This window comes from Chionomys nivalis, chromosome 3, assembly GCF_950005125.1.
Source record: "Chionomys nivalis chromosome 3, mChiNiv1.1, whole genome shotgun sequence".
Classification (NCBI taxonomy): Eukaryota; Metazoa; Chordata; class Mammalia; order Rodentia; family Cricetidae; genus Chionomys; species Chionomys nivalis.
In genome coordinates this window covers 119872704-119943029 of record NC_080088.1, presented here as the reverse complement: position 1 = coordinate 119943029, position 70326 = coordinate 119872704, and the positions used below count along the sequence as shown (strand labels likewise).

The following is a 70326-nucleotide window of genomic DNA, read 5'->3' as shown; positions in this document are numbered from 1 at the left end:
GGAATGCCTAGCCCCAGATCTTTCCAGGGTCTTTTTCTTTTTGAGAGAGGGTCTCACTCTGTAGACAAGGCAGGCTTTAAACTCAGAGGAGATCTGCCTGCCTCCGTGCCTGCTGGATTAATGTGTGTACCACAATGCCTCAGCTCTTCCGTTTTGCTGTGGCTACATTTGTATCAGTCATTGCAAGGCCTTCAACATGTTTCACCCAAGCAAAGCTGGGGCTCGAAGATTTCAAATGCTACTTTTACATCTCCTCCTGCACATGAACTCTGTCTTCAACTGGATACATTTATGTGAACTCTGTGAAGACTGCCTTCTTCTGTAGCCGCTACAATCTCAAGTTTTACTGAAGAAGTTACTAGAACAAACAAGATTAGAGATGCAACATTAAAGCAATTGCCCAGCATACACAGGGTCTCAGCAGGGATATAGGGAGAAAACAGAACAGGCTGACTTAGTGAGCCCTGGGCAAGAGAGATCCTCTCTCCTAGGCTTGTCCATAGGTGAAGAGGCTGGTTGGAAGACAATGTGGGATAATGCTTGGGAAAAATACAAAGCACAGCAGGGTGTAGTGGTACTGTAATCCAGGCTTTCAGGAGGCCTGAGAGTTGAAGTTTATCCTAGCCTACACGAGGTAATGCTGCATTCCAAGCTATATAAAACATAGTCTTAGCGGGGCATGGTGGCACACGCCTTTAATCCTAGTACTGAGGAGGCAGAGGCAGGCGGATTTCTGTGAGTTCAAGGCAATCTGGTCTACAAAGCAAGTTCCAGAACAGCCATTACACAGAGAAACCCTGTCTTTAAAAACAAACAAATAAACAAACGAATCTGGTCTTAAACCAACAACAATTAAAATAGCATGCGGGCTAGCCCACAGTGGTTGCTCTACATGGGGGTCACTATCAAGTTTTTATTATTGTTTTCATTTTTTATTCTACATTTGTTTGTTTACTGATGGTGGGTGGCATGCACGAACATGTGTGTGCCATGTTGGGCATGTGGCAGTGAGAGGAAAATGTGTGTGTGGGGTTCTCTCCTTCTACCCCCAGATCAGGAGGAGTCAACCCTGGGTTGACACACTTGGCAGCAAGAGCTTTCTTCCCATCTTGAAGACCCATGTATTGAGTTCTTCATCCCAAACTAATGAGCTGGGCACATTGGATGCCTGCTTTATCCCATCAAGCCTATTTCACAGATGAAGAGACAGAGGCTAAGAGAGGCCAAGTCACTCGCTAAGAAGACATGACAAATGGTAAAGGTACCTCACAGTCTGGTCTCCTAAGCAGCCAGGCGCCAGAGGGACAAATGTGGCCCCTGGTTGGACAGTGGGTGGGGCAGGTTATGTGGATGAGCTGTTGACTGTCCCCTACTGGTACCCACCTCAAAGACAAGGAGGGTGGGAAGAGCGTGGGTGGACTTTTTCTTTGGGGAGGCCCAGACTGCCGGTTAGCGGGTAGACCAGAGGAGGGGAAGCGGGAGGGAAGCCTGTGGAAGCCCAGCCCCCCTCCCGAGGTGGGCAGCTGCTGGGCAGCGCTAATAATCGCTACCTGCCACCTGAAGGGCACAGGGCACAGGAACTGATGATCTCAGCGGATTAGCGGAACGATTCCGATCCGATCCTGCATCCTCAACCCCAAAGCTGGGTCTGCACAATCCCATTTCAAGCCAGCTTTCTTTAGCTGGCTAATTATCCGGAAGGCGCAAGAGGGAATAGCCTTAAAGGGCCTCTGCACCTAAGGCCCAGGCGACAGCTCAGAGCTAAAAATGACCCAACCATCTCGTCAGCCCGGAACAGTATGGGTGGCCCCCCACCCCAGAGTCCCCCTCTGGCTGAAGACATATGCCCCCATCACAGAGTTCAGTGGTTTTCCTCTTTCCACTTCCTTCAGTTCTCTGGCATAGCCTTCGCACAGAAGCTCATGGTACGAATTTGGAACTTAGACACCCTCCTTGTTATCCAGGTTGACCTTCAATTCCTGGGCTCAAATGAGTCTCCTGCATCAGCTTCCTAAGCAGTTAGGATCGCAGTCATAGGAGACATTCTTTTTTTTTTTAAATTTATTTATTTATTATGTACACAATATTCTGTCCGTGTGTATGTCTGCAGACCAGAAGAGGGCACCAGACCTCATTACCGATGGTTGTGAGCCACCATGTGGTTGCTGGGAATTGAACTCAGGACCTTTGGAAGAGCAGGCAATGCTCTTAACCACTGAGCCATCTCTCCAGCCCGAGACATTCTTAAATACAACTTTTTTCTTTTCTTTTCTTTTCTTTTCTTTTCTTTTCTTTTCTTTTCTTTTCTTTCTTTTTCTTTTCTTTTCTTTCTTTTTCTTTTCTTTCTTTTTTTTTTTCTTTTCTTTTTCTTTTGACACAGGGTCTCTAGCTCCAAGAGGCTGGAAAGACTTTAAATGTCTGAGCCTCTTACCTCTCCCTCCCAAACACTAGGATCACAAGCATGCACCCCAAGGACCTCTGGGCTTATGCAGTGCTGCAAATTAATCTCAGGGCCTTGTATATGCTATGCAAATAACCCATATTCTCAGCCTTCAAGTATACATATTTTCAATTTTTTTTTTACTTTTAAATTTGTTTTTTAAATAATTTATTTTTGTGCTCATTGGTGTTTTGGCTGCAGGTATGTCTGGTGAAGACATCAGATTCCCTGGAACTGGAGTTACAGGCAGGTGTGAGCTCCCAGGTGGGTGCTGGGAATTGAACTCAGGTCCTCTGAAAGAGCAGTCAGTGCTCTTAACCTCTGAGCCTTCTCTCCAGCCCCTGAAATTCATCTTTTTAAGTTTGTATATGTGCATGTGGGCAAAAAAAATCGAGAGAGTCTCACTATGTAGCTCTGGCTGTCCTGGAACTCACTTTGTAGACCAGGCTGGCCTCAAACTCACAGAGATCTACCTGCCTCTGTCCCCACCTCTCCATCTCTGAGTGCTGAATTAAAGGTGTGTTACAGGAAACTTGGTCTCATGTAATTTTAAGGTAATTAAAGCGTAGAGAGGGCGCTCTAGAACTCTGCCCTCTACCTACAATACAGTAAGCCTCTAGCTGATGCTAACAGAGGGAACTGGGGTAGCTAGCCCCTTCCGATGTTGCTTGTGCCGCCTGCCCCTCAAACCATGTGCTGTGACTCTGGCTTCCAAATTTCAGAAGTCAAAAAGGATGCCAGAGTTAAAGAAGGCAGAACACAAACATCGGAGTGCTATAGAGTCGGTTTCAAATCCTGACTCTGCTCCTTCCTGTGTGTCCTTGGGCAAACTATTAACCTCTCTGATACTATATTTTATCATCTGTAGATAGGATCGGTCAAATTGTGCTGGGCACTAGGTAGAACTGGGCATACAGATTCATTGGCAGAGGGCTTGCTTGGCATATTCAAGACCCCAGTTTTGGTCTCCAGCCACACAGGTAAACAAATAAAAACCCACTTCAGAAATGACCTGTCTATCCAGGCATGGCGTGCCACACCTATAATCCCAACATTCAGGAGGTTGAGGCAGGAGGATCAGGAGTTCAAGGCCAGATTAGGTTTTATAGCTAGACGACGTTTCAAAAAACAAAACAAAGCAGGGGTAGGAAAAGGAGAGAGAAAGGGAGGGAGAGAGGAGGAGGGGGAGGAAAATGAAGTTAGAGGCTTGCCTAAGGCACCCACCCACCTACAAAGTTCCAGAGAGAGGCTCAAGTTCACCTGACCCTAAAAGCAATGGCTTTTAGATGGAGAGGTGATGAGGGCTGTGGCAGCCACCACCCTTGCCCCACTTAGCCAGGCAGGCAGGCTCAGGTGTCTTTGTCACCACTTGGAGAAGCATTGTGCTGACCTCTGGGAGAGAGCGAGGCACAAGATGGATGAGGCTCGGCAGGTTTCTCATTTCCCTTGGAGGGGGTGGTGTCTGGGATTACCGGATCAACATAATCCTGTGGGTGGGGGGGGGGGGGACACGTCAGGTGGAGGGAAGGGCCGCTGCAGAAACCCACAGGCAAAATCCAGTTTGGGGCTTGGAGGAACTGCAGACAGCCAGTGGGCCTGAGAAATAGGAAGAGCCTTCCTCAGGCAGCACGGTGGACCACTAAAAACTTTCTAAGCACTGTGTTGTTTTCCCCTCCTTCTCTTCTTCCTTTCTTCCTTCAGTGCCTTCTATTTCTCAGGCACAGGGCCAGGCCCGTCTTCCATTCTTCCCCACTCCTCATCCTCCCTCCTCTGCCCCTTCATCCTCTTCTGAACAGCCGCCCCACCCCCACAGGTCCAGTTCATACCCGGCCCTTTTCCCTCCCTTCTCTCTCCCCCTGACAATGAAGACTGAACCCTGAGACGAGTTAGCTACAGTCATTGTCCCTTTAAGGAATCCCGAAATCCAGACACCCCTCTCCTCCCCCACCTGAGAACCAATTTGGGTTCCCGAATTCAAGTAGAGGCTTTTGTGTGTCACGTGTTTGGGGAACAAAGCCCTCTGCGGCAGGAATAAAAGCTCCCATTCAGGAGCCCGTTTGTTCTCATTCTAAACATTTCCACTCCAGCCTTGCCTCTTTCCCGGGTTCCCAGGGCCGCCCAGCTCGGCCTCACCTTCTTGCCTCAGCACCAGGCTTTAATGCCCAACCCAAAGCAGGTGGCCACAGACCCAGGGCTCTGCCCACCTCCCCCCTCACCCCAAAGAGATCAAATGACACCAGCTGGCCCTGAGCTGTGTGCCCTGTATACTCTGTGCCTCTCTCTCGCTGTGCATATATGTGTGTGTGTACGCATGCGTGTGTGTGTGTGTGTGTGTGTGAGCACGCGTGCGCGCGCGCCTGTGTGTTAATGTCCTCAAAGCATCCGCGGAAACTGAGGCTCACAGAGGTTAGATAGTTGCTTGCAGTCAGTACAGCTGACCAGAGAAGGAGCCTGGACACTTAGCAGGAAGACAGGATGACCTTGGCAAAACAGGTCGTTGTCTGTGGGGTCAGTCACCTGCTGGGAGCAAGAGCGCCCCTCACAGTGCACAGGAAGGAGCTCACAGTCACAGGCAAGGCTGAGGCAGACAAGTTGGAGCTTAATCTTTGAGGGAAATAGTGGGTCAGTCAAGTCCACGGTGGAAGAAGAGTGAGAGCCAGGGACACTAGGGAGAGTCGCATACTGGAGTCATTAAAAAGAATATATTGAGGGCTGGGGAGATGCCTCAGTGGTTAAGAGCACTGGCTGTTCTTCCAGAGGATCCAGGTTCAATTCCCAGCACTCACATGGTGGCTTGCAGCTGTCTGTAACTCCCCTTCCAGGGAATCTGACTCCTGCATACATCATACCTGCAGGAAAAACACCAATGTATATAAAAAAATAAATAATTAAAAAAAGAATATATTGATAGTAGCCTGGTGTGGTGGTGCACATCTTTAATCCCCAGCACTCAGGAGGCAGAAGCAGGTGGGTCTCTGTGAGTTCAAGGCCAGCCTGGTCCACATAGCAAGTTCCAGGCCAGCAGAGGCTACATAGTAAGATCCTGTCTCCAAAAGGAAAAGGGAAGGGGGAGAATATATTGACCTCAGATGGTAATTGATATGTTGCTAGGAGATGTGGTGAGCGTCGTCTGATCCAGTCTGTGTAGGGAAACTGGAGAGTTGGCTCATGGGTTAGGAGTGTCTACTTCTCTTGCAGAGGACTGCAGTTCTGTTCCAGAACCCACATTGGGCCCCTGACAAGTGCCTGTAACTGCAGCTCTGGAGGATCCAATGCCTCTGGCATCTGCAGGCATCTGCACTCACAAGTCCATCTTTTATTTATTGTAATTAATTTTTTTTCTTCAGCCTCCGTTCCTGGGGTTGGTTGCAAATATACCTGGCAAACAGGACTTTTTTCTTTTTCTGGTACTGGGCATTGAACCAGCGTCTTTCACATGCCAGGCAAACAACCTGTCATGGAGTTGCATGCCCGGCCCCCAGTTACTCACCTCAAAGTGTGCATTGTAGGACCGTCCAGTTGAGCATCATTGTTCCTACTGCTTCCTCCTCCTCACCTCACCAATAAGCCTGCAGCTCACTTAGCCACCCCTCTGTCTTTCTCTACCCCAGAGCGGCAGCCCCTTACCTGCCTTTGCTTCTCTAGATTTGGGCCCCGTTTCGATAGTTCAAGTAAATGGAAATATGTGGCATTTTCTGTCTAGCTAAGATCTATTTTTGCTTAGCATGAGTTTTTTTATGTACGTATGTATACATGTGTGTGCAGGTGTGCATGAACTTGTATGTGTAGGTTAGAGTCTATGTTGAGTATCTTTTTCTGTCACTCTTGATTTTTATTTAGGCTTTTTTTATGTGTATAATATATGTATGTATGTTCACAAATGTGTGAGCATGCATCTGTGTTTGGGAGTGTGTGTGCGCGTGGGGGTGGCTAAGTTAACTTCAGATGTCCTCCTTGATTGCTCTTCACATTACTTACTCAGGCAGGGACTCCGGAAGAACCAGGAACTCACTAATTCTGGCTAGTCTCGCCAGCAGCTTGTTCGGGCCTGCCAGGTTTTATGTGGGCTCTGAGGACCTCACCTCCAGTCTAAACACTTGCATAGCAAGTGTTTATCCACGAACTGTCTCCTCAGCCCCTCCACCTCATTGAGAAGGGTCTCACTTGCTGACTCAGCCAGATGTGCTGGCCAGAAAGCCCCGGGAATCCTCCTCTCTGGCTCACCAGCCCTGTGATCACAGATGCGGGTCTCTATGCTCAGCTTTAAATCAGGTCCTTAGGCTTGGGAGGCGAGCACTTCAACAGCTTAGCCATCTCGCCAGCCCTGGTTATGCATAGCATCAGCTCATCATCCTCCACCCCTACCTTTTTCCCCCTTGGGTCTGGGGCACAGAACTCAAATTGGCAAAACTTTTTGTGAGGCTGTGAGTTCAATCTCAATACCACAATAGCTAAGTGAATTAAAAAAAAAAAAAGAAAAAAGAAAGAAAAGGAAATAGAGACTGGAGCGATGGCTCAGTGGTTAGGAGCACCGACTGCTATTCCAGAGGATCAATTCCATGTGGGTTCAATTCCCAGCACCCACATGGCAGCTCACAACTGTCTGTAACTCCAAGATCTGACACCCTCACACAGACATACACGCATGCAAAACACCAATGAGGGCAAAAAAATAAAAGAAGTAAATAAAACAGTGATTGAGTGGACAAAGAAACTGGGGATCAGACCCCAGTTCTTGCATAAGTGCCCTCCTATTGAGCTACATTTCAAGGTTGTTTCTTGTGTGTGTGTTTCTATGAGTGCAATGTGCATGTATGTGTTCACATTTGTGTGTGTAAATGTGGATGCACACGCACCACTGCTTGTGCATGGAGGTCTAATTCAGATTCAGTCCTTGTGCAAATGTGTGTAAGTGTGGGTGCACACGCGGCACTGCTTGTGCGTGGATGTCTAATTCAGATGTCTCTGCCTCCCTTGCTGTTTTGCCACTGTGTGCGCCAGGCCATCTGGGCCTCGAGCTCCCAAGGAGTCACCCATCCTCCATCTCGTCTCTTCATAAGCAGCTGAGGACGACCTTGAAGCCCTGACCTTGCTTCCAGCTCCCCAATGCTGTAATTGCAGATATGCCCTACCACTCCCAGCCATAAAACATCTGGGTGGTTTTGTATGAAACCTGCAAAAAGTATGGCTGTACAAACTTTTTAAAAAGCCCAATAAATACAAAGAATACATATTGGTGACCCAGACTTTCTTACTGGATCGTTCCAGTGACTTCCGGGGATTCCTGCTTCGTTGGAGCCTGCTGATGCTGATGACCCAGCAAGATCAGTACCACCACGGGGACAGTCGGGTCAGTTGCAGTGAAGCAGAAGCAGGAAGTCTCCACTTTTTAGGTTCAGCATCTCTTCTGGGTCACAGTTGGAAGGACAGGGGTTGAACCCTGCTGCCTGCTCTTTCTGCTGTAATACTAAATTAAGGACCCGCTTTCACAGGCTCGCCGGTCTCTGATGGTACTACAGAGTCCAAGGCAGAACCCCCTCAGTGGAGGAACGGGAAAGGACAGGAGAGGGCAACATGGACAATCCCAGAAGCACCAGCCACACCCTCAGTGAGGTGGCACCAAATGATTGTCACAGTGTACCTGGTGTGGAAGAGGCCCCAGGCGGAAACCTTGCTCTTCCTACATACGATGTCACTTTAGCCAAAGGGTGGCATGTCTCTGAACCTCGTCTCTTGTATGGATACAGTAGTAATTAAAACAGCATCATAGAGTTATCTGATGAGCCAATGAAATAGCATGAGAAAGTGCTTAGGCTGCCGAAAGAGCTCAATAAACCATGGTGCTCACTATTTATTATTTTGTCCAAAGGCTTAAGGAGGGCGATGTGTCTACCACATTGTGCATCAAGATGGAGTGCCTACTGCGTCCTAGTCCACACCATGGGGAACGAGAGAAAACAATCCTCACTCTCGAGAAGGGTCTGATGAGGCTGGACTGGAGCTCAATTGGCAGAGTGCTTGCCTAATGCGCACCCTGGGTTCCACCCCCAGTGGTTCCTAAGCTGGGTTTGTTGATGCGCTGGGGAGGTGAAGGCAGGAGGATTCTAAATTCAAGTTCATCCTCAGCTACATATTGAGTTTTAAGCCAGCCTGGGTTACATGAGACTCTGTCTCAAAGAAAAAAAGGAAAGAGGATTAGGAAAGAAAGGGGAGGAGGGAGGGACCGATTCTTGGGCGTTAGTCAAGAGACACATGCATGTAGTCACACAGGCAGGAAACACACGATTGTAGCAAAGGCCGTAGGGACATGCAAGGGGCGATTTCAAGCTTCTTCCTCTACTCTTCTTCATCTGAACTTCTGACACAGACTCTTCACAAAACCTGAGCTCCCCATTCAGCAAGGTTTTCTGGCCGGCGAGCTCCAGGTGTGTGTCGTGTCCCCCCCCCCCCCCCCCCCCCCGCCCGTCCCAGGCTGGCCTCAGACTCATAGAGCTCCACCTGTTTCTGCCTCCCTGAGTACTGGGATTAAAGGCATGCGCCACCACTGCCTGGCTTTTTCTTAATCTATATTTTTAATAATTTTTTAAAAAAATCTTATGTACACTGCTGTTTTGCCTGCATGTATGTCTGTGTGAGAGGGTCAGATCCCCTGGAACTGGAGTCAGTTGTGAGCTGCCATGCGGGTGCTGGGAATTGAACCCAGGTCCTCTGGAAGAGCAGTCAGTGCTCTTAACTGTTGAGCCATCTCTCCAGTTCCCAGCAGTATCCCCTTTTATAGACTGCACTATCGTCCTAGCCACCCTAGGCTAACATTGCTGAAGGAAGGTAGCTCCTGGATTTCACAGACAGAAAGCTAAGTCAGAAGTAAGTGGATTCAAGTGTGACGACCTAGAGTCTGTGTTCAAATCCCCGCTCCCTATTTCTTGGCTGTGTGGCCTTGGGATTCTATGCACGTTCTCTGGGCTTGGCATTTCTCTACTGTGTGATGTTGATGGGAGCTGAGGTTGTTGGTCCCTAGTGGAAGACATGCTTGGCATACTGGGGTCTGAGTCTCACAAACTCCACCCACCAAAAGCCTCGTTTTTTGAGGAGTGACTAAATGAATCAGTTGGTGTATATTGCTTAGCAAGCCCCTGAGATGCTTTGAAAATGGCTATGGCTATTGATGCTATCCTTGTTCATATCAGGAAGAGAGGGAGGGCTTGGTGATGGTTGGTCTAGTTGAGCCAAGTCCCAAGGAAGAGCACTTAGCACTGTATAGCAGACATTCATCAAATACTTGCTGAATGATTAAATTCATGCATTTTTTTTTGAGATGGAGTCTGTTGTTGCCCAGCCTCCAACTCACTCTGTTGCAGAGGAAGACCTTGCCTCCTGAGCCTTTCCCTCCCAAGTGCCATGATCACAGTTTGACTTTCTCTCTCCATTTTTGCTAGAATGAGTTCTAGCTGTATAAGTCAGTGACCCTGGTTGCGCTTTAATGTATACCAAGCTCCATGGCAGACACTGGAGCCAATAGCTGGGCGGAGGGGAGAAACACCAGTTTAGCCAAGCCACGATGAATGCTCTGTCCTCTATGTTTGCCTCTGATTCTCTCGAATGCCAGACTTCCCTCCTCTCCATTCCACTGTCTTCTCTTTCCTTTGATCCTCCGAGGTTTCCTGAAGATCCCATTCTTGGTTAGAATTCATATACTGTGTTCTTGAATTGGAACCCAAACTCCTGAAGAGCTGGCAGAAGGTCTTCTTCAGGTGGGATACTGATGAAGTAGCTGACTTGGTGAAAAGGTGAACTTGATCCATTGAATGAAAAGCCAAGATTCTTTTTCTGAGACAGGGTTTCTTGGTGTAGCCCTGGCTGTGTTGGAACTCACTTTGTAGACCAGGCTGGCCTCAAACTCAGAGAGATCCACCTGCTCTGCCTCCCGAGAGTGCTGGGATTAAAGGCATGTGCCGCCAAGGCTGGTGGGAAGTAAAGATGCAAAGACAGGGCCACCGAGCTGCCTGTGTGTTCCTGGACTGATACCTCTTTGTTGGATCTCCGAGTGTTTTCTGTAAAGTGAGAAGGGGGTGCCATAGCCTCCCCATGGCAACAAGTGCGCAACCACTTTGAAACAGGTGCCTGAGGATGAACAACTTTCCCACGTGACACATGTCCGTGGGATTCAAGTTCTGTGTAACAGGAGCAGGAGTGATGGAGCCTGATTCCACTCTTCCTTCCTCATTTGTTTATTTTTTTCTCTCTCCTTCCTTCCTTCCTTCCTTCCTTCCTTCCTTCCCTCTCTCCCTCTCTCTCTCTCTCTCTCTCTCTCTCTCTCTCTCTCTCTCTCTTTCTCTCTCTCACCTTTCCAAGACTCAATGGAGGCAGGTGGTTCAAAAAACTTAGGCCAGGTTTCGGAGAGATGATTGAGTGGTTAAGAGCACTGACTGCTCTTGTAGGGGACCAGAGTTCAGTTCCCAACATCTGTATGCTGGTAGGCAACCACCTGTAACTCCAGTTCCAGGGGATCCAACATAGTCTTCTGGCCTCCAGGGGCACAGGCACATACATGGTACGCAGAGTACTCAGAGAGTTCCAAGACAGTCTGGGGTACAGAGCAAGTTCAAGGCCAACCTGGGCTACAGAATGAGACCCTTTCTCAAACCTGGGGTGGGAGGGTGCTGAGGATGTATGTGGCTCAGAACAATGCTTGCTCAGCATGTATGAGGCGCTGGGTCTAATTCCGAGTGACAGTAATAACAACAACACACACAAACACAAATGCATACACACTTTTCTTTGTCCATGGTAGGCTAAATTCACGAATGCGAAAACCTTTAGATACTAAGGGCTTACTGTATTAGACCCTTCTTGCCCTATTCCCCAATTACCTGTATCCATGGCAGACATTGATAATCAATCACAGATTTCCATCTTCACCCAGCCACAGCTTCTGCCAGTCAGTAGAAAAACTGAATTCAATTTCCCATCTCCAGTATAATTTGGCCACTTTCCATTTTGCACATGGATAAACTAGGGCTCTGGGAGGGGAAGAGCCTGCTTCAAGGTCAGAGACAGGGCCCCAGGCTCCTGCCTCCCTGTCAAATGCTTTTTCCACTCTATTCACTGACTCCAGAAGCTATTTTCTCTGGGACTGCTGAAAACCTGATCTCTAGGGAGAGGGCACAGAGCAGGGGACCCTGCCCTCTAGCCAACCCTTCATCTTTATGCCCCGTCTGAAGTGTAATGGAAACCCCTGCCAACAGCCTGGCATCCCCTCCCCCATGGGCACCAGCAACAGACCTGTGGTTTCTGCTCAGTTTCCCAAAATAAATACTTAATTTTATTTTTAAATAAAGGAAGCGTGCTTTTAGCATCTTCATTTTCAGCTCCATGAATTGTGGGATTATTAATTGACCAGACTAAATCAAATAGTTAATTACAGGCAGAAGGCAACTTCAGTTGTTGAAAACAGAAAACCCTGAAAGCAGCCCCTCCCTCCTCCTTTCACCAACACATCACACACGCTCTGGTTGTCATCGGAAGCGACAGAGAGAAGGTGAGGAAGTGGGGGAGTCAGCAGATCTGGACACACTGGGTGTTCTCAGCCGGGCAAGCAGAATCGCTTATTTAATTCCCTCACGTCAGGGCAGGGGCAGAAAGCAAAGGGGCAGGTTCATGGTGTTTGAGTCAGGCATGTGTGGGCTCCTGAGGTGGCTGGCTGTGTGATGTCATCTGGCTTGTCATTCTAGGTGCCTCAGTTTCCTCACCTGTAGGATGGGCATAAGAACGCAAGCCATCTGTACTGAAAAGCTACCCTAGATCCCACAGGGATGCTTGTTTATAGACCAGTGAGACAGCTCAGGGGGCAAAGGTGCCAGGAAGAAGGACATAAATGACCCCTGAGAATTGTCCTGACTTCCACATGTACACTGTGGCACACATGTGTGGGCATACACACATAACCGTTAAAGAGATGCACAATGACTATGTATTAATTAAAACTAAAGTTATGGATCTGGGAGTGGCAGTCACTGTGACGATGGTATAGTGTGCTGGTCTTGGCTACTGATGAAATTAAGGCAGGCGGCTTGCTGAGCCCATGACTTCAAAGCTCCCTGAGCAATATGGTGAGACAGTCCCATCTCAAACAAACTTCTACGCGAATACAACACCTAGGGCTGTAGGTGTATCTCAGTGGATCAAAGAACTCCTGGCATGCATAAGTCTCTGGGTTTCATACCCAGGACCAGTAAAATAAGACAAACAGGAAGATGAGAGATAGATAGATAGATAGATAGATAGATAGATAGATAGATAGATAGATGATAGATAGATGGACTGTATCTACTACATTGTAGAGATTTTTTTAATGACCTGCTTAAAAAGAAGTACAGTTGTAGTGATGTAGGTGACACCCCCTTCATTCCGAGCACATAGGAGGCTGAGGCAGGAGGATAGAGATATTAAGGCCAGCCTGAGCTACACAGAGAGACTCTATCTCAGACAAGAACAGTCAAGCTCTACATAACATCGCTTTATGCTTTATTTTATTTATTTATTTTTTGAGACAGGTTTTTCTCTGTGTATCCCCAGCTATCCTGAGACTTGCTCTGTAGACCAAGCTGGCCTTGAACTGAGAGATCTGCCTGCCTCTGCCTCTGGAGTGCTGGGATTAAAGGCGTGCACCATCACTACCTGGCTTTGTTTTTGGATTTGAGACAGGGTCTTATGAAACCCAGGTAGGCTTTCAACTCGATAGGTAGCCTCGCTGGTCTTCGACCCTTCCAAGCTCTGAGATGCCACGGTGTGCCACCGTGCGCAGCAGTCACGGTGATGTTGTGCATAGTGATGGTTCCACAGGGTGACAGTGGAGCTGAACAATTCCTACTGCCTGATGATATCACAGACCTCATAACACTGTAGCACAGTGGGCTACTCGCCTGTTTATGGCCAGGCTGCTGTGAACGGGCCCGCTGCACTGACGATCAATTAAAGGAGCATGGCACACATGATTACATGTAGCACACATGCTTCATATGTGAGATCTCGACATGTTTGCTATTTACTATGATGGACTGTACCCCTCCCTCTCTGTCTTCGCTTTGTTTGTTTATTGACTTATTTTTGGTGCTGGAGATTGAACTCAGGGTCTTACCACCCATTAACATTTGGCAGCCCCATTGCTAATGAATCAAATGTGTTTATTTACTTCGCATTGGTATGGAGTTATATACTGGATCATGGGCAGCTTATCAGTGGCTACAGCTCCCCCCGCCTCCAGTGCCAGCAGCTGTCAACTGCTGTAGTTCCTTAGCTAGGGGTGGGATCTCACGAGCCACTGCTAGCCATGCTACTCGTCTGTCTGCTTAATCTAATGCAGGGAACCACATTTAGGAACAATCACTCACTCAGCAATCACTTCGACCAGTTATGAATCTTTGTCTTAACTGCTGACTGATGGAAAGGATATTCTCTAAGAATAACACTAATCTATGGGTGTAAACATACACATTTAGAAGGTAATTTTTTTTAAAAAATATTTCTTATAGTTTATTTAACTTTATTTTATGTGCATTGGTGTGAAGGTGTCAGATCCCCTGGAACTGGATCGCAGACAGTTGTGAGCTGCCATGTGGGTGCTGGGAATTGAACCCGGGTCCTCTGGAAGAACAGTCAGTGCTCTTAACCGCTGAGCCATCCCTCCAGCCCCTAGGAGGTAGTTTGACAGCATGAATTTAGTAATAGTTTCTCTCTATGGTTTATGATCTCCCGAGTATAGACTTTTGATGAAGATTACAGTATGAGGCATGAATTCCCTCCAGGGGAACAGGCCTCAAAGCCACTCAGAAAGTGACTGGTTTCTCCCATGTCAGTTGCACTACTATTGTGCACATCCCGCCTGGCATGTCAGTATCACAGCACGCAGGGTCCACCGCAGGGTAAAACCATTGGTGACTTTTCGTCCCCAGTTGTCTGAGTGTCACCTCTGGCACTATGAGGACTAGCTGACAGGGAGGAGGTGTCCAGCTTGATTTCTCTATGTTCAGTGACCTCATGTATCTCTAGCAAAGGCGGGGGTGTCTTACCATCTAGTTCTGGAAGATGGTCGAGAGCAATGGCAGTAGCTATATTTTTTGGAGGCTTTTGTTGTTTCCCTGATTGACAATTCATAGAATATATATAGGCCTGATATTGAAATTTTTGATTAATAACTGATCTTTTGTTTTGTTTTGTTTTCTGAGACAGGGTTTCTCTGTAGCTTCTGGAGCCTGTCCTGGAACTAGCTCTTGTAGACCAGACTGGCCTCGAACTCACAGAGATCTTCCTACCTCTGCCTCCCGAGTGCTAGGATTAAAGGCGTGAGCCACCACCGCCTCGCTATAACTGATATCTAATGAGAGTAGTATTATTCACCCATACAGGGAATTCTGTTCAGATAATTTGTTCCTCCTCTTCCTTCTCTTCTTCTTTTCTTCTTTTGGTTTTTGAGACAGAGTTTCTCTGTGTAGCCCTGGCTGTCCTAAAACTCGCTCTGTAGACCAGGCTTGCCTTGAACTCAAAGATCCGTCTGCCTTTGCCTCCCAAATTCTGGTATTAAAGGCGTATGCCACCACCACTCAGCCTGTTCAAACTCCTTTGTAAATGTATATTTGTAAATATATATGTATACAAATATATTTAAATTGGCTTACAGTATCCATATATCTTTTTATATATCCTTAGTTTTGTTTATACCTCCTGACTCCCATTCCATCCTTAATTAAACAATCCATCTCCAGTATTTTTCCCTACCTCCTCTTTTTTTGCATCCCCTATCCACCCAATTGGTATTTTATAATGTACTCTTCTACACATAAATACACACCTAATTAGGGGACTAGAAACTCGACTCAGTGGTAGTTTGCTCCCCCAGCATACGTGGGGCACTTGGCTCAAGACTACAAGAAAGAAAGAAATTTAAAAACCAAAGCTGGCCAGACGGTGGTGGTATATGCCTTTAATCCCAGCACTCAAGAGGCAGAGGCAAGTAGATCTCTGAGTTTGGGGTCAGCCTGGTCTACAGAGTGAGTTCCAATATAGCCAGACCTACACAGAGAGACCATGTTTCAAATAACAACAACAAACAAAGCAAACAATAAAACCAACTAACGCTGGGTGTGGTGATACATATAATCCCAGATCAGAAGTTTAAGGTTGCTGAGTGTGATGGTACGTGCCTTGAATCCCAGCACTCTGGAGACAGAGGCACTCTGCGAGTTCAAAACCAGCCTGATAGTGAGTTCCAGGACAGCCAGGGCTACATAGATAGAACCTGTTTCAAAAAACAAACAAACAACAAAAACAGAAGTTTAAGGTTATCCTCAATTTGAATCTAGCCTAGGGTGTGTAAAACATTCAAGATAATTTTTTTATCTCCTGAAAAAAAATAAAAATAGGTTCCAGTGGAAGTTGCAGACCCGGGGTGTGTGTGTGCCCAGAGTGGCCTCTTTCGGCAGCAGATGATACAGAGAGAGACCAACAGCTAGTCAATGTGCAGACGAAAGAGAATGTGGAGTGCTCAGCTCTTCATGGACACCTGTATCACCTTCTGTCCCCCAAGGCTCAGGGATCATCGCAGAAGGGGCAGAGAGTGTAAGAACGAGAGGGAGTGGACATCCGCAAAGAAATGGTATTTCTAGGAGACTGAAGGAGAAGAGATGGGAGGTGGGTTTGATTAAAATGTACTATACACATGTATTAATATTAACTATTTTTTTTTTCGAGACAGGGTTTCTCCGTAGCCTTTTTTAGTTCCTGTCCTGGAACTAGCTCTTCTAGACCAGGCTGGTCTCGAACTCACAGAGATCCGCCTGCCTCTGCCTCCCGATTGCAGGCGAGCGCCACCACCGCCGGGCTATTAACTATTTTTTTAAGCTTTACTGTGTGTAGGGATAAGTCCCGCCCCTTAGGGGGCGTGTTCGCCTCTGGCTAATGTTTACCTATAAATCTGGCGAGCAGTGCTTGCTTCTGCTTTCCTGGTCTCCACGGGAGCAGTGGTACTGTAAGTCTATTTCCCCATTAAAGCTGTATATATTTTTACAATCTGTCTGCATTCGTTTACGCCGTTACAACTGTGAATCATTGGCTATGGTAAGCTGTCAGGGCCTCACATTCTTGGTGCTTGACTGTGTTGATCACATCAAGAGAACACATCAAATGCTGGACCCTAACGTTTAGGCTGATGTTCATACCACAAATCCCTTAGCTCACTTCTCAATGTGTTGCTGTTGTGAAGCGACGAGTGAACGAGTGTAAATCTATGCTTCTGTGTGCTAGCGTGGGAAACGCCGCCTCGCCCTAACTGAGGTGACCTTGAACTTCTGACCCTCCTGTCTCCACCTCCCGAGGGCTGAAATGGCAGACTTTTGTGCATTTGGCTGATTAAACCCAAGGCAACACTCTACCAACCGAGCCACACCCTCATCTTCTGACCTTGAACTCACGGTTCTCCTGCCTCCCTCTCCAGAGTGCTGGGATTACAGGCAAGCAGCACTGTGCCTGGCCTCTGGGTTAACTCTTAAGTATTCTTAAATATAATACATGGGTCCAAAGAAGAAAGAGGGGATGGAAAATTCAAAGAAGCTTATCACGGTGCCTGCTCTTAGTAGTTCTCATTCTAGCACAACAGATAATCCATCTACGATTAACAGGTGTATCATGTACACTTTAAAGAGGTGGATAACAAGGTATAGTGGTCTAGAATGGGAATAATGAAATCATAAACATCGCTGGTGTCCTCAGCTCACCCCCTTGCTCACAATCTGATATTTGTTTATTTGTTGTTGCTATTTTGAGATAAGGTCTCACTAAGCAGCCCAGGCTGGCCTCAAATTAATGATCCTCCCCTGTCTGCCTCCAGAACACTGATACAACAGATGTGCAGCGTCACAGCTGGCCAGTCAGTGCCCCTGTGCCCCGGTCTGTAAAACAGAGTCCGGCCCCCGAGTAGTTGTAAACACTGAATGAACGTGTTGGTGCCAGTGCTCAGTACAGGGCCTGGCACGTTCCGACTGCTCAACACGTCATTGCACGGAGGTGTTATTTTATCAGTTATCACACGACTTGGGACAGATCGCTTAACTTTGCGCCACTTGTTTTCTTGGTCAGTGGAATAAAAATAGAATAAAATTGCCAGGAGGACAAAATTGGAAAATCCTGGGAAGTGCTTAGCACCGTGTCTGGCAGATGAAAAGTACTTAATAACGTTTCCATAATAATAATGAAGGAAAAAGCATGTCATGGCAGGGGGCAGAACATTCATTTTGTTGATAGGCATTGGATTCGGGAAAGGGTCAGACTAGGTAAAATTATACTTTTTTTTGGCAACATCTTTACTGCAATATAATTCACCTACCATCCGATTTACCTACTTCAATTCTTAAAATAGACTCACAGAATTTTGGAACATCACTATAATCAATTCCATAACAATTTCATTATTCCAGAAAAGACGCTGAAGCCAGGTATGGCGGTACAACCCCAGAATCCCAGCGCTCTGGCATAAGAAAGAGGATCATTTCAAGGTCACTCTCAGGTACGTAATGAATTCAAGAGGCTAGCCTGAGCAGTAGCATAACTTGGTGAATAAAGATGCTTCTCACCAAGGCCGAAGATGCACAGTAATCGATTGCTAGACCTGCAAGGCAGGAGAGAAGTGACTTTTCAAAGTTGTCCTTTGACCTCCACACATCTGCACATGAAATAAATTTTAAACAAGAGGCCAGCCTGAGCAACATGAGACCACGTCTCAAAAATGATAAGAAACAAACAAAACAGAGTTAGAGAGATGGCTCAGCAGTTAAGAGCACTGGCTGCTCTTTCAGAGGACTCGGGTTCAATTCCCAGCATCCACACGGCAGCTCACAACTGTCTGTAACTCCAGTTTCAGGGGATCTGATGCCCTCACATAGACCTATATGCAGGCAAAATACCAATCAATGCTCATAAAATAAAACAAATAGGCCGGGCGGTGGTAGTGCACGCCTTTAATCCTAGCACTCGGGAGGCAGAGACAGGTGGATCTCTGGGAGTTCGAGGCCAGCCTGGTCTATAAGAGCTAGTTCCAGGACAGGCACCAAAGCTACAGAGAAACCCTGTCTCGAAAAACAAAAAACAAAAAACAAAAAGCCAAAAAAAACCCACCCCCCCCCAAATAAAATAAATAAATAAATAAAAGAATAAAACAATTATTAAAACAAGCAATCAAACAAAACAGCACCCAGGAGGTAGAGGCAGGAAAATACCTGTGAGCTCCAGGCCAGTTAGAGCTACATAGTGGGACCTGGTCTCAAAAATCCACAAAAAAAGCAAAAAAAAAAAAAAAAAATCGAAAACAAGTTGGGCAGCAGTGGCTCCATGCCTTCAATCCCAGGAGGCGGAGGCAGGCAGATCTCTGAGTTCAAGGCTAGCCTGGTCTACAGAGTGAGTTTCAGGCTAGCCAGAGCTATATAGTGGGCCCTAGCTCCAAATAAAACAGAGAAAAACCAAACCCTGGCCTAATTTTTGCTAATTACGTGTGCGTGTGTGTGTGTGTGGCGCGTGCGCGAGCACGTATGTGCTTGTGGACAACTTATGGACACATATGTACATTAGAGGATGACTTGCAGGAGTCAGTTCTGTTTCCACCATTGGGCCATATGTTTTGATTGCAAGCACCTTTACCCGTTGACCCGCCTTGTTGCCCAGGTTTATTTGTGTTTGTTTTGTTTTGAATCGGAGTTCCACTGTATAGCGCTGGCTGTCCTGGATCTCACTCTGCAGACCAGGCTGGCCTGGAACTCACAGAGATCCACCGGTTTCTGCATCCTGAGTGCTGAGATTAAAGGCGTCTGATACCACACCCAGCTCTCTCGTTACCTCATTTTTTCAGGGCAGGGTCTCTCACTGAACTTGGAGCAGATCCCTCAGGATGCCCCATCTTCAGTCCCAGCACCGGGGTTAAAGAAGCAAGCTACCACACCCAGCTTTTGCATGGGAGCAGACAATCCAGGCTCAGGTCCTCATGCTTTTAAGGGAGCTGGTGATCCAGGCTCAGTCCTCATGCTTTTATGGGAGCTGGTGATCCAGGCTCAGTTTCTCATGCTTGCACTGCACACACCCTACTCACTAAGCCACCTCCTCAGCCCCTTCCACTATCTTTCCATTTTCTTGGATATTCTTTGAAACACAATTTTCTTTTTAAAAGTGAAATTAAACTTATATACTTGTATGTGTGAGTGGGCATGCACTTTCCTACTGTTCGGTGCGTGCCAGCCATGATGCACCAGTACATACATTTCAAAGTTATGATGTCTAATTGACTTATTTTTCTTCCTGTAGTTCAGCTTTTGATCCATTTGGAATTCACTTCTGTAGGTAGGGTGGGGTGGGGTACAAGTTAATTTTTCTGCATATGGATATCTAGGTGTCCCAGCACCGTTCATAGAATGAGACTCTCCCTTTGCTATAGTCTTGACCCTTGCCAGATAACAATGACTACAAATGCAAGGGTTTATTTCTTTAATATTTTATTCTTAATCATGTGTATGTTTGTGGGGTATGTACATGTGAATGGAGGTGGCCTCTGAGACCAGAGAAATCGGATCCCCTGGAGTTGGAGTTATAGGTGGTTTTGAGCTGCCAGTTGTGGGAGCTGGGACTTGAACTTAGGTCCCCTGGAAGAGTGATATGTGCTCTTAATGTCTGAGACCTCGCTCTAGTCCACAGGGGCTGATTTCTAAACTGTCAGTTCTTCCTGTTGATTGTACGTCTCTCAGTAGGCTAACATGACACACACTTTCTTTTCTTTTCTTTTTTTAGTTCTGGAGGTTGAACCCAGAGGGCTATTTCTGTATGTGAGAACCACTGAGAGCTATCCACTGGGCCCTAGTCTTGATAGCAACCGAATCGGAACTGGAGTGGGAAAGGCACAGAGAGTTTCCCCTGTCTTTCCTCCCACTTCAGAATTTTTGGATGCTTCCAAATGCAGGATCTCAGCGCTGAAACAGCTCTCAGAAGGCACAGATCTGGGAAAGCTTTGTGGTAAAGTTTGAGAGCCATGCAGAGCAGCAGAGATCCTAGGACCAATCTATGGGTTGTCTGGCACTCAGCTGCTCTTACCTCAACTTATTAACTCCTGGTAGAATCCATAAATTTGGAGAAAACAAAAGAAGGAGAGAAGAATTAGAACCAAGAAAAATGATCACACATGGCTGTCTCAACAGCTCTGTTTATAAATTGCCTAAACATGAAAGCGGTAATGATGTTCTTCAGCAAATGAATAAATGGGCACATGAAGAGAACGGAGTATTATTTAGCACTGAAAAGGAGTGGGCTAGGTATGGTGTCACACACCTTTAATCTCAGCACTCAGGTGGCAGAGGCACAGAGATCTCTAGGAATTCAAGGGCAGCCTGGTCTACAGAGAATTCCACATCAGTCAGAGCTACATGATGAGACCTTGTCTAAAACGAACTAAATGAGTAAATTATGAATGAATGAATGAATGAGTGAGTGGGTAGCAAGGCATAAAAGCATATGGAGGGAGCTCAAGCGCAGACAACTGTTCCAAGGACGGCAATCTGCAAAGGCTCATGCGGTGTGTGTCCTGGAGAGCTCTGTGGCATTCTAGAGGAGAAGGCGCTATGGAAACAGTGAAAAGATGAAGGAGACTCGGAGAGCAGCAGAAACCGAAAGTCCGCCAACAGCAGCCTCTGAAGTGGACTATGGAGGCTTCAGGGATACTGTATCTGCAGACGGTTGCCTGTTGCTACAAATGAAGCAGTTGGTGGGGGACATTGTTGCCGTGGGTGGTGCTAGTCCTGTGCGGTGGCCAGGCTGACATGCAAATCTCCCTGCCTTCAGATCAGTGTGGCTCTCAAGGCACCTCAGTTTTGCTTTTTACAGGAGGTTGTAAAATGGACCAGTTCTATGGGCGGGCATGTCAGCGCATACCTGTGAGACCAGCAGCTGGGAGGTGGCGTCAGGATGATCAAGAGTGTTTGAGGCCAGCCTGGGCTCCATGAGACCTTGTCTCAAAACACAACGAAACGAAACCAAGGAGAACAACAGAAGAATGAGGCTTGCCCAGTCAGTACACTGCTTGCCACACAAGCCCGAGGACCTGAGTTCTACCCGAGAACCACATAAAGATGCCAGTGTGCGGCGGGGGGGCCCTGGGTTGCCATTCTCATCTAGGTGGCGAGTTCTGGGCCATGAGAGACCCTGTCTCAAAGAGAGACCGTGTTCCTGAAGATGAAACCTGAAATTGCCCTCTGGCCTCCACACATGTCATCCATGTAACCCCACACTCCCTATAGACACACACAAGAAAATAGAGGGAAAAAAGAAACAAGAAAGGGAGAGAGAAATGGAGGAGATTATAAATGAAGACTTCCTAAGCAGGCTAAAGTAAGATTTCCTTCTGCATGAAGAACCAGGGTGTGCTGGCTTATGCGGGACTCTGCTTGGGCACTGTATCATCAGAGAGTGAAAACACAGTGCAGCGCCTCCAAGATCACATTGATTGTGTGTGCACGAGCATCTGTGTGAGCAGGCAGGCACGGAGGCCAGAGGGCAGCTTTTGGGAGTCAGCTCTCCCCTACTGTGGTCACCAGACGTGGCAACAAGAGCCTTTATCCTCTAAGACACAGTGCGGTCATGTTAACAAAAACTAAACCTGGGCCAGCAAGGTGGTTCAGACAGTCAAAGTGTCTGCCATACAAGCCTGGTGATCTGGGATCACAGCTACAGTGGAGAGAACCCACCCCCCATATCGCCCTTTGACTTCCACAGGCATGGCACAGTGTGCCTACACATTCTCACTACACACAGTAATAAATGAAAACATCTTAAACTAAGTTCTATAGAACTAAAGCAAACAATTTCATCCTCAGCTTGGCAGTCGCTCTCAGAAGCTCCTTAGTTTATTTTAAAGTAGTGCGTCCCCAAAACCTGCCTAAGCGAACCTTGCCATCAGCATCGTCTGCGAAGGGCTTATTTAGAAAAAATGCTGGAGTCAAAATTCTGTTGCCAGGCTTGGTGGTACATGCCTGTTACACCAGCACTTGAAAGATGAGGCAGGAGGACTGTCTTGAGTTTGAGGTTAGCCTAGCCTAACCTCTTAGTGAATTCCAGGCCAACCTGGGCTACAGAGTAAGACTGTCTCAAACAACGGTAGCACTAGGCATGACAAGAGAGTACTTGGTTGGCATGTATGAAGCCCTGGATATAATCCCACCACTTGGAGAGTAGGCAGAGAAGGATCAGAAATGCAAGGTCATTCTTGCTACATAGGCCAGGCTGGACTACATGAGATCCTGCCTTAAAAAAAAAAAAAAAAGCCGAGAGGTGGTGGTGCACAACTTTAATCACAGCACTCCAGAGGAAGGGGCAGGTGGATCTTTGCATTTGAGGCCAGCCTGGTCTACAGAGTGAGTTCCAGGACAGGCAGGGCTATACAGAGAAAATCTGTCTCAAAAACAAAATAACATCAGAAGAGTTCTGGGTAACACAGTAGATTGTTGTACTTTCTCTTCAAGTCTCTGCCAACTTATCACCTTCTCTATGAGTGCTTTCCTGATTTAAAATTATAAAGGGCCAGCAAGATAGTAAAGGCACCTACTGCCAAGCCTGACTTTCTGAGTTTGGTCCTTAGGATGCACATGACAGAAGAAAGAACTTTTGAGAATTGTCCTCTGACTTCCTTCTGTGGACCATGGTGTTCCTACACACACACACACACACACACACACACAAATATATATAAAGATATACAAACTGGACATTAAGCCAGGTGTGGTGTCTCATGCATGTAACCCCAGCACTTAGGAGGCTGAGGAGGCTCATGAGTTCCAGGACAGGCTGGGTTACATAAATAAACAAATAAATCATCTACGGATCACTTTTCCCCTATGCCCTCCTTCCCCATCCCTTCTCCTATTTATTCATTTGATTCTAGTTGGTACAAATCCACCATCATGATGGTGGCTGTGGAGCAGACTACTGTACCTGAGATAGTGTCTAGAAGGTAGGTGTTCTGTAAATACTTGAGACAGGCTATATCATCTCCGTTACTGGGCGCAATGTCACTTGTTTGAGATGCCTTTCTCAAGAGGATTGAAAAGCATTATAGAGCAAATTATTCTTTTATTCTCGGAGTGAGCTCCTGTATGCAGTACTAGAGAGAAAGAGCTGGGCTACATCCTCTAATCTCCCCATTCTAGAGTCTGGGTCCCAGTGATCTGAGGATCATTTTTCCTTAGTACTGTCCAGATCCTCAATTTACTGTGAGGATCATGCATTTTCCAGCGGTGTTGTCCTGGGAGGACCACCCTGAGAAGGATTTGTTGCCCCTTGTGTGAGCAGAACAAACTGAACTGGCCAAGTGGCAATGACCCTGCAGTGGGAGGGGACTCGAGTCCACTCAATGCCACTGTGCGACAAACTAGTTATTGACACAAAGAAATAGAGGCTTTCTGCTCCAGGGTCCTGAACGAGGGTGCCAATAAGGGATGCTATCTCAAGCTACTACTCACAGTCTTGGCTGTCTTTGAACAAACAATACTATTTCCTATCCTCTGAGCCACCTGCCAAAGGCATAAGCACAGAAAGCAATGTTCATATGCCCTTCCCTGCATGTCTCCGAGAACATTTTATACACAAGGAACCAGAAGTTCGGCTCTAAAAAGAAACAGGTCACTAACACTGGGCACGGGGTGGTTTACCTGCTGACCCCTTCTATGTCTCTCCCATGACACACCTGACGTTCCCGCTTACGTTGAGATGGTAAGAAATGTCCAGTACAGGATGCTCCCCATCCCACCTCCCAATCCAGGGGACGCTGAGGAACTGTGGGAGAGGAGGAGACAAATAAGAAAAAGCAAGTTTGCTTGTACCCAATGGCAGGATATACCTGCTGAGCGTTCCCACGAGGTTCCTAAGGAAACCATTAAAGGAGTCTCAAGTCTCTCCCCGTGTGATGGATGGGGGAGGGGTGTGCTAAAAGGATCTGGGTAGTACCTCCAGGTTGGGATGCCAAGGCTGGGACACACATTAATACAAGGGTGCATAAGTGCAAGATGGGTATAAAGGTGGCTACTGGGTCACTGGATGGGTTTAAGGAAGGGAGGGGGAGGGATGAGAGGTGAGGTAGTAGAGAGGAGCGTGTGGAGATTTGCAGCAGGAACAGGGATGGAGCTGGGCCCCCCTAGCCTCCTGTTCTGACCATTTCTAATCGGTTTCAACCAGGAAGCCAAAAGATCTCTTAGGCTTGAGGAAGGACGGTGGACTCTACCTTCCATCAGACATAAGAGACTTTCTTGGTCTTCCCAGGCTGGAGACAAGTTTTAGGGGTGAGTGGAGAGACGTGGGGTGTACTAGGAAGCAGGAGATCTAAAGACCCATGAGTTCGAACTGAGGCAGGAAAGGAGTTTGGCTTCCTAGAGGCAAATGAGTTACTGAGGGAAGTTAACTCCAAATTCGGTGGGTCGGCAGCTCAGGCTCTTCCACAGCCGCCTGGAGGGGGCTAGGACTCTGCAGAAAGAGGGGGTCATTCGAGGGGAAAGTGCATAGCCGCATCTCCCCGGATCACAGGAATCTCTGGGACACTGACTTCTCTTCCAGCTTCACTGGGATCCAGCGGCGTCTGGAACCAGGTTTCCCCCACTCCAGTCAGAGTCGGAAAGGGGCTGGAGAGTGAGACTGACTGGAGGAGCTGCACACACAAGGGCGGGGAGGCAACAAACTGAGAACCCAGGCAGGGCTTTCCCTCAACAGACCACAGGGGTCCCAGGTGTGGAGAGAAGGGATTTAAGGGAGTCACTCGAGGCAGCAAGGGCCGAGGAAAACCGGGAAAGCTTGTACTGGTGTGCTGGTAGAGGTTCCCCACTCGGGACGCGAGGTACTGCGAGGGCTCCCCAAATTGGACGTGGGAAACTAGGAGTGGACTGGAGAGCATAGTCAGGGTAGTCTAAATTAGGTTCAGGAGAAACTGGGGGCTCCAAGGGCGGCTTCTCTCTTGGACTGGGAGGAGAGATTCTTACCCGTTGGAAGGTGTGGGGACTGGGGGGCACTGGGCTATCTCCGACCCGACCCAGGAAGATTAGGGGCGTCTTCTAAATTCTGAATAGCGGGGACCTGGGAGACAGAACTGGGGAGGGTTCCCGATCCGGAGTCGAGCTACCTTGAACGCACCGGGAAGCGCTTCATCCCGGGAGGGCGTTCCCGCGGCCGGGCCCCCGAGCCGCTGTGGGTGAGGGGGTGCAGCCGCGCCCCAGGCCCGGGCCCGCACCGGGAATCAGGGGGACCTCGCTCGCCCCCAGAACGCCCAGGAGTCCGGCGGGAGGGGGGGTCCCGGCGCCACCGCCTCCGCGGGCGCCTGGGCGCGCGCCGGGCTTTATGCGCGCAGGGCGGCGGGGGGAGGAGCCGGCAGGTCGGCCCCCGGCGGGCCCTCCCCTTGGCCGTCCCCGCCCGCCCGCCCGAGCGGGGTCGGGGGAGGGGGCAGCATGGCCTGTCCGTCCGGCCCCCTTCGCCGCGCTCCTCATCTGCCCCGCGCCGAGCGCCGCCGCCGCCGCCGCTCCGCTGCCCGCGCCGCCCGCGGCTCCCGATGGAGACTGACGCGCCCCAGCCCGGCCTCGCCTCCCCGGACTCGCCGCACGACCCCTGGTACGGTCCGGCCCGGCCCGGCCCGGCCTGCCCAGCCCACGTCCGCCCCGGCCCCGCCAACATGGCCGATCCGGGTCGGGCCGGGGCCTCCCCGGGGCCCGAGCCCGCGCCCCCTGCTCCCTGGCGCCCGGCGCTCACGCGGGCCCTTTGTGTCTCTGCTCCTCCCGCAGCAAGATGTTCATCGGAGGACTCAGTTGGCAGACCACGCAGGGTGAGCCAGCCCGGGGAGCACCCGCCGGCCCCGCACCGCCACCCTGCACCCCTTGCGGCGCCCCAGCCCCGGACGCCCCTGCCCGGCCCTGCGCCCTGCTGACCCCGGGCGCCCTCGTGCCCTCTTCCGCGCCCCGCCCCGGGGACCCCGAGAGCGCAGCACGCTTGGCGAGCGCGCACGGCCCGGCTCGGGTTGGGGAGCAGTTGAGGGGGGGTTCAGGGGGCATCGGGGGGGCGGGCTGGGCCCCCGGGACCCGCCAGCGGCAGCTCCAACTCCGCTCGCACCTGCGGCTCAAACTTTTGTAAGGCGGCTCCCGGAGCGGCGGGAACCCAACCAGAGCGGTCCCCCACTCCAGCCCGGCCCGGCCCTTGCCTCCCCGAGGCCCCGGTGGGCGCCAGGAAGGCTCCACGGGAACCCTCGGCGAGTGCAGGGGTGTGGGGGGGCGGCAGTAGAGAGAGCGCGCAGCTTGGCGCGGGGGCGGCAGGGCCACGCTGGGGTCACCGGGGGCAAAGGACGGGGGAGGAGGGGGAAGGGCTCCGGGCCTGGGCTGGTCCGAAGGCGGGTGTGTGGTTACAGAAGGGCTGCGCGAATACTTCGGCCAGTTCGGGGAGGTGAAGGAGTGTCTGGTGATGCGGGACCCCCTGACCAAAAGATCCAGGTGAGTCTCTGAAACCTCCCCTTGCCGCTGGGCTCGCCCCTTCCACCGCGGCCACTCGCTGCCCTTGTAACCATCTGCTTCTCCCTCACTACGCGGCGCAGGGGTTTCGGCTTCGTCACTTTCATGGACCAGGCGGGGGTGGATAAAGTGCTGGCGCAGTCGCGGCACGAGCTGGACTCCAAAACAGTGAGTGGCCCTCGGGGTTTCGGGGGTCCTTTGGGAGTGGGAGGTTGCCGGAGGAGAGCGAATCAGGACTCTCTCCAGGGAACAGTTGGATAGGGCTCTGGAGGAGAAAGGGAGCTTTCTGAGAACGAGAGCTGTCATACTCTGAAACTTTGTCAGAGTTGGGGGCAGAGGAAGGAAAGAAAAAAAAAAATCCCAGGCCAGGCCTGGGATAAGATGCCACACACACCCAGTCAGAAATTGGCGAGGGAAGTAGCAACTACTACCTTTGCCTGTGAGTGCTAATCTTGATACCTTAGGGTTTGGGGTCGAGCTAGGTCCCTCTCCTACCCCAGATTGAGTGAGTCAGGGCTGCAGTGACCCACGGTGGCTTCTCTGAAATCTAACTACAGTTTGACTCTGTGACACCCCCTTTTCCATCCCAGACCAATGGTAAAGCATCACAGAGCCCCCTCCCTTTCTCCTTCCCTCCTTCCCGGACTTTGGTCAATGAGCTCCTGGCTTTGTGTAGAAGACATGCACCTTCTTTGCCTTTACAGGGGATTTATGAGCACGGAGTTAGCTTGCATGGAAAAAAGAAAAGCCCTTCTGAAGACTAGATCTTAGGAGAAGCTGCTTGTTTGGCATTCAAACTCCTGGAACATTTTGCTTCTTTCCCGCTGCTCCCCAGTGTCTTGGACCCTGCAGGGGGCGCTGGCGGAGGCCAGCTCAGGGGTTCCACAAGGAAAAGGAGAAAATCAGAGGAAGGCTTACTTGGTGATGGGGGGTGACTGTCTGCCAGGGGACCGGGACAGTGTGACCTCTCTCCACACTCCCCCACTCTTCCCCAGCCCTGGGCCTCCCTGCTTGGGCCAGTTACTGGCTCCTGTTTACCTGCAACAATAGCTGGTTGTGCCCAAGAATTTGTTAAATTACCGTCTGTCCCCAGCTCATCTTATCTCTGCCCAGTGGCTCCCACTCCTGCCCGCAGTAATGAGCAAATGAGGCCAGGCCTCGACTTTGCCTACTCTGAAAGGATCTTCTTGGCTCAGCCCGAGTGACCCAGGCTGGGAAAGGAGAGACAGTGGCCTATTGTTTTTGGTGATTATCTGCCATCAAGTTGCCTGTTCTCCTACCATCCCCTGTCCTCAGAATGCACTGGTGGCTTCTGCTGCTCTCAGGAAGCTGAGTGATGGGGTTGGGGCTGGGGGCTGGAGGAGTGCAAGATGGATAAGGGAAGCGGGGTGGATTGTGAGATGGGTATCCTTAGGAGATGGAGACTGGCAACCGCAAGGGCTTTGTCTGTGTTTAGCATCTCTGGGCTGGGGAAGGGGGCGGGAAGCAGTCTATTTTGGGTGCTGACTTTCACCTTTTGTTTACTTGTTGGGTTTTATTTATGTTGTCAACCGTGAGTCAGAGTGGAGGTGGTGTTTGTATGTGTGTGTTGGGGATTTGGTGCATGCATGTGGTCTGGGGAGTACGGCTTGGGTACTGTCTTTCAGTCACAGTCTGTGCACTGAGGTATGTAGGTAGTTGGCTGGGGAGGCTGTGTCTGGGAGAAATAAAAAGCTGAGAATGTCCGCAGAGGTATGACAGCAGAACTTCAGATGGGCAGTGTGTGGTTTTGATTTCCCCTAGAGATCCCAGAACCTTTGCTAGAGGAGGGGCCAGTGCCCTCGTGTAGGTTCTGAGACCTGTCTCTGGGTAGATTCCAGTAGGGGAGCTGGCAGAATTCTGCTTACTGGTTCATGCCATGGAGGCAGAGGGACGCTTGGGGCCAGTTGTCTAGAATGAGGCCGAGTTTTGAATGGAAGTAACTTTGGGAAAAGATAGATCTTGCCTGTGATTGGCTGGTAACTTCTAAATGATGTCCGTCCATGTGAGCGACAAGAAATTGGCATGACCAAGCCTCATAGGTCCTGTCTTGGTCACAGAATGTTGTGTTCTGTTTCTTACGGTCTGTCAGCATGGCTTGAGCACCCAGGAGTAGTGCCCAGGTGCATCCTGCTCTCGTTCCCTCTCTTGTTCACAGCCAAGGGCAAAGGTGGCCTTCTGGTAATGGCACCTTTGTTTGTGCACCGAAGGGAGGTTCACAGAGGGCCGCTTTTACCCTTTATCTCATTTGGCCCCCACCCCCTGCAGCTGCCCTCAGCAGGAGTGGGTGTGAATGTCCCCACTTCGCAGATGAGGGAACTGAGGCAGGTGATGCTTCCCAGATCACAGGTTTGGCCTGCAGCCCAAGGTGTCTAAGTCCGAGTCCGTGCCCTTTTGCACCACTAAAGACTGCGACCCGCCTCACCTGGGGCCTCTGCACTGTCAGGAGCTGTTGGTGTCCAGTCTTGTGGAGGACTTGTCAGAGGTGGAGGTAGTGAGGAAAAGGAACTTACTCCATTCCTGGATGGTCTGGACTCTCCTGTCTTGTCCTCTCCTGGTGGACAACCGCTGTTTGCAGAGTCAGAATTACACACATCACGGAGGCAGTAGTAGGTCATGATGCTGACTCTGTTGTGGAGTTGGTTCGGGGAGGCTTCAGTGTGTCTGATGCTTGGTGAAGTAGGACTTGCTTGGCTCAAATTATTATTTTTTTTCTGTGAGCTAGACACCGTGTCACGTGCTCGGTGTGCGTTATCTGAAGTAATCTGCGGGTGACCCTTTGTGATAGGTATTAGTTTGTCCATTTAGCAGGTAAGCTTGACTTTGACGCTCTGCGAAGTTAAATACAAGGTCATAGGTAGAAAGTGCCACCCATGGGATTTGAACTCAGCATGTTTTCCTGCCCAAAGCTATTGTGATTATTCTTCTGTGTCCTGGAAATTAAAGACTGTGTGGCTACCTAAGACTGTATGCGATACCCAAGACCCCTTACATGCCCCCTTATATGTCCCCTTACATGTCTCTTACAGATTGATCCCAAGGTGGCCTTTCCTCGGCGAGCACAACCTAAGGTAGGTGTGCAGATATGTGTGTATGTGGGAGGGGTCGGTGTTGGGAAAGCTCTTTATCCGGGGCAATTCTGGATGCTGGTTTTCCCAGCATTCACTGCTGTGGCACATGAGCCTGGAACCTCTGTTTGGAGTGTTTCTGGAAGGTGCTGGGGTGAGGAGATAGGATGCCTGTGTTGTATAGAATGAAGACACGGGCATCTTTCCACCCGTGTACTGGGGTGGGCAGCGAATAGGCTGACACGTGTTGGGAAAGAGGAAGGTCATGTTGTTGTCCTGTATTTGAAGCCAATGCAGTTTGGACCCTGGGTGTGATTCTAGCCTCATAGATCAGTCTCTGGATTCTGAGTCTTGGAGGGGTGAACACGGGCTGGGCTTCTAGCCTTGGATGAGAGAAGAGTGTGCCTCTGGCTTCGAGTTACCCTCCTGTCTCTGGTTTAAGGTGTGTTGTGCTTTTGGAAGGGAAGGGAGGAGGACCCTCCAGGTCCGTCACCTGTTGGTTTTAACTTGAGCATCGGGGCCTCTCAAGGGTTTTCTTCTAGAGTGAGGGGTGGGAATTCCGAGCAGTTGAGCAAAAGCACTCAAAACCCGTGATGTGTGGCAAGGACCTTGGATTTGATTCCAACGTCATGGCCGTTGACCAGATCTTAGTTTTTAAGCCGTTGGCTTATGGGGATGGGAAGAAAGGCCAAGTGCAGTACAGGGAATCTGGACATCCTGAGTTTGCTGAGATGGTCCGAGTACTGGATGGTCCTTCTCTCAGATGTCTCATTTCCCCCTTTGTGGCAACTAAGGTGCTCTGAGATTCTGGACCTTGAATTCCATCAAGGTTGCCAGCTCCTGCTGGGGCAGAGGGAAAGAAACAAGTTTGAGAAGACAGAAAGGGGCATCTCTGGAAAGGGTCCAGCAGAGGGTCTGAAAGCAATTATGGAGCAGGTATTCGAAGGAAGCCACACCAGGGAGCACACGGTCAGAACTGGGTTAATTCCATTAAGCAGTTTGGTGACAGAAGGTGCCTTAGTGTTAGGATGGGGCCTCGGATTAGCCATGCGCTCCTGGGGTAATTAGGACCATGTGTTCTTCCTAAAACAGGACTGGGGCCACGGGGCTGCTGGAGGTTAGGTTGAGAGGAAGGTTGATGAACATGTCGATGTTAAGTTTGGTGACACCCTGTGGTGGCTTTGGTGTCTCCCAGGATGATTGGTGCTAGGCAGTGGGTCTGGACTCTTGGCAAACCCCTCTTCCTTGTATAGCTCCTTAGGGAAGGCGTTTTCCATATGCAGACCCCAGGGAGGGAGGCACACTCAAGCCAGCCAGGGTGTGGGGTATACAGCTGCTTATGACAGGCCTAGAGGCAGGACTCCAAGGGGGAGCTTGGAAGGGGGCCTTGGAGAAGCTGGGGCCACAGTGAGCTTGTCAGCTGGTATCCTGGCAGGGGGATCCCCCCAGCCCCTGCTGGTGGCAGTAGGCCACAGGACTCAGGTGCCCACTTTCTCTTTCCTTCCCCCCGAACAGATGGTCACTCGAACGAAGAAGATCTTTGTGGGGGGGCTGTCGGTGAGCACCACCGTAGAGGACGTCAAGCAGTATTTTGAGCAGTTTGGAAAGGTAGGTCTTCACGGGGGTGCTTTGTGGGAGCTGGGAAGGCACCAGAGAGTAGATCAGGCCAGTTGGGGGTGGCAGTCAGGTCATCCCAGGTCCTGCAACAGGCAAAGGAGGGCCTGGCCCTCCCGCAGGTGAGGCGAGACCAAGTCATAGTTTGGGTTCCCTACCCGTCTGTGGGCCGCAGACTCTGGTCCTCTCCGGGAGAAGGAGCCGCATGGTAGTCTCTTTCCTCACCCTTCCTCTGTATTTTTCTCCTGCTTCTCTTCACTCTCCCAAGGGAGGAGGTGCTCCTGTAGCCAGTTCAATCCAGTCCACCCACCCACCTTGGCCTCCTGGGAGCTTGCACCTGTCCAGGCCACAGGCAGCTGCACCTTCCGTCCCCCACCCCTTCCTGGGAAGGACGATAAGACGGCAATAAATAAGAATCCTTATTGCATTGGGTACCCTGCTTACCCAGGTGGGGAGCTGGGGATGACTGCTGATCCCTTAGGTATTGGAACTGAAGAAAACATCCTAAAGTCTGCTCTGGCTCAGGTAGATACTAGCTCTCTGCTCTTGGGTGGTTGAGATTTCATTTCTGGGCTTTGGAAGAGGTAGGCTGAGGAAAGGAGGCGTGGTACCACTAAGACAATAAAGGTACATCCCTAGAAACTTCAAGGTTCCTTGGGGAAATGCCAGAGTGGTCTGTCTGAAGCGCAGGGGTGAAGGAAGGCTGCCTGCTTGGGTGTTTCAGGTGAGATAGGACCCAGGTTGGGTTCCTTGTTCTCATCATGGCCTGTGAATTAATTCCCCAGCAGGCCAAGCTGAACCAGGCTTGGGAGATAGACAGTGAGCTGTGGCTGGGTGGGGGGTCTGCAGGCCAGAGGATGCTGATGTGTTGGGGCCAGAGGCCTTGGCTCAGGCGCCTCCTTAGGGACCTGGGTCCAAGATGCAGGGCAGGCAGAGCTTGGGCCCCAGAGGGAAGGGCGCTCCTGGGAAGCTGCAGGCCCGGCTCGACTCCGGCGGGGTGTCTTTGTGTCTGAGCACCGAGCATTAGAGCCCGCACTAATCTGATCCAGCAGCTGTGATTGGAGGCCGCCTGCCCCCGGGGCCGGCGTTGCCATGGCAACCGGGCCCCAGGAGAAGCCGTCAGCGGCCGCGTCTTTTGTTCGGGCCTAAATCGGCGTTGGCATGTGAAACCGGCCCGGGGAGGCCAGGGGGAGCTGGAGAATAGGCTGCCAGGGAGCGAGGGGACAGCCGGGAATGCCAAGGGCCCCGCGGCTGGGGGGCCACCCCCCCTCGCCTGAATCGAGGGGCCGCCACCGAGGGGGGAACAATGGTCAGCCGCCATGGCTGCCACTCAGGCTTAGCCGCCGCCGAACTTGGCGGCTCCCACTGGTCAGCAGGCCTCGGTTGCCTCCCCTCCCCCCTCCGGAGCCCCCCTGCCCCCAGGTTCCCATGGAGACCAAAGCCTATTAAGGACACTGGGCTGGTAGCCTCCCTCCCCTCAGCCAGCCCCAGGAGGGGGACACCACCGGTGTGGGGGTACCCTGGACCCCCAGCCACTTTCCTCAGGGTGCCTATCCCGGCCTCCTCAATCCCACTGCCTCAGTGGGGGTCTGTTCAGCTAAGCCCAGTTTGAAGGGCATTAGAGACCAAGGATACTGAGTTTGGAAGGTTGGGTGGAAGAGGGACCGGAAGGACTGGATTTGACCTGAATCAGTTTGTGGGTCAGGCAAGAAACTCAAAGCTGCAGGATTAAGGAGGAAGGGTGTGGCGGTTTTTTTTCTGTTCATTCATTCATCCATTCAAAAAAATAATTAATTGAGCACAAATCAAGATGCTCGGTAGAATAGTGATGTCGATTATAACTGATGCAGCTGTCCCGGTGGGACCTTGGAGTCACCCCCCTGTGTTGGGACTGTGGGCAAATCCCTCCATAATAAAGATAATAACAGCTGCTACTTACCAAGTGCACCCCAAACCCCAGCTCCTGGAAGTTGAGTATTCTTTGTACTTGTACGTCTAACTCCTCTAAGAAATAGTGTCTACTAATACCCATTTTACAGACTGAGGGATCAAAGCCATAGGAAGCCAGGGATGCCCAGCCAGCAGGCAGCATCCGGGATGCCAGCTCATGCCTGCCCTACTGAAAGTTTCTGCTTCCATCAGACCCTCATGTGTTTCCATTTTCCAGTGCTTGAGCTGGGGGAGAGATGTACTGAGCCTCAAGGTCGGCTTGACTGCCAATCTGGGGTTAGACCTACAAATGTGGTCACCGACTGGGGAGTGGAGACGGCCGCAGGAAGCCGACCTTTCGCTGCCGCTGCCGAGCTGCTCCAGAATCCCCACTGTCTCCTTGTTCAGGGGGGATTTGCTTCCCTCTGGGAAAAACCAGAGGCTTGGTCTAGGTTGACCCCTAAGAAGAGCTTCCGGGTTCTCTAAGGAGGCCCACCCCACTTCTGGGTCTGCACTTCCTGCTTTAACGAGGCATGAGAGGCTTCTTTTAAGACAGATGAAGGGCCTGGAGTGGGGTGAGGGTAGGCTGTGTCTCCTAGACTCAGGACTTTGCTCTGCTGTTAGGAGTCAGAGGTAGGCCCAGAAGGAAGCGTGCAGTGCTGGCAGAGGGAGGAGAGGTGAGCAGCTATTGTTGGGGTTCCGGAGAGGGTAGCTGATGGTGACCCTCCTCCTCGCTCACCTCTCCCCCTCCCCCAGCCAGTGCAAGGCCTGCAGCTCAGGCAGTGAACCTCTACTTGCTTTAATTACAGCCTCTAGCTAAAGGAAACCTCAATTAGAGAACAGAGGTCGCAGAAGGAGTCTGGCTGCTGGCCTTTCCAAAAAGGGAAGAGGCTTTGGTTTTCCCACCTCATAATCTTGCTCCCCCTTATTTCTTTCTCTGGTATCTACTTTGTGCCTTTTCCTCCCTGGTGTGGAGCAGGACTTGCTGTGTGACCTTGGGTAGGCATCTTGGCCTCTCCCAACCCATTTCCTTTAGCTCTCCAGTGGGGATGAGCCAGCGCAGGCCATGTCGGGATGATCGAAGCTGAGTGTCAGGCATACACTTGGAGTCTAATAAATACAAGGCTGACCTGTTGAGAATCTGACAGTTGACTCTGTTGTGCTGTGATGTCTAGGATGCTGTGCCCTGTAGATAAAGCCTGGAGGAGACAAGAGGGGTGTAGGTTTGGGGAGCCCCTGGTGTCTGTGGGTCTAACACAGCAGGCTGTGTTTCAGGTGGATGATGCCATGCTGATGTTTGACAAAACCACCAACAGGCACAGAGGTGAGTGTGGCCCCTCCCCCTTCCCAGGCTGGGCTGGGGGTGGGGTGGGGCTGTGGTCAGCCAGGGGGCTGCAGGTCACAGCTGCCCTTTCATGTTGCCTCCTGACACCCTATCCCTGCGGATCCAAGTCCTCTCCAGGGCCTGGCCTCACAGAAGGCTTTTGTCCTCCTCTTTCCTGCACCGGAAACTTTGCCAACTGCAGACACACACCAGGAGCTGAGGACACCCCGACAGTACCCTGTACCCCGCTTTGGCCAGTGTCTGCTCCTGGTAACCAGAGCCAAGGCCATAGTGCCCCTGGGTCAGGTTGACTCCAGCCTCAGGCAGTTTGCTCCACCACTGCCCCTACCCTAAGCCAAGGCCAGATCCCTGAGTCCCCTTGGTCCTGAACCTGGTCACATCTAGGCCTCTCTGCTGTGTCCTGCCTGGTGATCTCCCAGGAGTCTTGCCTTCTGAGAAATCTCAGCCCAGCCCTTGGTGGAGTCCCTGAAGAGGTGGCAGGGCAGTTTCCCCAGTGGCTTCAGGGCTTTTAGCTTCTTTGGGCAGAGTAGTGTGGGCTCTGAGTGTGTAATGGGTATGGTGAAGGGTATGGTGTGCCTGGTATGTCAGTGCCCGAGAGAGGGGTTTGCACGGACGCCTACATGTTCACTGTAGAAAGGTTTGGGCTTGTGCGACTGAGGGAGATAAAACGGTGTTAGGTATAAGGTCATCCCTGTATTTCTATGGAGTTTTGCATTTTGGGGTTCAAGCAACCTCAGTTTAAAAAGACTCCGCCCCTCCCCAAAATGATACCTAAAAGTGCTGAGACTATAGCCCAGTGCTAACAGATGCAAAAGCCTGGTCCTGTCCTCAGCACTGAACACACACAGCATACACTTACACAGACACACACACACACGGCATACACTTACACAGACACACACACACACGGCATACACTTACACAGACACACACACACGGCACACACTTACATACGCGGCATACACTTACACACACACACACGGCATACACTTACACACACACACACACCCCAACCTCTGTTACGTCTGTACTGAGCACAGATGTTTTTCTTGCCACTATTCTTTGAACCATAGAGTAATGGAATTCATGGAGAACCCATGTTGTGCTGGGCAGTAGAAGTAGGATTGGAAGTTCACTGAAGGGCAAACATGGATTCTAAGCAAATGTGCCGTTCTGTATAAAGGACTTGAGCACGGCATAGATTTGGGCTCAGGGCGGGCAGCTGGAATTCTTAGCCCTCTGATTCCAAAGGATGACTGTATTTCCTCCCTCCCCCTCTCTGTCTGTCTGTCTGTCTGTCTGTCTGTCTGTCTGTCTGTCTGTTCGAGACAGGGTTTCTCTGTGTAGTCCTGACTGTTCTGGAACTCCCTTTGTAGACCAGGCTGGCCTCAAACTCAGTGAGATCTGCTACCTCTGCCTCCCAAGTACTAGGATTGAAGGTGTGTGCCAACACCACCTGGCAGGATGATTGTGTTTTCATGGTGGTTCTACCATTTTAAAAAAAATACTCATTTTATTTATGTATGTGTATGTTGTGTGTCTGTGTAAGTGTATGCCGTGTGTGTGTGTGTGTGTGTGTCTGTGTCCTCAGGGCCTGCGGGAGTTACAGGCAGTTGTGAGCATCCCTATGGGAGTGTAGGGGGAACTGAACTCGGCTGCTCTGGAAGAGCAGCGAGTGCCCTTAGCTACTAAGCTGTTCTTCCAGGCCCAGTGCTACCCTTTCTAACTTGGCTGTGTGACCTTGGACAAGTTAGTTCACCTCTCTGAGCCTTGGCTTGTTCATCTGTAATTTGGGCCTTGAAGCCTTGACTCAGCCAGTAGTTGAGGTGCTCTTAGGCTGTGGGCAGAGCCTTTCATTAACTCTCAGACACTTGCCCGCAAGAGATGAGCTGTGGTATACGTGTGGCATGGGGCTGGGTGTTGACCATGAGCCCTGTTCTGACCCTGCCCTCGCCTCTAGGGTTCGGGTTTGTCACGTTCGAGAGTGAGGACATCGTAGAGAAAGTTTGCGAGATCCACTTCCATGAAATCAACAACAAAATGGTGAGCTGGGACTGGATGTAGGTCGGGGGTCGGGGGTCGGAGATGGGGACTCCAGCTCTGGGGCCCTGAAAGTGGGCAGGGGTGAGGCTCTCCCGGGAGTCAGCAGAGCCTGTTCTCCTGTACCCTTGAGGATGCAAACAGGAAGTCAATGTGATGACAGCGTCTGTAATTGCAACCTCCTGGAGAAGGGCGAGAGAACTGTCACAAGTTCAAGGCCAGCCTGGTCTACATAGCAAGTTGCAAGCTAGCCAGAGCTACACAATAAGACTGCCTCAAAACAAATAAATAAGAAAACAAATAAATAAATACATTTAATTAAAACTAAAAGTAAATTGCCGGGTGGTGGTGGTGCATGCTTTTAATCTCAGCACTCGGGAGGCAGAGGCAGGCGGATCTCTGTGAGTTCAAGGCCAGCTTGGTCTACAAGAGCTAGTTCCAGGATAGACCCCAAAGCTACAGAGAAACATTGTCTCAAAAAACCAAAAACCAGAGCCAGGCGGTGGTGGCGCACGCCTTTAATCCCAGCACTGGGGAGGCAGAGGCAGGCGGATCTCTGGGAGTTCGAGGCCAGCCTGGTCTACAAGAGCTAGTTCCAGGACAGGCTCCAAAACCACAGAGAAACCCTGTCTCGAAAAACCAAAAAAACCAAAAACCAAAACAAAACTAAAAGTAAGTCAAATAGGAATCACAGTACATGTTCCCTGTATGTCTGATGTGAGCGTTCAGTGAACGAACTAGTGTATGTAAAGTCCTTTAGACACAGTAAGCACTCCGTGATAATGAAACAGTGATAAAGAGGCTCGCCAGCCCACAGGAAGCGCTGACCATTGGGCTTCATTGCAGGTGGAATGCAAGAAAGCTCAGCCAAAGGAGGTGATGTCCCCGACAGGCTCAGCCCGGGGCAGGTCTCGAGTCATGCCCTACGGAATGGACGCCTTCATGCTGGGCATCGGCATGCTGGGTACGTGCTGGGCCTGCACTTGTGGCTTCTTCTTGCCTAGAATCATTCCTGGGGCTCTTGGGGGGCTGTGTGGGTGTGGCTTCTCCTCTGTGGTCTGCCCTCCTGAGTCAAGGCAAAACTGCTTCTCATAGCCTGACAGTTTGGTGTGGAGCACTGCCCTCTTGTGGTAGCTCCAGCATAGTCCAGCCGCTCCGTATTATTTGGTCCTCTGCCCATTCACCCAGACTCCGACCCACTGGGATATCTGTATTCATCCCGTACTGATTGCCTGTGCGTGCCATTCCCTCTGCCAGGAGTTCCAGCAGTGACTTCCCTGAGATTTGTGGTCTGTCAGGGAAAACAAATAAGTAGGGAGACAGACAAATTCAGGGTGAAGTATAGGGTACCAGGAGGGTGTGCTCATAGGGAATTGGACCGACACTCTGGAGAAGCAGAAGCTGTGCGAGAGTTACAGAGTCTGCACGGTGGGTGGGTACCAGTTGTGGGAGGTCGAGAAGAGAAAGGGAAGAGTGTCCCAGACACAGGGAGCGGCATTCCAGAGGCATGAGGAGGCTGCCTCTTCTTACTCAGCTGTTGTTACAGTGGGTTTCGAGGGGCAGGGTCTGCCCTCGTAGGGCTGTGTTTCAAGTGAGAGGGAGGAGTGTCTCCATAGAGTGACTGGAGGCCTCGGGAGGCTCAAGAAGGCTCCTAAAGTGTCATGGGCGTCAGGGAGGCTCCCTGGACTAGGTGATGGAAGTGGCCATGAGCCTTGAAAATCAGACAGGCTCAGTTGCACTTTGAAAAGCATCCAGGAAGCCTAGTGGTGGTGATGCACACCTTTAATCCCAGTACTTGGGAGGCAGAGGTGGGCGGATCTCTGAGTGAGGCTAGTCTGGACTACAAAGCAAGTTCTAGGATAGCCAGGGCTACACAGAGAAACCCTGTCGCAAAAAACCAAAAAAGAAAACAAAAGTACCCAAGGGATTAGGGAGAAGGCCCAGTGGTTAAGAGCACTGCTGCTCTTCCGGAGGACCCAGGTTCAATTCCCACCACCCGTATGGCAGCTCACAACTGTTTGTAATTCTAGTTCCAGAGGATCCGACTTCCTCTTCTGGCCTCCACAGCACTGTACATATGTAGTACATGGACACACATGCAAGCCAAATACTCATTCACATAAAAGAAGAATAAAATTTGCATTTTTCTTTAAATTAAAAAAAAGGTGAATCTCAAGAAAGAAAGGCGCCTAGATCTTAAGTGTTATATGTGTTCAGCCCTTAGGAAGCACGTGTTGGGGGCGGGCACACATGGGCACACACACACACACACACACACAACGGTAAATAGGGGCTGGAGAGCTAGCTCAGCAGTCAAGAGCATTTCCTGTTCTTGTTGGAAATTCCTGGGTTTCATTCTGAGCAGCCACAGCTCCCTGCACCTCCAGTTCCAGGGGATACTGCCATTTTTCATCCTGGCAAGTAGGTGGCGCACATGTAGCAGGCATACACACAACCACATCAAGTAATAATCATAAAATTAAAATATTAAAAAGAAGAACATGCAGCCAGGGGTGGTGAATGCCTATAACCCTGGGCTGCTGAGGCTGTGTGTGTGTGTGTGTGTGTGTGTAAGTAGCATTTCCTAAAGAAGCAGAAGCAGGTGGAGCTCTGGGTTAGTGGCCAGCCTGGTCTACATAGTGAGACCCCGACGCAGAAGCATCAACAAGGACTGGAAAGATGACTGTGGTTAAGAGCACACTGCTCCTACAGAGGACTTGAGTTTGGCTCCCAGCACCCATCTCCAGCAGCTCCTGGGTCTGGCTCCAGGAGACCTGACCCTTCTTGTAGCCTCTGTGGAGACCTACGGGCTCTTCACACATTCACAGTGTATAGCCATAATATAACAATAAATCTTTAAGGGTCTGGGCTTGGTGGTGCATGCTTTTAATCTCAGCACTTGGGAGGCAGAGGTAGGTAGATCTGAGCCTCAGGCCAGCTTGGTCTACATAGTGAATTCCAGGACAGACAGTTACATAGTGAGACTCTGTCTCAGAATTCAAAATTAAGCAAACAAAAATAAATACTACTACTACTACTACTAATAGTAACAGTAATAAATCATGAAAAGAAGGGCAACTCTGGCTGTTTTGAAACTTGCTCTGTAGACCAGGCTGTGTCTACTTACTGTGTGGATCAGGCTGGCTTTAAACTCGCAGAAATCCGCCTGCGTCTGTTTCTGAGGGCTTTAGAGCGCTTTAATTCTTAAAAGTGTTGTTATTATAGTGTGTGTGTTCGAGCGCGTGAGTGCGCGTGCAGCATGGCACACCTGTGGAGATCAGAGGATATTTTCATTCAGTTCTCGCCTTCCTCCTTCAGGGGGTTCTGGAAACTTAAACTCAGATCATCAGGCCTGCTTAGCATGTGCTTTACCCTCTGAGCCATCCTGTGACTCCAACTTTTTATTTAATGTATGATTGTGTGTATATGAGAGCAGGTGCACACAGGCAACAGGGCACCCGTGGGGTCGGAGGACAACTTTCGGAAGTCAGTTCTCCCCACAGTGGACCCGGATTGTCAGGGGTAGGGCCGAGTGCTCTTACCCGCTGACCTGCCCTTCCCACCTCACCTCATGGTGTGGTTGTCAGCGTTAGAATTCTATACTGGTGAACTATTTCCATCCAGTGTACTATTTTCTACTACTGTTAGATGACCAAATTGTTGCCAGATTGTTTGTTTTAGACAGGGTCTCACTTTGTAACCCTGGCTGTCCTGGACCAGGCTGGATTCACAGAGATCCATCTCCTCTGCCTCAAGGGCTGGAATTAAAGGAATGTGCCACCATACCTGGCTCTTCTATTCTATTCTATTATTTATTTTTGTTTATTTGAGACAGGGGTTCTCTATATAGCCCTGGCAGTCCTGGGACTCATTCTGTAGACCAGGCTGGCCTCGAATTCACAGAGATCCTCCTGCCTCTGCCTCCGTGGGATTAAAGGTGTGCACCACCACCTCCAGGCTTTATTTTATTTTATTTAAAATTTCTTGCCGGGAGGTGGTGGCGCACGCCTTTAATCCCAGCACTCGGGAGGCAGAGGCAGGCGGATCTCTGTGAGTTCGAGACCAGCCTGGTCTACAAGAGCTAGTTCCAGGACAGGCTCCAAAGCCACAGAGAAACCCTGTCTCGAAAAACCAAAAAAAAAAAAAAAATTTCTTGAGATGGACCCACGTTGTCCAGGAGAGTCTAGGACTCATGGAGTAGCCAAGGATGACCTTGAACTCCCGAGGTGACTGGCAGGTGTGCACTTTGTCAGGTTGTGTTGTTTTTACTCGGCAAGCATTCTGCTATGTGGGCTGTATCCCCATCCCCAGGATTGTTCTAGCAGCCCTTGGCCCTCCCTGACAGGATCTGGGCTGGAATGAGGCGTTTCACCGTTTCCTCACCCTCATCCTGCACTGTGAGAAACGCCTTTGCTATCTGTTTGTTGTTTTTGGCTTAAGTGTTCATAAGCTGCTTTACCCTCATTTCCAACACTAAAATGTAAAAAACAAACCAACAAAAAAAAAACGCTGAAATGAGTAGTTTGACCGGACACTGGCTCAGTGGATCGAGGGTCTGCTGTGCAGTTGTGGTGAAGTTCATATCCCTAGGACCCCCATGAAAGTTAGTCACAGCCACGTCTGTCACCTCTGTGCTGGGGATTCGCCAGTGACCCGGTCTAGGCAATCAGCTAGCTCTAGGCTCGGCGAGAGCCCCTGCATCAAGATAAAAATAAGGCAGAGAGTAATGGGAAAGGACAGTCGGCATCAGGCCCTGAGAACATGCGTGAGTACACACCCGTACACTGCTCACACCGCGCACGTGAAACTTAAAAGCCAAAGCGATAAAAGAAGTGGGGTTGGTGGTGAAGAACCTGGGAGCTAATCAGGTCTGAGTTTGAATTCCGGTGCTCCATTATTACTGAGAGAGGTGTTTTCTCTGGGGTTGTGGGCTGTTGGCCCTTAAGACACACGAGATGACCAGTAGAAACTGCAGCCTCTGGGCAGAAAGCTGCGAGTGGGGCGGCCCGGCTGACACTAGCTCGGAGGCTCATGGGAAATGGCACCGGCAGGGATGACGGTGCTGCAAAGGCCCTGCGCTGAGCTCTGCAAACTCTAAAAGTCAGTGTGGCTGGAGAGGCGGGACGAAGCCGAGGGTGGGAAGGTGGGGGCTGAAGTGGGAAGGAGTCGGGGAACAGGGTTGCGTGTTCTTGGTCAGTGTCGCCTGTCTGTGCCTCGGTTTCCATGCCTGTACACGGAGGCTCCTTGCAATCTCACCCTGTTACGGTACTCGCAAGGTTTAATGAGATAATAAAATGTACACCGTGCTGAGCACGAGAGTCGGCGCACCGAAGGCTTTTGGGAAACAGGACTATCTGTGACAAGGTGAAGGAAGACTATGAGCAGCTGTGCCCCAGCTGTGGGCAAGGCATCTCATGCTGCCCCCTTGTCCCCTCAGGTTACCCAGGTTTCCAAGCCACGACCTACGCCAGCCGGAGTTACACAGGCCTTGCCCCTGGTTACACCTACCAGTTCCCAGGTAAGTCCTGCTGGGTGACCCCCTACCACTAGCATGTCCCCAGTTCCCAGGCAGTGTTAACCCTCAGGGTGGTGGTGTCTGGGGTGCATGGCTAGGGGATTACCTGCTGGAGGCTTGGAAGGAAGGGCGTGTCTGAGGAAGGAAGTCCTCTACCCTCCTTCTTTAACCCCTCCAGGAGTTGAGAGTTGGGGCACCTCGTGTGCACTGCATGGTACAGTTCTCGCCCAGCCATCCATTCTCTCTGTCTTCTGCCTTTCTCCAATCCTGACCCGACTCCAGGATTGCCACTTCTACCAAAGACAGCACTGGGTGTAGTGGGGGCTTCCTGCAGGGCCAGTGTGAGTCAGGCCTTCACCAGTGACTTAAAGTGCTGTCTGGAGCCCTTACTGGGTCGCACAGCCTGAGAGCCTACAAGCTGAACCTTAAAGCTGAAGTAATGGCTGTCCTCATTTGTAGTTCAGCATAAAGAGAACACTAGACCTGTTATTTAAACTGAAGTTTCAACAAAATTCTGGGTCGCCCTGTTATTATTTAATATTGTTTTCCTTTAAGCCTCGAATCATTCCCAGGCCCTTATTTATTTATGAGCGCTGGGAATGGGCTTGGGACCTCACACATGCTAGGCCAGTCCTCTAGGAGAGCCGTATCCCTCAATGTTGTTCATTTATCTTTGAAACAGAGCCTCCTGTAGCCTAGGCTGCCTCAAATTCACCATGTAACCATGTCCATTCTTGAGTGCTATGACCACAGGTCAGGCACCCAGCCAACTGAACCACAGCCCAAGCCCCCCACCAGACTGGGAAGTGAACCCGTGGCCTTAAGAGTGTTAGACAAGTGCTCTCCCACTGAGCTGCGGCCCAGTTCATCTGGGTCTTACTTACCCGAGGGGTCCCTAAGCACTTATATCCTCTGCCCTTCGGCTGCTTAACTCGGAGCCCTTAGTACACATGTCCGACCCTCTCAGGAATCCCATTTTATAGACAAGGAAGCCTACTGCTCAGGGAGGGCTGAGAGCTGCTGCAAAGACCCAGCTGGGACGTGGTGTCACTAGGAGCTTACCCACTGAAGAGCACCGCTGTTCTAGAGGGCACAGGTTCGATTCCTAGCCCCACGTGGTGACTTGCAGTTGCAGGGCCCTAAGACCCTGCTCTGAGCTCCAAGGGCACTCCAAGTGGCATGCCTGCGCACTGTAGGCAAAACCCTCCTACACACAAAGGAAATCCCTTTTGTTTTTTGAGGCAGGGTTTCTCTGTGTAGTCCTGGCTGTTCTGGAACTTGCTCTATCGACCAGGCTGGCCTTGAACTCACAGAGATCTGCCTGCCTTCCGAGTGCTGTGATTAAAGGTGCGCGCCACCACCGCTGGGCTAACGTAAATAAATCTTAAAACAAAAACAGTAGAGTGCTCGTCAGGCCTGGGGAAAGACCTGGGTCCAGCTGTCAGCACCAAAGATCACGAATCCTAGTGCTGGCGCTGCCTTGTGCCCAGGTTTGAGCGGCACCTCCGGCTTTGTTCTCTTCCCTTCCTCCTCTCTTCTGTGTCACCGCTCTGCCTCTGCCTACTGAGACTGCGCCCTCATTTCCATTTCCAGTTCTCGAGTCCCATGCATGGTCTGTCCCCTCGCCCATGGTCCCTCTGGGTGCATTCCTTCCCCCTTGGCCGTGCCAGAGGGGCTCCCTTACTTCTTCTTAAGCTGTTTTACGTTTCATTTTAGAATTCCGTGTAGAGCGGACCCCTCTCCCGAGCGCCCCAGTCCTCCCCGAGCTTACAGGTCAGTGGCTCGGATTTTGTACATCTCATAGGCCACGTGGGGAAAAAGAGAAAGGGAGAGGGACCTTCCCGGGTAAAGCTGAAGGGACCCTTTCCTCCTGCCCGCCAGCCCCATGGCACACTGTACTTGGGCACTGGCCAGTTGGTTCAGCCACATGGCCCTCAAGGGTGGGGCGTGAGGCCAAGTGAAGCAGATGGAGGTAAAGTCACTCAATCATCCATTTGGCAAATATTTATCTAGCGCCTCCCATGTGCCAGGCACCATAGAGGCTCTGGTACCCAGTGGTGAACAGGCTAGGGTCACAAACTTGGAGCACAGCGGGCTCTGGGGACTTTGTACAGGGAACTGGGCATGCCTGTACTCAGTGCCAGCCCACCTTTGAGGGGCTCCAGATCCAATTCTCACGTCTCATCTCTCCTGAGAAGCCAGAACCCCCAGCTTTACTCTCGTACGATTTTTTCAATCCTTATTCTGTCATGGTAACGCTTCTCAGTTCATCAAGATCTGAGGGTCAAGCGACACGCGTCTGATGATTCCTTCTGACTCCAGGGATGTCCATGGGTTACCTCTGGGGGAATGAGGTCAGAGTCTTTGGCCATAAGGGCGAAACTGAGCTGTGAGGCTGGGGCAAGGCTGAGTGGGATAGAGCGCACATGAGGTGTGCCGTGAGGGTTTCTCTGTCTAGCCCGCTTCTCTCCCATCCTCCCTGCAGACTCTGCCGCCAGCCTGACTATATGTGGGGCACTGCTTCAGATCTTCCTTCCAAGGGGTGCTCAAGGGTCTGTCAGAATGGGAATAGGAGAAGAAAGATTCGGAGCAAAGGAAGGGGGGGAGGGGACGAGATAGTGACTGCCGCGAACAGAGTGCCCCGGCACGAGGGCGTCCTGTCCCCTCACGTAAGAAGACCTCTGTGTGAGGACCTACTGTGTGCAGCATGTACCACCAGGCCGGGGGGGGGGGCAAGAAGGACCAAGACTGCCCAGGTTCTGCTCTTACTGATTGTGCGGGCCAGCAAGGATAGCTAATATTTATTATGCCAAGAATAATTCTTTACACTGTGATAAGCTCTCGGTGAGGTTAGCTACTTAGAGTTTGCTTTGTGAAGGGTTAGGACCAAGACCTCAGTGCCCAGTGTCTACTCTGTAAGCCTGAGTCAGGGAATGCCAACGCTGAAGGTGTCTTGGCAGGGGAGGGCATGGGTTCTGGCCTCTGTAACTCTTGGGAATGTGATTTCTGAACTTTCCTCTTGGCTTGGAACAAAGAGATTTGGGTATTTCTCTTATGTGTTCAGTACATATTTATTGTGCTGACCCTGGGCCAGGCACTGGGGACACACACAAGTGAGTAGATAAGGCCCCTGCCTTTCCAAGAGCTGGCATGTTCATAGAGACGGATGGATTAATGAAGTAAGCGAAGTTCCATGGGAAGATAAAGACACAGCTGTGCGGAATGCGGTGGGAAGATAGGGGGAAGGGCAGGGACAAAGTCCCAGTGAGAAGAAGCCAGTAGGTGCTCCTTTGCAGAAAGGTGAATCCAGAACTCAGGAACCACAGTCGTTGGGTTTGAATCCCCTGCACAATGACTTTGTTAAAGATTTTCAGGGGATGGACTGGGGACTGTTTATCTGGTAGACTGCTTGCCTTGTATGAACAAAGACCCAGCATCAGTTCCCAGTACCGTATAGACCAGTAATGATGGCACACGCCTGTAACCCCAGTACTTGGGAGATAGAAGCAGGAGAATCAGAAGTGAGTCTGGGATAACAAGGCCATGTCTCAAAAAACCAAAAAGAAGACGGAAAAAAGGGCAGAGGTCTCTTTTACTGTTTTAGTGCAGACATTTATTAAGTGCCTGTTGTGTACAGAGCTGCAGAGGGAAACAGACGTAGATGAGAAGGGAGGAGAGAGGAAGACAGAAGAGGGGGCTGGGGGACTTGGAGGGGGCACTGGTCATTTTTAGCCTGGTAGTCAGGGAGGCCCTGAGGAGAGTGGGAGGATGCTGGACACAATCACAGAGCTGGGATCCTATCGGCCTGACCCTGTCGGGGGCTCTGCAACTCACAGTCCTCAGCCAGTCCTCCCTTGAAGTAATGGGCCTGGCTTCTGTGCCCTGGGCCAGTTGGTGACTGGCTGGGAAAAGGACCGCAATGTCCTAGTCACTCTGAGCCAGACGGTCACTGTCCCACCGAGGGTCCTGTGGACACAGTGCTACTGCGTCCGCCACAGCAGATCAGGCTACTCGAGTCCATTGTGGAAACCGAGGCTGGGCTGCCCCCTGGGATGTATCAGGTCAGGGCAACAGAATGGCTGTTCACAGTGGCTGTCTGTGCTTTGACCTGGGGGGACACAATGACCCCCTTCTCCAAGCTGGGGCCAGGTGGGAGAAGCTCTTCCAGATGGTAGGGTCCCCTCTCATGCCCTCTTCCTTGTGCTCAGCGCCCACACCTTGTCTTCCAGCTATTCCTCTCACTGCTTATGGTCCCATGGCAGCAGCGGCAGCAGCAGCAGCGGTAGTCCGAGGGACAGGTGAGGCCTTCTGGGAAGGGAGCACTGGAGGGGCTGGAGGAGTCCAGAAGGAAGAGGCTCCCGCTCCAGCCATTGACAAAGGGTTCGTTTATTCAGTCACCCAAGTATTGACTGAGCTGAGGACGTGAGCCAGCCGAGGGTGACACTGGCAGTGTCCCCCAGAGCGTGCTCACTGCGGGATGTCGGGGTGCAGAGGAGCATGCCCTGGGGATGGCTGCTGCGGCTCTTGGGGCATCGGGCCCTAGAGGCCTTGCCAGCTGGTGCTTTAGGGAAGGCCAAGGAAAGGCTTATGGGAGACGGTACAAGAAGGGTTAAGGATTGCTCTAGCTGAGGGAACAGCCAGTTTGCATGGGTCAATTACTGGAACAGGGAGTGGGGAAAATGGAGCTTCAAGCAACAGAGGGACGTAGGCCATCCTTAGACAGTGCACGGGGCTGCAAGATGGAGGAAGACTTGAAGGGGCTCACGGCGAGAGGAGGCTGTCCAGTGGTCAGACAGAACATGGTGGAGGCTGGGGAGGAGGGATTTAGTCGTCTCCAGGGAGGGGCATCTACAGGCCCCGGGCAGGCATGGCAGGAGTTGGGGTGGGTGTGGTGGGGTGGCCGTGGGCATCCGGGCTATCACTGTCTTCTTTCTGGGTTGCCAGGCTCTCACCCCTGGACGATGGCTCCCCCTCCAGGTTCTACTCCCAGTCGTACAGGGGGCTTCCTGGGGACCACAAGCCCCGGCCCCATGGCTGAGCTCTACGGGGCGGCCAACCAGGACTCGGGGGTCAGCAGTTACATCAGCGCCGCCAGCCCCGCCCCCAGCACTGGTTTCGGCCACAGTCTCGGGGTGAGTGGCCAGGCCTGATGGCCTCCACCTCACCCCCCCCCCCCATCCTGGGAGATCTCTGAAATCGGGGGAGGGAGAGGTCTTGTCCATCTTCTGGTGCGAAGTGAGATTGAGGGATGGTGACAGAAGAAAGGGAAGAAGGACAAGAGGGTGTCCCGTGGCACTGCCAGTGGCTCCAGGATGTTGTGCAAATGAGATACCATCTCCTTTCTGTGTACTTAGAGTCCACTCAGGAGTGCCCTAGTTTTAACCAGGGAACTGGCTCTACGAAGGTTCTAGGCCCTGCCTTGCACACGTGCCAGCTAGAAGGATCTATCTCGCCTTAGGGTTCCCACAGGAATGACAGGAGCCTTCAGTTTATCTGAACTTGCCTCAGGATCCTAGGAGTCTAATTCTTGTCTTTTCAGGGTCCTTTGATTGCCACAGCCTTCACCAATGGGTACCACTGAAGCAGGGGAGAGGTGGCAGGAGGTGAGGAGATGGAGAGGAGTGGGGGCGCTGGGAAGCTGATCCTTTGCAATGCTGTTGTGAATGCCAGCCCCATTTCCACTTAACAGTGTGCACAGCCTACTACTGGGGGAGGCAGACCTGGATGCCAGCAGTGGCCAACAGACAGAAGAGAAACCACTTAACCCGCTACAGTCTGATGTAAACTAAGTCAGGCATGGTGGCATATGTCTGTAATCCCTGCACTTGGGAAGCTGAGACAGGAGGATGGCTTTGAGTTCTAGACCGGCAAGGGCTCCAGAGTGAGACTGTCTCAGAAAGAGCTGGAGAGGTAGTTGAGTGGGTAAAGTTCTTCTGAGTTTAGATCACATAAAAGGAGGAAAGCAGCGGCCCTGCCTGGGACCCCCAGCACCGACAGGCAGGTCCCTGAGGTTTGTTAGCCAGCCATTCTAACCAGATGGAGAAGACAGTTGCCATCAACCTCTGGCCGCTACGTGCACATACACGTGGGTATACTTAATGTCCTCACATATGTTATGAATACACATACACTTAACAAGTAAATACACCGTACAACACACGCAGCTACGAAAATAACATAAAAATTAGCCCAGCACTGGGAGACAGAGGTCGGTAGATTATAAGTTCAAAGCCAGCCTCTCTGGAGGCCGTGGTAAGTGGATCTCTGTGAGTTCGAGGTCAACATGGTCTACAGAACGAGCTCCAGGACAGCCAGTGCTACACAGATAAATATTGTCTTCAAAAACAGGGAGAGAGGGAGGGAGAGACAGAGAAACTGATGGAGGAAGAGCATCACAAGCTGGAGGCCAGGTTACAAAAAACCAAATCTTTAAAAAGTGTAAAAATGACTGGTGCGGTCGAGATGGCTCTGGTTATGAGCACACTACCCACGCAGAGGGCCTGCGTTCACATCTCCTGCAGGTCCAGGAGATCAGAGTCAGTGCCCTCTTCTCTCCACAGGCTCCTGCACCCGTGCACACACACACACGCACACACAAGTGATTACTCCACAGGCTCCTGCACTCGTGCACACACGCACACACACACGTGATTACTCCACAGGCTCCTGTACTTGTGCACACACACACAGACACACGTGATTGCGCCACAGGCTCCTGCACACGCACACACAAGTGATTGCTCCACAGGCTCCTGTACTTGTGCACACACACGCACACACAAGTGAGTACTCCACAGGCTCCTGTACTTGTGCACACACACACACACAAGTGATTACTCCACAGGCTCCTGCACTCGTGCACACGCACACACAAGTGATTACTGTTTGAATTTTTGAGACGGTCGTACTGTGGAGTCTTGGCTGGCCTAGCACTTGCTGACCTCAAATTTGCTTACCTCTGCCTGAAGGGCATGTACCACCACGCCCTGCAGTAAACATAGTTAAAAACATAATAGTAAAATAAATCTTTTAAAATGTAAGAATAAAACAAACGAGATACTTCCAAATAGTATACAAGGTGCTATTTTCAGTGGGGTCCAGGTAAGCTTCCCAGGGATCATAACAAGACCTAGCCACTCAAGATCTGGGGAAAGTGCCCGGTACCAACCTGCCATGTAATGGGAAGTGCCAAGTCTGAATAAGTCTGGGCAGGGACTAGGAAGGGGGCGCGCCTATCCTGTGGGCCCCGGAGAGAGTCCGCGGGGGCGCAGTGCCCTGTATCATGCCGTTATCTTTCAGCGCCCCAGCCTGCAGCTGACTGAGGACCAGAGTGAGCCAGCAAGGGGATGGGGACACCTCAGCTGCAGCAGCCCAGCCCCTCCGCTGCAACTCGGACCGCTACTGCCTGTCCCCCAGCCCCTGGGCCCAGCCCCTGCCCTGCTGTCCCCACAAGTCTGGCTCCCCTACTAACCGTCCCTTTTCTGACCTCGCCCCTCCCCAACCTGCCTTTCTCCCTGTTCGCTTTTATTTATTTTGAATTAGCCAGTTGCCCCCCCCCCCCAGATTTCCCCTCTTTGGTCTGCCCCATCCTTCTCTGCTGCGCCTTTTAGGACACCCCAGAAGGCTTTGTATTTGTGCATAGCTAGCGTGAGGGCAGAGGGCGCCTGCTACAGGCCGCAGCCCCGACCCTTGTTTTTTATTCTGGCTTTTCCCTTTTTTGCTCTTTACTTCTTTTTTGTTTTGTTTTGTTTTAAAAGAAACTGTTTTTAAACTATTTCTAGGTTTGTGAATGTGAAGCCCCAGGCCGCAGGGAGCAAGGGGCCAGGTGCCCCCGCCCCCACCAGCTGAGAACAAAGTGTCTATGGGTGTGGGCTCCTGGCCACCTCCCTCCAGCCCTGGAGAGGAGGGTAGAGGGCAGGGCGGCGGGTAGGCCAGGCCGAGCCCCTGGGACCATCCCGTCCTGTGTCCTGTATCATATGTAAATACTGTGAGGTGAAACCCTAGCCCCACCCCTCTCTAAGACCCCTTGGGGTGTGGGCATTGCCTGACCCCACAGGGCAAAGGCCTCCCCTCGTCCCTTGTCTCTGTCCCCTCCTCCTCAGACTTACTGTAAGCTTGCAGACCTCAGCTCTGGCCATAGCAGGCCCACGCTCTCAGGCCTCCTGGGTTCAGGGGCGAGGGGCCAGGGAGGAGGAGGGCTTGCCCAGAGCCGCTGCTGGGAAGGAATTGGCTCTCCAAAGGTCTCTCCTGGCCACTGCTTAGGCGGGATCTTCATGGTTTCTGCTCTGAGCTCCCCACCGTGGGTGGACACGAGGGGCACTTCAGTAAGAAGATGCCAGGGACAGCAAAGGGCTTCTCAGGGAACCCCCACATTCTCACTGAAGTTTCCCATCAGGATAGTCCCACAACCAGCGCCCTTGGTAGCCCCTTACCCTGGAGCCCCTTTCAGAGGATGTGAAGTGAGACCTGGCTGGTGTGGCGGGGCTGAGGCCTACCTGCGTCATCCCCTCTGTGTCCTTCCCCACTCATGTCTGAGCCCCGAACCCTCAAAGCCCCCTTTGGAGAGTTAACTGTCCTTGTGAGGCACTCACTCAACCTATTAGCCCTGAGAACTCAAAGCAATAATCTTTGTCACCAAGATGCGCGGCTGTTTTCGGTGTTTTTTTTTTTTTGTGTGTGTTTTTTTTGTTAAATATTTCCTAATAAAAAAGAAGCTGCATTTTATTGGTTTTTCTTTTCAATTTTCTACACATCTGAGCTGAGCCCCAGGAGACTTAGCTTCCTTTTTTCTTTTTCCCCCATCCCTGGACCTGCTCACCCCACTGGACCTAACCGTGGGTTCAGGGACCTGGAATTCCATTTTCTGATTTGTTTGAATATTTTTTTTTTTTTAAGATGTTACATGGTGTTTTTGAAGCCAGCAAGTTCCACCCTCGGTGTCTCTCCACATCTGTAACTTCTTTTTCCAGGTCTTATTTTGTTTTAAATTCCTAATAAATTATTTGAAAACGGTGCAGAGCTTGAGTCTCCGTGTGTGTCCAATTTGTGGTGCCCTGGGGAGGTGCAAGGTGCATTAGAACTGTACCCCTCTTCTAGGTCAAACTGATGTGGAATAGGACAGAGGAAGCTGGAGTGTTGCTGGGAAGAATGCTTGCCCAGCATGCACAAGGCCCCAAATCCAGTCCCCGGTACTGTAAGAAGATAGAGTGGCAGGGGAAAAAGTGTACCTGTTTAAACTTTAAATAGTGCCAGTGTTTTCACTACGATGCCTCAGGAGCTGCTGGGTGACCTGGAGGGTCACGGTGTTTGCCTCTCAAGCCTGTTAGCCTAACTGATCCCTGAGTCCCACATGGTGGGAGAAGAGATTGGCCTCGACACCCATGCTATGCTCTCTTATTCCTGTGTGCATGTGGGTGCATACACACACAAACAGTAAACTAGTAAGAGAAAAAGCTTTATGACTTGTAAGTGTGGTGTGTGCCTGTAATCCCAGCAATCAGGAGGCGGAAGCAAAAGAATATTCCATTCTAACCTAGCCTGGCTCCATAGTGAAACCCTTTCTCAAACCAACAGCGAAGAGCCAGGCGGAGTTCACGACCACAGTTCCAGTGCTCAGGAACCCGAAGCAGAGGATCCCTGCAAATTCAAGGTGGGGCTGCTCTGCACAGTGAGTTCCAAGCCAGCCAGAGCTACACAGGGAGGTCCTGGCTCACCTCCCACCCCAAAGAAAGAAGTCCCAAATATAAAGCCTCCTGGGGGTGTTGAGAGGCAGATAGGCAGAGCTCTGTGAGTTCAAGGCTCATTTAAAGATCTTCAAAAGTAGCCAGGCGGTGGTGGCGCACGCCTTTAATCCCAGCACTTGGGAGGCAGAGGCAGGAGGATCTCTGTGAGTTCGAGACCAGCCTGGTCTACAAGAGCTAGTTCCAGGACAGGCTCCAAAACCACAGAGAAACCCTGTCTCGAAAAAACCAAAAAAAAATCTTCAAAAGTTTAGGTTTGTACTTGTTTTGTACTTTCACCATGGTTTATGGCGGTTGAACTCACGTCATCAGGTTTATATGTCAAGTGCTTCTGCTCCATAAATCTCATTTTCCCACACAAAAGCTTTAAAACATTAAATGACTCAGATGGCCAGTGGGTGAAGGGTACTTCTTGCACAAGCGTGGAGACCTGAGTTAGGTCCCTAGGCCCCATGTAAAGGGGAAGGAGAGGGCTGGTTCCAGAGTTGTCCTTAGACCTCCGAAAGTTCTCCATGACAATACACGCGCACACACACACAAACACACACTTAACTTCCTTACTACTATTGTGCTGTCCTGTTCCTGAGAACGGGATGTTCCACTTGAAGAATCTTTTTTTTTTCTTTTTCTTTTCTTTCTTTTTTTTTTTTTTTTTTTTTTCCGAGACAGGGTTTCTCTGTGGTTTTGGAGCCTGTCCTGGAACGACCAGGCTGGTCTCGAACTCACAGAGATCCGCCTGCCTCTGCCTCCCGAGTGCTGGGATTAAAGGTGTGCCCCGGCCTTACTTGAAGAATCTTAATCAAATATGTTGAAATAAACGACAGTAATGGGGTTGGTGATGCAATGCAGTGGCAGAGAACTCCACTAGCATGTGGGGCCTGGGGCTCACTTCCCAGGTTAACAGTAACACAGCCCCCCAGAACGCAATAGTAGTTACCGTACAACTAGCAGGGAGGGGATAAAGCGTTGCTCAGTGGGGTCACATTTCAGAAGTGCAGGGTGAAAAATTTAACAGTGTGAACACTTTTTTTTTTTTCAAGACAGGGTTTCTCTGTGTATCTCCGACTATTCTGGAACTCACTCCGTAGACCAGGCTGGCTTCAAACTCAGAGATCCACCTTCTTCTGCCTCCTTGAGTGCTGGGATTAAAGGTGTGCACCACCACCGCCCGGCATGAATACTCTCAATCTCATTGAACCATCAACCTAAAAACAATGAAGATAGTTGTTTAAAATAAAAAGGTCCTTGTGAGGAGACTGGAGAGATGACTCGGGTTAAAAGCATTGTTACTCTTGGAGAGAACTTGAGTTCAGTTCCCAGCAGTCGTATGGGGGCTGAAAATGTTGCCTGTAAAATCCTCTTCTGGCCTCCATGGGCACAGCACACACATGGTGCAATGACACACACACATAAAATAAACCTTAGCCAGATGTGCCAACACTCAGGGGGCAGAGATAAGTGGATCTCTGTGAGTTCAAGTCCTGCCTAGTCTACATAGTGAATTCCAGGACAGCCAGAGCTACGTAGCGAGACCCTGTCTCAACAACAACAAAATTTTTCAAAATAAAAATAAAATTAGGCTGGTTTGAATAAGAATGGCTCATATATTTGAATGCTTGGTGTGGGATTACTTTATAAGCGTTCTCCTATAAGGGAGCGGCACTATTTAAAAGGGTTAGGAGGTGTGGCCTTGTTGGAGGAAGTATGTCATTAGGGGTGGGGCTTTGAGGAATCAAAAGCCCAAGCTAGGTCCAGTGTCTCTCTCTTCCTGCTGCCTGTGGATCCAGATGCAGAACTCTCAGCTCCTTCTCTAGCTCCAGTCTGCCTATGCGCCGCCATGCTCCCTCTGTGATGATAATGGACCAAAGCTCTGAACTGTAAGCAGCCCCACTTTAGTGCTTTCCTTTATAAGAGTTGCTGTGGTTATGGTGTCTCTTCACAGCAATAGGACACTGACCAATAATGAATAAAGGGCTGGAGATGGCCTGGTGGTTAAGAGTATTGGCTGCTCTTACAGAGGACTCAGGTTTAGTTCCCGCACTCACACTGGGCAACTCACAACTTCCTTTTGCTCTGGTTCTCTAGGGCACCTGACACTTCTACAGACCTCCATGGGCTCCTGCATGCCCCCGACGCATACACAGACAAGCAGGTACACACATACATACAACGAAAAGCTCTAAGCTTCTAATAAATGTGTGTGTGAGAGAGATGGGACTGGCAAGAAGGCTCAGAGGGTAACAGTGTGTGCCCTGCAAGCTTGGCACATTTGACGTAGGCAGATGAGGTGGCAAGGATCTGTAATCTCAGCACTCTTACCTTGAGATGAGTGGTGGAGATAAGGGAATCACAAGAGTAGCAGAAACAATGAGCGATCCTGCCTCAAAAGCACGGTGGAACCAACTTCAGAAGATGTTTTCGGACCTCCACATGTGTGCTGTGGCATGCATGCGTGCATGCTCCCTCCCCTTCCTCTTCTCTCTCTCTGTCTCTCTCTCTCTGTGTCCTGTTCTTTGTCTCTATGTGTGTTGGGTGTGTGTTTCTCTCTCTTCTGTTTCTCTGTCCCTGTGCCTATTTCTCTCTATCTGTCTTCTTTCCCAGCTTCTTTCTGTGTTTCTATTTCTCCATCTCTCTGTGTGTGTCTCTCTCTGTCTCTGTTTTTCTCCCTTTCCCTTACACCCCCCAATAACAGATGAAGTAAAATAAAATGAAATGGCTGGAGATGTCGCTCAATTGGAAGAGTGTTTTTCCAGCATGCATCCCATAACTGGGTGTAGTGGTGAATGCGTATTAATCTAGGACTTGAGAGGTGGAACTAGGAAGATCAGAAGTTATAGGTCATCCTTGGCTACATGTCAAGTTTAAGGCCACTCTGAGATACATGAGACCCTGTAGGCAGAGATTGCTCTTTTGTTTCCCAGCCACTTAGACCTGAATAATCACACAGAAACTATATTAATTGTAACACTGTTTGACCTATTAGCTCAGGCTTCTTATTAACTAGCTCTTAAATTAACCCATTTCTATTAATCTGTGGATTACCACGAGGCTGTGGCTTACCGGTAAAGGTTCTGGCTGTGTCTGGCTCCTTTGGCAGTTGCATGGCATCTCCTTGACTCTGCCTACTTTTCCTTCCTTCCTTCCTTCCTTCCTTCCTTCCTTCCTTCCTTCTTTCTTTCTTTCTTTCTTTCTTTCCTTCTTTCTTCTTTTTGGTTTTTAAGACAGGGATTCTCTATAGTTTTGAAGCCTGTTGAACTAGTTCTTGTAGATCAGGCTGGCTTTGAATTCACAGAGATCTGCCTGCCTCTGCTTCCTGAGTGCTGGGATTAAAGGTGTGTGCTACCACTGCTCAGCTTCACCTACTGTCTTTCTATATTTCTGTTTGGATTTCCCGCCTGGCTTAACTCTGCTAAGCCACTGGCTGAAACAGCTTTATTCATTAACCAACGCATATACATAAGGACTTCCCACATCATTTCCCCTTTTCTGTCTAATTAAAAAAAAGAAAGTTTTAACTTTAATGCAATAAAATTACATATACAAAACAGTTGTAAAGAAAGAATTATAGTTACAATATTTAGTCCATTTATACTTGGTAAATTAAGGAAAATACTCTGGCATCTATCCTATCTTTGTGAGTCTAAAGTTTTATATCTAATTTATCTTTTATCATAAATAAGGAGTTGTCTCCAACTCTTCAAAGACCTTAGAAGGATATAATATTACCAAAGTAATTAGGAAGTGCATGGTAAGCAACTTCCAAAACTTTAGAATTGACAGAGACATCTTACTGCCAGCACAGTCACCCAAAGTTCTACTGTAATGTTAGGGCATTCGTCTTCAGCCTACAGGCCCATAGTATCCAGTACACTTTTCCATGAAGCAGAAAATTTGAAAGACTATTTTGCCTCTCTTGGCAGTTTGTTAGTCACTTTCTTCTGTGTCCTGCAGAATGTCTGGCAGATTCTTTCATGAAGCAGAAACCCTGAAGAACTGTCTCACCTTTAAGCAAGTTCAACAGTCATTTTTTTCTATGGGTCCTGCATGTCCAGTTCATACAGTATAACATTAAGCAGTCCAGGCAAGAGCAGGTTTTTGCCCAAATGGCCAACAAACTCCATAAGGGGCCTCTTTTATGCCCATCATCCTCTTGAAGTAGATTGGTGCTGCCAGAAGCAGACATGTCTCACTGTTGAGAAAAGTCTAAGTTCTTAAAATTTTTTAAATGCCATATTCTGTAGATCTTTGAAATTTTGTAGATTATCTAACTGAAATATATCTCTGTATATCTAGTATATAATTAATACTAACTAATGTAACTAAAAGTTTGATTATTATAGATAACTATATATTAACCTGTATTTCTTAATTATACATTACATTTTTATTTTTTTTATTTTTTTTTTAAATATTTATTTATTATGTATACAATATTCTGTCTGCATGTATGCCTGCAGGCCAGAAGAAGGCACCAGACCCCATTACAGATGGTTGTGAGCCACCATGTGGTTGCTGGGAATTGAACTCAGGACCTTTGGAAGAGTAAGCAATGCTCTTAACCTCTGAGCCATCTCTCCAGCCCCATACATTACATTTTTAAATGAGCTGCATAAACACAATACCTTAAATAGAAGAAATATATATATATACATAGTGCAACAAAAATCTACCTTAAATTTGTATCAATAGACCAAGATCCATACCAATTCAAATTATTCATCTTTATATCTTATCTCCCTTTAAATGAAAACAAACATTTATAAACAATCATTTTGGGAATTTGGACATTGTTTTCTCCAAATTGTTTTCTGCTATTTGTTGGGCAAAGTATTTTTAGGGTTCATGGAGACCTTTCAGGGTGGTCTTGTTCTATCAAATCACATTAGTCTTGAAGGAACCCACAAGTTCTAATCTTCTGTGGAAACCAAAGCAGAACCTTTTCTCCAAACCAACAAATCCTTAGACCCAAATTTTGAAGTCAAGATACCTTTCTGTTGGTTTAACTTAGCAGGCCCCAGAATCAAATATCTTCCTGTGGGAGGGTGTGGGGGGAGAAGAGGAAAGGGGGAGGAGGGAAGGAGGTGGAAATTTTCAATAAAAAATAAATAAAGGGGCTGGAGAGATGGCTCAGAGGTTAAGAGCATTGCCTGTTTTTCCAAAGGTCCTGAGTTCAATTTCCAGCAACCACATGGTGGCTTACAACCATCTGTAATGGGGTCTGGTGCCTTCTTCTGGCCTGCAGGCATACACATAGACAGAATATTGTATACATAATAAATAAATAAATATTTTAAAAAATAAATAAAAAATAAAACACCACTATTCTCAAAAAAAAAATTCAAAGAAAACACAATAATATGCATAATCCAGACTCTATGTGTATTTTCTATCTTTATGTGGTTTATTTTTTACTCTGTACTTTTTAGTATTTATTTTATTATCTTTACTCCTTTAATCTATGACTGTCTACCCTCTTTTTCTACTCTCTCCTAAGCCTATGTACATTTTTAAAATACACTGTGACCAATTCAGAGGTCTTTTTCATCTGAATCTGTCTATTGTGTAGCTGTAATCATTTTCTGACCAGGAGAGCTTCTTAAAATGGGAAGCGGAGTGGCTAGGACTAAGGCTGCTTTGCCTTTTGGCTCTGCCCAGTCCAACATGGCAGAGGCATGTTCACTGCCAGCTCTGTGAGCCACGCTCACTGCCCCAGCTCCAGGGACACAGCAGGTCTTTGTGCCATTAAGCAACTAGTAGCTTGCTACTCACAATCCCATTTAATGCAGGGCCTCCCAAAAAAGCCAGATTTCATTCTGTCAGCACAAACCAGGAGGCTTTTTTTTTTTTTGAAGAAGCTGTGCAATTTTTTGCTGCTAACACTGAGTCAGGAAAATTTCTCTTAAAAGAGCCGTGCCTTTGCTTGCCTCCAGCAAACAGTCTATCTGAAAAAAAAAATAAGCCATGTTGAACTCTGTTTTTTTGTGTCTAGAGTTCTTTCCCAAGCCTTCTCAGTTTTTATGTGGCTTTAGTTGCTCCATGTTAGCTTGCCGTTTTGTAGGCAGAGACTGCTTTTTTGTTTCCCGGCTGTTCAGACCCAAATAATCACACAGAAACTATACTAATTGCAATGCTGTTTGGCCTATTAGCTCAGGCTTCTTATTAACTAGCTCTTATATCTCAAATTAACCCATTTCTATTCATCTGTGTATCGCCACAAGGCTGTGGCTCACCAGTAAAGGTTCCGGCTGTGTCTGTCTCCTTTGGCAGCTACATGGCATCTCCTTGACTCTGCTTACTCTTTTTCTGTATCTCTGTTTGGATTTCCCACCTGGCTTGGCTGAAACAGCTTTGTTCATTAACCAATAAAAGCAACACATATACATAAGGACTTGTCACATCAAGACCCTGACTAAAAAATAAAAATAAAATAAGAATTCAATATAGAGAAAAATGAAGAGGAAAAAGGGGAAGAAAGAAGATTGGGAAATGCTGGCAAAAACTGGAGCTGAGTTTTGTTACATGTGTTTATTTTGCTGTCTTTTCTACTTCTACGTATATATTTTCACTAAAAGTTCACTAATATACATCAAAAATTAAAGACAGATAGACAGCTTATAGAAGTTCTATTGTTTTGGAGATGCAGGTTGCTCTGTTGCTGGGCTGGAGTTCTGGGCTTGCTTAGTCTTGCCTCAGCTTCCCATGTAGCTGGGACCACAGGCTTGTGCCACCACCATTCTTAAACACACACACACACATACACACACACACACAGGCATACACACGTGTGCATGTGAGTGTATGGCTATTATTTTCTTTTTTTGTATGACTGTGTGTTTACTCTCTGTGTGTGGATATACATGTTCTCATGTGAGTGGGCACATACATGCGTGTAGTTGCTCGTGAAAGCCTGAGGTTGGCATGCAGTTTTCCCCCAGCTCTCTCCACTTTATTCATTTGTTCAGGGTCTCTCAATTGAGCCCAGAGCTCAATGATACAACCAGGTTGCTCTGTGTGTGTGTGTGTGTGCGCGCACACGTGCGCGCACACACACACACACATGAGTCCTTTTTCTCCAACTCTGTGAACTGGGATTATGAGAGAGCTGTCATGCTAACAGCACTGAGTGAGTTCCAGGGTTTGAACTCTGGTCCTCATGCTTGCATGGAAGCACTTTATCCGTGGGGTCATCTTCCCAGCCTTCTCCTCCCTTTTACTCATTCTTTTCTTGTTTTTATGTTTTGTTTTGTTTTAGGTGTATATGTATGTGTGCCATGTGCATGCCTGCTGTCTGCTGAGGCCAGAAGAGGCCATGTGGGTATTGGGAATCGAACCTAGTCCTCTGGAAAAATCAGACAGTGCTTTTAACTTCTGGGCCATCTCTCCAGTCTCTGCCCACCACCTTGTTTTGGGACATGGTCTCACTCTGTATCCAAGCTCAGCTTGGAACTCACAAGGGTCCTGCTCCAGCTTCCCAAGTGCTGGATTTCAGGCTTGCAACACTGCCACACCTTTCTCCATCTCTTCTTTCAGGCAGTGGGATTTGGAACAAATTATCTAACCTCTCGGAGCCCACTTCATCACCTGTCAAATGAGGAAGATGACTTCAGGAGACCCGCTGCTGGGATTCTTGGGCAAAATTCATTGCTTCTGTGCCAGGCCTAGGGGAGGGCTCAGCAATGGCAGCACGTAGCTCCTTTCAGCCTTTTCAGGACGCAGGAGCCTTGTCCTTTGAGGGCCCAGCAGATGTGGCCTTGACCTTGCTAGAGTGTGGCTATGCCAGCACCTACCTGAAGGGGTCAAGAAGCTATCGAGGGCTGTTCTTTCCACTAGAGATTGTGGCTTGTTTCCCAGGCTGGGAGAGGGGGTGCTTCATACACCTGTGCATGGGTTTTGGCCAGCAGAAATCAAGGCACAAAGCGTGAAAGGGCCCGGGGAGACCATAGCCGCCACTTAGCATGGCCTTTCTGTGTGGTACACGTGCTAGGCCATCTCTCCACTTCGCCCTCTAGGTTCTCTGCCTGAGCCCCAGCACAGGAGAATTTGTCTAGGCTGTTCTGGAGGAATCTGCAGCACTCACTGCCATATGCCACTGACAGGGTGTCACTCACCCTCTCAGCCTCCAAAGCACCCTCTAGAAAACGGAGGGTTTGTTGTGTGTGTGGTCTGGGGATGGAACCCAGGTCTTTACACACTAGGGAAGTGATCTACCACTGGATTACATTCCCAGCTGGTTTTGGTTTTGGAGGGAGGTTGATTTTTTTGAGACAGGATTTATTTGTGTAGCCCTGGCTCTCCTGAAATTCACTCTGTAGACCAGGCTGGCCTTGAACTCAAGGTATTTACCTGCCTTTGCCTCCCAAGTACTGGGAAAAAAAGGAGTGTACCACCACCGCCTGATTACACTCCCAGTTTTTTTTTTAATATTTATTTATTTATTATGTATACAATATTCTTCCTGTGTGTATGCCTGAAGGCCAGAAGAGGGCACCAGACCCCATTACAGATGGTTGTGAGCCACCATGTGGTTGCTGGGAATTGAACTCAGGACCTTTGGAAGAGCAGGCAATGCTCTTAACCACTGAGCCATCTCTCCAGCCCCCTACACTTCCAGTTCTTAAATGGAGTCTGTAGGCCAGCTAAGATGACTCAGCCAGTGAAGGTAAAGTTGCTTGCAGTCTGATGACCTGAGTTCAGTTCCTGGAACCCACTTAAAGGTGGAAGGATAGAATAGACATCACAGAGTTGTCCTCTCTCTCTCTCTCTCTCTCTCTCTCTCTCTCTCTCTCTCTCTCTCTCTCTCTCTCACACACACACACACACACACACACTAATTAATTCATTAATTACAGATTGAATTTTCAACTGGATTTACATCACAGGCTGCGTCAGGTCTTGGGACCGACTTAGCAAGTAGTTTATCCAGTTAACATGGAGGATTGTTGGGTCCAGCTACTCCTGCTGGGTCCACACGTCACCATCAGCATCCCTCAGACCCAACCTCAGGATCAATGTCTATATCTCCTTATGACCTCAAAGCTTCCACAACGGAGGGAGGGCCTTTGCACTTTGCCATTCACTGCACTGGAGCTGGTGTGGGGTGTTGCACCAGCCCTTTCTCTGTGCCTCTGCAACAGCACTGGTTCAGGCTCTGCCACCATCTACAGCAGCTCTGACAGTCAGGACTGTCTGTGAGGGCGGACACATTCTACTTCTGTGCTACACACATGGTAGTCACAGGCCCCACCTGCTGACTGGACCCTGTCAGAGCACAGTTAGAGGAGCGAGAGTGGTTCTGTAGCCCAGGTTATCCCAGGACTCTCACTCAGTTCTCCTGCCTCAACCTCGTGAGTGTTAGGATTACAGTCACATAATACTATGCTCGCTTGATTTTCTTGTCTTCTGAGTGTGTGCGTGTGTGTGTGTGTGCGCGTGTGCATGTGTGTGTATGCTGATAGGGGCTCATCTGAGGGCCTCACACGAGCTAGGTAAACACTAAGCACTCTAGCACTGAGCTGTTCTGCCAGCCCTGGTGCATCCTCGAGAGTTGGCATCACAAGTGGGCAGAGGTTAGGATTGAGATTATCGCTCACTTTGGTGAGGAACCATTGATTGTGCAATGACTCCCACAGAGGCCCTCAATCCAGGTGCAGGAGGGTAGTGCAATGGGAACTGCAGGTGTAGGCTTACACTAGAATGTGACCATTTCTGGCTTTACCTCTGAGAGACCTGCTTCCTCACCTATAAAATGGCCAAGATGCCCCCCACTCCCGCCAAAGTGATCCAAATCCAATATCCAATGAAAACAGCAGTGTGCTGAAATGGTAATTCCCCTCACATCCGCAGATTCGCTGAGTCCATAGCCCTAGCACAACCCCTGAGCAGCCTGGGTCCAGGGTTCAGAGCCAGGGAAGAGACACTTTGTCCCCAAACCTACAGCTGGAGAATGAAACCACGGAACTAGGACCAAAAGAACACGCCAAGTCCCTAGATTCAGGACATACCAAAGATATTTGCCTTTGCCCCAAAATGAGGATTACAAAGGGTAGAAAGAACCAGAGAAAGAAACACAGAAATGGAGCCATCTCTGCCCCGACTTGTAACCAGCTAATCCCTGAGCAGAGAAATCAAACCAATCAGAGCCACAGGTAGTTACTGGCAGTTGGGAATTCCTCTCAGGCCTGGAAAGCCCTTATATCATAGGAGGGCAGCCAGTCCCAAGCCTGGAAGTCTGGACTTCCCTGTCATGCTACTAGGGGACAGTCAATTACAAGCCCTGAGACTTGGGATTCCCCGAGCCTCTGCCCCTATATAAACCCCCGTTTTTCACCACTCTGGGTCTCTTCTGTGCTGCCCCTGTATAAACCTTTGTGTTTTCCCGCTCTGAGTCTCTTCTGTGCTGTTCCAGTTGCTGGTGCTGCTGTCATTGCTACCACTTCAGCCGGATGGAGGCACCCGAATTAACCTGGGAATAAAGAGTTTGTTTTGGTGTTGGAGTCCGGAATTCAGTCGTAACACCTCATCAGTGCCCCTCAGAACTAGCGAGGCCACAGCAAGAGAAGGCTGGAAACCTCCCCCTGGGGGGCACCAATGACACAGGACTGTCCAGGATGGGGCACACATGCAGAACTAGCTGTGGAGGCACGTGGTACATATCCGTAGTCCCATCGTTCAGGAGGCAGAAGAAAAAGGACCACTGCAGGTTAGGGGTCAGCCTGGTCTACATAGGGGGCACATATCTATAATTACTTAGTAAGCTGTGGCAGGAGGGTAAGGATTTTTTTTAAAAAATAATTATTTATTATGTATGCAATAGTCAGTCTGTGTGTATGCCTGCAGGCCAGACCTCATTACAGATGGTTGTGAACTACCATGTGGTTGCTGGGAATTGAACTCAGGACCTTTGGAAGAGCAGGCAGTGCTCTTAACCTCTGAGCCATCTCTCCAGCCCAAGGGTTAGGAATTTAAGACCAGCTTTGGCTACATAGAAGACCCTATCTCAACCCCTCCCTCCAAACAAAAACCAAAACCAGTGTTCTGGAATATTTAACTAGGAGAAGATGTGTTACTTTTGTTCTTGCTCCATTTGTTAACTGTGCAAAAATGTGTTGCACTTGTATTAATTAAATAAAACCAACCAGGCTCAGTGAGGTGGGGTTAGCAACTGGCTTACTGGAAGTAGCAGGAAGGAGCTTAGTGTGGCTTTTTTAGTTGGGGACATTGTGGAAGGGAGTGTTTTCCAGGGTGCCAGCAAAGAAAAAGTCAGTTGCTACTCTAACTCTCTGAGCTTACAGGATTTTCACCCTAGCCTTTGAATCGCAAGTTTTTTTTTTTTTTTTTTTTTTTTTTTCGAGACAGGGTTTCTCTGTGAATCTCAAGTTTTTTTTTTTTTAAATCTTTTTTTTTTTTTTAAATTTTTATGGCTTATTTAACTTTATTTTATGTGCATTGGTGTGAAGGTGTCAGATCCCCTGGAACTGGATTTTCAGACAGTTGTGAGCTGCCATGTGGGTGCTGGGAATTGAACCCGGGTCCTTGAGAAGAGCAGTCAGTGCTCTTAACCGCTGAGCCATCTCTCCAGCCCCTGAATCTCAAGTTTTATTAGAACAGTAGAGATTTAGTTAGAACTACTTTTAGCGGTAGCAACAGAGCCACCGTCTGGGGAAACAGAATTCCCCCCAGGCTACGGCTTTAGCGGCTAGTAGCTTAAAGTGCAGCCTCTGAAACAAAGCTTCTGCGCATCCAAGGAAAAGCTGGGCATGGGACAGAAACAAACAGATCCCCGAAGATTTCCAGCCAGCCTGTCTAGCTGAACTGATGAGCTCATGGCCCCAAACAATAAGGTACACGACAGGAAGAAACTCTGGTATCCACATACGGGAACATACCCGTGCATGCACACGCATACACTTGCAATAATCACACACACATGTGCACATGCCAGACACAAAGCACACACAGGCAGATGTGGTAGTACATGCCTGCAATCCCAGCAAACTGGAGGTGTACAGAGGATTGGGACTTTGAAGCCAGCCCGGACTACACAGTGACCCTGTCTCAAAAAAAAAAAAAAAAATCAAAAATAGAGTCTGGAAAAGTAGCTCATTCAAGTGTTTGACCAGCATGCACAAAGTCCTGAGTTCCATCCCTAGCACCCCATAAACTGGACATGGCGTCTCATGCCTACAATCTCAGCATCTCAGAGGTGGAGGCAGGAGGTCAAGAGTCCAAGGTTAGCTGGGCATGGTAGCGCATGCTTTTAATCCCAGCACTTGGGAGGCAGAGGCAGGTGAATCTCTGTGAGTTTCAGACCAGCCTGATCTACACAGTGAGTTCCAGGCGGCCAGAACTACATTGTGAGACCCTGTCTCCAAATACATAAATAAATAAATTTAAAAAAGAGTTCAAGGCTGTCCTTGGCTAAGTTCTGAGTTTGAGGCCTTAGGATACTGCTTGAATCCCTTTCTAGGGAGGGAGAGACTAGAGAAATGACTCAGTGTCATCTTTTACTGTGACCGCTTTTACAGAGGATCAGGTTCAATTCCCAGCACTCACACGGCTGCTCACAGCTGTCAGTAACTCCAGTTTCAGGGCATCAATGCCCTCTTAAGGGCTCTCTGGGCACACACACCGTGCACAGGCATACACGCAGACAAAACACTCACATGCAAAAAAACGATAATAAAATAAATTTTAAAAAGGAAACATCAATGAACCTGCATGTCAGCTTGTTAACATATTAATGTTTCACTAGTTGTAGAATGTGCGCCATACTAATGTAAGATGTCGATAACAAGAGAAACTGTCAGGCGAGGGAGGTATGTAGAAATCTCTGCTCAATAGGAATAATCAAATGAGGTGACAAATAAATACAAAACAAGTCTGGGGCTGGAGAGGGTTCAGCGGTCGAGAGCACTCGCTGCTCCTGCAGAGGATCTGGGTTTGGCTCCCGGCAGACATCTGTAACTCCAGTTCCAGGGGCTCAACAGCTGAAATATTTTTGGTCTGAAAAGTTTGGGACAAGGGACGCTGGAACGTGTAACAAGTGACATCATTGGGGAATTCTGTCCTTCAGGCATGACAGAGCCATCACCACTGTGGATGTAGAACAGTCGCGGTGACCTATACTCACCAGAACTCCCTAAGGTCAGGCCTAGGTGGTGGGAAGAGGGTCACTAGACCTCAGCAGCCATTCCAGCCTTTCATTCCTCCATCTGGCCCCCAGATGCATGTAAACCTGTCGGCTGTGTGTGGCCTTTGGAGGTCCCAGGAGGGGAAAGGGACTCCATCTATGAAACTTTTGGAGATGACCATCAGTGCTGAGGTGGCAGTTTTTGGTGATTCAGTTGTTTTGGAGGTCACCCAAGTTCCTGTACGTGAGCTCTATGAGCTCATTGGTGCACCGAGTTAATCTCAGGTGGACTCGTTCCTATAGTCTGCTGTTAGTACATTATATAAAGTAAACATATTTGCTCATATCTCCCCAAGAAAATTGTTCAATATTTATAATCGATTAACTGTGCTTTCCTCACCCACAAGACCCACAAGACCAGATTTTTTTTATGTTCAGGTTTACGTGTGTGTGTGTGTGTGTATGGGGGGGGGGAGGGAGAGAGGGAGAGAGAGAGAGGGAGAGAGAGAATGTGTTTTAGGTATGGAACCCAAATCTAAAAATAAAATTCATGGCTGAGCAGTGGTGGCGCACACCTTTAATCCCAACACTTGGGAGACAAAGGCAGGTGGATCTCTGTGAGTTCAAGGCTAGCCTGGTCTACAAAATGAGTTTCAGAACAGACAGAAAGGACTACACGGAGGAACCCTGTCTCAATAAGCCAAAAAAAAAAATAATTCATGTATGTTCTAAAAATACTCATACACGTAACCTGGGAGTAATAAGTAATTTGATACTATACTTTCTGTGCACCTGAGTTTTGACAGCAACCTGGACGTGGAGTGGAATTTCCTAACTGTGGCACGAGATTGGTTGGAGTTCAAAATTTTGTATTTTGTATTTTGTTTCTGTTTTGTTTTCGAGACAGGGTTTCTCTGTGTAGCGCTGGCTGTCCTGGAACTGGTTCTGCAGTCTAGGCTGGCTTGGAACTCAGAGATCCACCTGAGTTCTGCCTCCCAAGTGCTGGGTTTAAGGGTGTGCACCACTACTCTCTGCTCTGGGTTTTGGATGTTTAATTTTTAAAAATTTATTTATATCTGTGCTTTGTGTGTATGTATGTCTATGCACCATGTGCATACCTGGTTCCCTTGGAGTCCAGAAAAGAACACTGGATTCCCTGAAACTGGAATTACAGACAGTTGTGAGCTGCTGTGTGGGTGCTGGGAACTGAACCTGGGTCCTCTGGAAGAGCAGTCAGTGCTTTAAACCCCTGAGCCATGGCTCCAGGTTGTGGATTTAATAATAATATTCAACATGTGTGTGAAAGATGCTGAAGAGAGAAGCCTATGGGAATTGGTAGTTGTCAGGGTTTGGGAAAGAGCAGATTCTTCTTGGGATGATAAAGTGTTCTGGAACTATTTAGAGGTGATGGTTGCACAACACAGTGAAAGCACTAGACACCACTTCCACAGTGACGGCAGTTAATGTAAACTGTGACCAAAATCATGTTACATATCAGGACTGGTCAGAAGGTTCAGGGGTTAAACATACTCTGGGCCAAGCTTGACTCCCTCAGTTTCAACCCTGGACCCCACATGGTGGAAGCAGATAAGAGACAATCCTTCAAGCTGCCCTCAGACCTCTATCTGTGCATGTGAACACACACACGTAATAAACAAACAGACGCACACTTTTAAAATGAAATGCCACATACACACTTGATACAGCTCTACCAAAGTCTTTGCTATTCTGTAACTCACACTTAAGGTTTTAGAACTCCACATCCCCCAAAATTTCTCACAAACCTGCTTTGGGGAGTGAGAAAGGAGTAATGTTTACTTAGTGGAAAAAATTAAGATGTACAAATTTAGGTATGCCTTGGAATTTGGCAGATCAAAACGTGAGCCAACCTTGCTCTGCCACTTACTGTCTGTGTGACCTTAGACAGGTTACTTCGGTTCTCTGAACCTGTTTCCTCGTTCGTAAAGTGCATGACAGAGCCATGCAATGACATATTCACCCCCTCTTCAAGCATTACAAGACACGAAGACAGCAATCATCTCCGCCCTGTCCCCCTTCTCTTGGGTGTCCAACAGGATAGATGCCCCAGTCCCTTGTAGCTAGACCGAGGACCAGGGGGTGGAGGTGAGGAGCAAGATTCTCAGTCAGGGCTGGGGATGTGGCTCAGTAGATAGAGGGTTTGTCTAGCATACATGAAGCCCTGGGTTCAGTCCTCAGCACCATGTAAACCGGGCACAGCGGGGGTGTTGGGGGCAAGGTCTGTGACTCGCCTACTACCCCAGAATTTGGAGATAAAGTCAGGAGCGTCAGAAGTTCAAGGCTGGGCTTCGGGTTAAGAGTGTGCTGCTCTTGAACACCAAGTTCCGTTTCCAGCACCTCTGTTGGTTGCTCACAACAACCTGTAACTCCAGCTCCCTGGAATCTGACGCCCTTCTCTGGCTTTGTGGCGTCTGTACTCACACATGCACTGACACACGAACATGCACATAATTACAAATTAAATAAATCTTTTTTCAAAAGAAATTCAAAGTCATTCTCAACTAGAAAGCAAGTTTGAGGCCAGCCTGGGCTAGAAGCGCTGTCTATAAATTAAAATAAAAGAAAAAGGAGTTCAAAGTTTCCCTCAGATACCTAGTGAATTCCAGGACAGACTGAGACTTGGCAAAAAGGAAAGAAAATAAAAATTCCAAGGTCTAAAGACTCCAGAACCCATCCCCTTGGTGAGGAAATGCCAGCCACAAATCCATGACATTGTTTTCAGTGATTTCTTACAGGCAAATCCCTCTGGTTGTCCCAGATAGACTCAAGGCCAGCCCAGAGTGGCCAAGAGCAAAGCAAACAACCTTATCGTGGAAGTGTGGGGCCCCGGCTATAAAAGAGAAGTCACTTGCGTCCTCTCTTCACTCAAGATGAAACTCCTTCTGCTGGTCACTCTGTTCGCAGGTAGGACCCCTGTCCCCTCTGAGCGCCCCTTCGTCTGCCTTTCCTTCAGGGCACAGCTCCTCCACTGGCCACTCCTGAAGCTCTGGTTTGGGGTTCCCTTTGGGGTCTAATAGCCTGTGGATTGGGGCTCCCTCCTCACCCCCATGTCGACCACAGCTGGCACCTTTAGCCTCTAGGTCTGAACTCAGATGACTCCTCAGAAAAGTCCACTCCATCCTCTCACCCAAGCAGAGAAAGATCCTTCTGCCTCTGCCATATCACCACGCCACCCATTTCCCAGTCACTAAGGTGCCCTGGAAGTTTGATTTTTCTTAACCGTTTGAAAACTATCGACTTTTGCTTTATGTGTGTGAGTGTTTTGCCTGCATGTGTGTCTGTGAACTGTGTGTGAGCAGTGTCTACGGAGGCCAGAAGAAGGGTCTGGTCCTCCAGAACTGAGATCATAGACAGTTGTGAGCTGTGATGTGGGTACTGTAACTGAGCCAGGGTCCCGCAAAGTGGTCCTGACTGCAGAGTTCGGTCATCATCATCACATCATCATCATTGTTATTGTTGATATAATTTTATAATGTGGCTGAGAATGTCCTCCAATTCAACATTATAGCCAGATTTTCCTCAATATCCCAAGTGTTAGGTAGGATTACATATAGAGTCTCTCTGTGTAGCCCTGGCTGTCCTGGAACTCACTCTGTAGAACAGGCTAGCCTCAAACTCAGTGATCCACCTGCCTCTGCCTCTGAGTGCTAAGATTAAAGGCGTGCACCACCACTGCCTGGTGTGTCTGCAATCTTCTTCCTCCTCCTCCTCCTCCTCCTCCTCCTCCTCCTCCTCCTCCTCTTCTTCTTCTTCTTCTTCATTTATTTATTATGTATACAATATTCTGACTGTGTGTATGTCTGTAGGTCAGAAGAGGGCACCAGACCCCATTACAGATGGTTGTGAACCACCATGTGGTTGCTGGGGATTGAACTCAGGACCTCTGGAAGAGCAGGCAGTTCTCTTAACTGCTGAGCCATCTCTCTAGCACCCTTCTTCTTCTTCTTTTTTTAAAAGATTTATTTATTTATGTATTTTATGTAAATGAGTGCTCCATCTTCATGCCCACCAGAAGAAGGAATCTGATCCCATTACAGATGGTTGTGAGCCACCATGTGGTTGCTGGGAATTGAACTCAGTACCTCAGGAAGAGCAGCAGTCAAATGCTCTTAACTGCTGAGCCATCTCTCCAACCCCCCAGGAAGGCCTTCTTTAATGGGAAAGCATCAGAACCAAACTCTCTCTAGCCTTTCCAAAAGTGAGATGACTCTTTATGCGTGGTAGTTGGTGCATGCCCATAATTCCAGCATTTAGGAGGCTGAGGTAGGAGGATTGAGAATTCAAGACCAGCCTGAACTAAATAAGGAGATCCTTAAAAAAAAAGCAAAAGGTTAAGTAAATAACAAAAATTCTGTCCGAGAACTTGTAGAGAGTGTCTCAGAAGAGGTAAGTGTGGTGGCACTTCTGGATACTTATCCGTCTGTGACCTGGGCAAGGAAGTGGGGGGGGGGGGGAAGGAAGACGTGAAGTGGAATCCCGGACTTACGGAAGGGAGAAGCTGCAGGCTGAGGTGCGCGACCGACTCTGGGGCGGAGGGCAATCTGCAGCATTCCACGCATTTATGAACCCAGTCGTCCTGAAAGGGCACGGGGAGACAAACAGAATTGACCCACACTGACCCAGCTGCAACACGGACCTCCTTGTTGATCAACTTCTTAGGATTTCCTGAGTGTGGGAGGCATGGGCCCACACTGTCTTTTCATTCCTGCCTCTGGCTTCTTTTCTTCCTGTCCCTCCATTTCTTCCTGTGAGGCAGAGTGACACATGGCATCAGATGCGCCATTCCATCATCCTTGACTGTCTGGTCCTCCAGCGGCTCTGGAGAGGGATACGTGGTGCTGGGGATGGAGTCAGAGCTTCCTGCATGCTTAGCAAGCACAATGCAAACTGAACGGAAT

At 49.4% G+C, this 70326-nt stretch overlaps 2 protein-coding genes across 7 annotated transcripts in view; both read left to right on the top strand.

Annotated features, from left to right (window-relative positions):
• Positions 1–25937: 25937 nt before the first annotated feature.
• Msi1 (musashi RNA binding protein 1) lies at positions 25938–51532 on the top strand. 6 transcript variants are annotated; one of them, XM_057763885.1, is made up of 15 exons: positions 25938–26104; positions 26275–26315; positions 26892–26973; positions 27075–27159; positions 30039–30080; positions 31593–31685; positions 34896–34944; positions 36926–37008; positions 37852–37969; positions 42443–42523; positions 44237–44293; positions 46750–46818; positions 47498–47652; positions 48060–48123; positions 49820–51532. In XM_057763885.1, exons 1-14 carry the CDS (start codon positions 26046–26048, stop codon positions 48099–48101), a joined length of 1056 nt encoding a protein of 351 aa, XP_057619868.1. In that variant the 5' UTR covers positions 25938–26045; the 3' UTR covers positions 48102–48123; positions 49820–51532. The 6 variants fall into 6 exon arrangements, with proteins under 6 accessions (XP_057619868.1, XP_057619867.1, XP_057619870.1 ...); XM_057763884.1 differs by having other exon boundaries at positions 47465–47652; XM_057763887.1 differs by lacking the exon at positions 44237–44293.
• A 16739-nt stretch (positions 51533–68271) lies between these two features.
• LOC130870934 (phospholipase A2-like) overlaps positions 68272–70326 on the top strand; it is a 5528-nt gene continuing 3473 nt past the window's right edge. The window contains exon 1 of the mRNA XM_057763906.1: positions 68272–68332. Within this exon, the coding sequence (XP_057619889.1) occupies positions 68299–68332 (34 nt within the window). The 5' untranslated portion in view covers positions 68272–68298. The remainder of the gene's footprint in view (positions 68333–70326) is intronic.

What these genes read in the sequence shown, in the direction of transcription:
- Msi1 (XM_057763884.1), top strand. Translation starts at nt 26,046, where the DNA reads ATGGAGACTGACGCGCCCCAGCCCGGCCTCGCCTCCCCGGACTCGCCG. An exon ending in CCCCTGACCAAAAGATCCAG is followed by an intron (nt 26,974 to 27,074) that starts GTGAGTCTCTGA and finishes TACGCGGCGCAG; the next exon opens with GGGTTTCGGCTTCGTCACTT. An exon ending in AGTCCTCCCCGAGCTTACAG is followed by an intron (nt 44,294 to 46,749) that starts GTCAGTGGCTCG and finishes CTTGTCTTCCAG; the next exon opens with CTATTCCTCTCACTGCTTAT.